Source organism: Urocitellus parryii, unplaced genomic scaffold, assembly GCF_045843805.1.
Source record: "Urocitellus parryii isolate mUroPar1 unplaced genomic scaffold, mUroPar1.hap1 Scaffold_91, whole genome shotgun sequence".
Classification (NCBI taxonomy): domain Eukaryota; kingdom Metazoa; phylum Chordata; class Mammalia; order Rodentia; family Sciuridae; genus Urocitellus; species Urocitellus parryii.
The window spans coordinates 344,054-416,142 of record NW_027554225.1 but is presented as its reverse complement, the minus strand read 5'-3'; the positions used below and the strand labels follow the sequence as shown (position 1 = coordinate 416,142).

General features: G+C 36.2%; 1 pseudogene; it reads right to left on the bottom strand.

Annotated features, from left to right (window-relative positions):
• Positions 1-21,696: 21,696 nt before the first annotated feature.
• LOC144253086 (kinetochore protein NDC80 homolog) lies at positions 21,697-64,441 on the bottom strand (annotated as a pseudogene).
• Positions 64,442-72,089: the final 7,648 nt, after the last annotated feature.

Genomic DNA, 72,089 nt, shown 5'->3' with positions numbered 1-72,089 from the left:
TGTTACCTTTCTTTTTTTTCTTTTGTTTTTGTCTGTTACTATTGCTTTCCAGTAATTGTTTGCAAACTTGTCATTTGGTTCTAAAAAGACATTTGAATTGAATCCAAAACTTTTCAAAATTCTATAATTAAAAAAGCTAAAGAGTTTCATGTAGAGTTATTATCAAATTAAATTGATTTTGCTCCCTGTAATAACTCAAATTTAGAATTTTTTTGTGATTGAGCAAAATCATTAAATATGTTCTCCTCTCAAATATATGTGAGCTTTTTTCCCCCATAGTAATTCTTTGGAAAAATACAGTATACATGGTTTCCAATTTACATGTATGAAATGCCTGATTTAAATGGGACTATGAATAGGGTTATATTCTTCAAGGAGAATTTGTATATATGTTTATGCTTTCTAGAAAATGCTTTAGTCCATATTGAATATTTGGGGGTTTTAACCCTATGGATATCATATAAAGTTGTATTAGGAAAAGAGTTTATGAAGAAGCGAAATCATAGAGATAATGTAGTAAGAAAGAAGAATATCTAAGTGTGGGAAGCCAGCAGAATCTGGATTAAGGGGAGGCTGGAAACAGAGCAGCCAGTTCTTATGGGGATTGTATTTCAGGATAATATTTAATTGTAAGTGCCTTGAATTGTCAGATGTAAGAAATAGAAATGCAGGATACCCAGTTAGCTTTGCCTTTCTGATAAACAATAAAAATCTTTGTTAGTATAAGCTATGACTCAAATTCAGGTTGAATGCTAAGTCTCAAAATCCCAAACCTACCCTGATGTCTCCGTTGGGTGTTCTCCTGTTATCCCCCTTTATCCCATTTACGCTATGTGTCATAAAGCCTTGTCCTCTGTCTTTTCTGTCAGACTAGGAATCTCTGAGGACACAAATTGTATCTTTTCCTTTGCTAATTATCTGGCATCTAGCCCAGGGCCTGAAACAGTGGACAATCTCGTGTGTGCTGGTTGAATGGACACGTTTCATGAGATCTCTTTAGAGTTACCCCTGGGCCAATGAGCCACATGCTCTTCTCTGAGTCAAATTTCTAGGATATCAGTGGCTAAGAGGATTATTTATTAAGCATCTCCAGCTGTCAGGTATTATGAAAAATCTTGGAGGTACCTGAATCTAGGTCTCTGACCTTAAGGAGCTCATCAACTAGTTGAGAATGTGAGATAATCCAGAAAAAGACAGCAAAATCATAGGAAATGCAATGAAGAATTTGAATAACTAATAGAATTAGAAGACTCAGAAATGCTTAACCTGGATTCCATGGACTGAATGCACAAGGGTATATGGAAGGGCTGACGTCCAAGAAGTCCCTGGAATTATTCTGTGTCTTAGGCATGTGCATTCTTCTTTTTTTGCATGTTTGTTTTTTAGGCATAGGTGGACACAGTATCTTTATTTAATTTTTATGTGGTGCTGAGGATCGAACCCAGTGCCTCACTGATGCTAGGCCAGTGCTCTACCTCTGAGACACAACCCCAGCCCCATGCTGTGCATCTTTTGGTAAGAAAAATAAAGCTTTTATTGAAAGGAAGTACCTGACTGCAGAATTGTTGGCTTGCCATCTGCTCTAAGTGCAGTACACATGCATGATGCACCAAAGATACAAATATGAACAGTGAAACTAGAAGCTGAGAATGGAAAAGATGAAATTTCTTTATAACTTATTGCTGGGGTAGAATTTCTTAAAATAACAAGGGTAAAACTGGAGGAATTATCTCATGAGTAAAGATTTACATTCAGTGAAGAAAATAGAGAAAAAAGAGACAAAGGACGAAATGAGAGAATATTTTGGAGGTAGATATAATAACTATAGGGAGATTCATGTTGACAGTATATTCTTTTCATTCCTTCTAATTTGTAAACAAAATATATATAATAAAAATTTTAATGGGAAAAATGACACAGTCAGTTTATGAAAGGGAAACCTTGAATGACTAATAGATATTCAAGCGATGTTCCCTTTTGTTTGTATTCAGAGATGAATATTTAAATGAGAAATGCTACCCTACAGCCATCAGATTGTCAAAAAAATCAGATAATAGTAAGTATCAGTGAGTAGCATAAAAACAGGGTTTTTAAGGGTTGTATGCTATGATGAATTAATGGAAATAATGGATCTTCTTGCTGACTAGAGAATGGGGAAGTGAAATTATGGCTTATGCTTATTATAGAACATTTATAACAGAGCACTTATGGTCAGAAGAGATTAAAACCTGGAGCATTCCTGTCCAGCAGAAACCTAAAGGAAGCCTTGTGTTTAATTTACCAGCTTTAGTAGTAACATTCTGAGAACCTGTTGAAAGTGGAAGCACCCAAAATGAGTCTTTCTAATCTTAACCCCTTCCCAGCCTGCTCATTCACTCACTGTTATGTTTTGTAGAACATTAATATGCCAACCGATAAGTGCTAAATTGTATTCTCCTGAAAATTCATATTGAAACCCTAACCCCAGAACATCAGAATGTGAGTGTTTTTAGAAATAAGATGTTTGAAAGGCAAATTAAAATGAGACCATTAGGATGGGTCCTAATTCAATCTGACCAGTGTCCTTAAAACAAGGGACACCAGAGAGGTTACATACAGAAGACCATCTGCTAGGAAGGGACAGGCTCTGTGTGAAACCAAACATACCTGCAGACCTTCCTCTTGGACTTTCATCCTCCAGAACTGTGAGAAAATAAACTTCTATTTTTAAGCCACCCAGTCTGTGTATTTTGCCATGGCTGCCCTGCTGAATTAATACAGCTATATTTTAAAATGTAATGGACTAGGGCTGGGGATGTGGCTCAAGTGGTAACACGCTCGCCTGACAAGCGTGCGGCCCAGGTTCGATCCTCAGAACCACATACAAAGATGTTGTGTCCACCAAAAACTAAAAAATAAATATTAAAAATTCTCTCTCTCTCTCTCTCTCTCTCTCTCTCTCTCTCTCTCTCAAAAAATATAATGAACTAGCTTGAGTGGTAGCACTGCATTAGGAGAAGAACTCTGTAGTCACTTGGGATCAGCCTTAAACTGAGTCTACAAATTGCTAGCTCTCGGACCCTTAAGACCTTTCTTTCTTGTTTGAAATGGGGAATAGTAATTATACCTGCCTTATAGAATCATTGGGAGTATTAAATGAGTGAATAGATTGCTACATAAGTGTTCATTATCTGATCATTAGGCTTGGACGCCTCATTCTAGATGTCAGAGTCTCAGTACTCATGCACAATGCACCTGGGAACCAGGGGAACCTAACACGTCAGTTCCTTAAGCCAAGTGTGGCCTTAAGGATCATGAACAATCACATCACTCTGTGGACCATTGGGGTTTCCCCATTATTTTCAATGGCTTACTGTCCAAGAGCCCAGCTTTAAATTAACTGCTAGAATTCCAAAATTGAACATGGTTTATTCTGAGTTTTCTTTAAGGCATTATCACTGATGATGTGTAGTTAAAATGGGCATGGGAAGCATTGAGACTCTACCAGACACAGCAGCGACCTCTGCAGCATTGTTTGTGAACAGCAGCCTCAGGAGAAGCAGCATCAGAATGCTCTGGGTAGAATTTTGTTGTAGTTCTAATTGCTTTTCCTTCTAGAATGAATTGAGGACAGAATTAGCCTTTGCAGATGGGTACCACTCTGAACCAAGTGTTGTATTTTTTGGAGCATTACTATAATATGCCTGTATTTTAAAATACGACAGATTCTTAGCAACATGTCACTATGCAAATGCAGTGCCTTCCGTGTGCTGAAGTTGGTTACCTTCCCACATCAAGCTAAAGCAGATAGATAAAATTAGGCACTTAATATTCAATGGATATGCTGTGAATAGTCCTGTTGATATGCTTCATTTCCTAAAATCACATAACTTTTTGTTATCTTGTTACACATAAAAGGGATGGTTAGATCTGAGAAAACTATTCCTCTGTCAGATAAACAAGTCACAAAATTCCATTTAAAGTACTTAGGCCCTGCAAGGCAATGCACTTTCCAGGGGACACAATTAGAAATATTGGACTGAGTTCTCTGCATGCTTCTCGACAATGTCTTCGGCTAAAAACAAACAACAACAACAAAAAATACTACCAATTCTGTTTTGTAGAATTATAATATTCTACTACCTGTGTACATTACTGGTTTCCTAGGGTGTTTTCTTGCCTTTCTCATTCCTCCCCCTCTCTTCTATTTCCCTCTCTTGGGATGTTTCTTATTCAAGTGTTCTTTCTCAGCCAGTGGCTACTTTGGTTTGTCTTTGAAAAATTTCCCCCTTGTATTTGTGAACAAGTCCTAGCACCCATGAAAATAGAAAACTAACAGGATTGCCTGGAGACAGTCACATATGTTTTAGACAGGCCCTGTGCAAAGCTCTGCAGTCAGCTTGCAGAACCTTCTTCAATTCCAGCTTGTGAACACCGAGGACATCTGGGCCTGCACAGATGCTGCCAGCTTCTGATTATTGCTTCCACAGACTCCCCTGGTTTGACCATGCTTGCTGAATTGATTGGTGTTCTGTTAGAAAACCACCTGCTTATTAAACACCCTATGTTTGTCTGAATTCAACATTGAATTCTGCAGTTTGGTCACAGTGGGCATATGTAAGATAGTTTTAGCTTAAAAAAAAAAAAAAAGATGCAGGGGGAACCAGGAGGTGAGTCAGGTGAAAAGCTTAGGAAAACAGCTTCATGAAATGGCTCTATTATATTCAATGTCTGGTCTTAATTTATACATATAACCCAATGACTGCCTAGAATTACTCATATATAAAATATTAGGCACAAATATAAGGTAAATCTGCACATATGTCTGGAAAAATATAAGCTTATTGTTAATGATAGAAGGAAAGGATTTTAGAAGGATATAGTGTGGGCAATAGAAATACAGAGTTCCTTCCTGAGCTGTGGATCCATGGAGCCAACTGTGACTGTTGATATCTGGTTAGAAGAAATCCATGCCTTCAGGACCCTGTCCTCCTCCCAGAGTCCCCCTCCTTGGTGTTCGATGTTCTTTATTTAAGTTTTGCCAGGAACTTGAGAAATAATTTATGTCCTTCCAGTTCTTCATCCCCTTATTCAAATCATTTTATTTCTACATCCTAGATGTTTGTGAGATCAATCCAGTTGAGAAAAGAGAGGGAGAGGGGAAGAGAGAGTTTTCTTTTAAATTTTATTTTAAATTATGGTTAAAAAGAAAAACACTTAGTGTCTAACTTACCATCTAAATCAGTACCTCCCCTTATTTTCATCATTGTTAAATCTACGGCTTAATAGTTTTAAGTTTATGCACTTTGTTATACAACATATCTCCAGAACTTTTTTATTTTGTAAAACTAAAACTCTGTTCTTATAGCAATACTCCATCTGTCTTTCTTCTTCCTCACTTTTCTCCCTCCCCTCTTTCTTTCCCTCCTCTTTTTCCCCCTCAATGGCTAATGTGGAGAACCAAAAAAGACATAGAAGAATTTGGCCAAATTAATGTAAATCTATCAGCATTGACTCATGTTGACATTCCTACACGATAATTTTTAAGCAAGATGATTGGTTGGTGGCATTGGACATTTTTTTTTTTCATCACCACATGGTGTTCACAGCCACAGCTTGGAACTCCTCCCAGTATTTTCACCAGGTTTCTCAAACTGTCTTAATTTCAACAACCCAAGAAGGTTAAGTGATCCAAGGTAGATCACTGTTGTTGTTGATAATTTATAATTTAGAAGCTTACAATAGTGTAGTAAGGTATATGATCTGGATTCGAGTTTCATTTTGTCATTTACTTAATTGTGATTATATACTGGACAAAGCCTGGGTTAGATGAGCCCCCTGGTTTTCATCTAGTTTCTCTGGGCCTACATCAATATGCTGCTTTTGTTCTCCATCCTCCTCTTCCTCTATTACTGTCACATTATTGAGACACTTGACTAAGTACTTCTTCGGTGAGAAGGGGGAGAAAGGAGAGCATTTGTTTTGTGATATTATGTAGGAGCTGAACCCTGGGATTTTTTTTGTGTGTGTATGTGCTGAAAATATACTGAATGCTGTTCCTGGGGTGTCTATTTGATTTGGCAGTAGTCTGTTCTGTTCAGAAGTGTTAAGCTATTGTACCCAAACTTTCTTTGCTACCAGTGGGTAAAGGTTAATCAAGAAGTGAGAACTTTTAAGTCTGATTCATACAAGATAACTCATCTGTCAACACATGCTTGCCCTGTTATAATTAAAGAATGGTCACATCTTTGCCTTATCCATTAAACCCATGTTTTTGTGATTTCCTGTAAATTTCCTCTGGGCTGCAAAGTAACACCTGCTATCTGTTTGGGAGTAAACTTTTTAGCAGAAGGCAAAAAAAATCAATTTAGCTGGGTTTGACTTATGATAGTTAAAAGAGAAATTGAAAGTCTTGGATTTGGGATAAGTACTTTTGCTTCACAATTTGAGGGTCGAGTGGATGTTAAAATATCACTCACCCCATTGGCCTGTCATTTGTATTATTCTGTTTTATTATTTGGAAGCTATAAAATCAACCAACTAATTAACTGGGATGCACATTATCTATTTCACATAAAGTACCACTATGCTCATTAACACATCAAATATGAATCATTTGGCTTAGAATTTTTATTTTGTTGTTGAGTATGTTACATTACAGGAGTAGATACGAGGAAAAAAACAGACATTTCTAATCAGTGCCAGGTTTATTGCTACAGGATTAACATTAGTCATAGATTTTTGGGGGGATGAAAATAAATATTTCATCTATACAGTTATAATGTTGGGCAGTTTCCAAAAGTTCTGAGGTTGAAAGAGATATTATTACATAGGGCTTAAGAGCATGGGGTTAATTTAGTGAACATCTGGTTCATATTTCATCTTTTCTGTGTAGTAACTCATCTTGTGAAAATGCACCCAATTACATATGGCATATTCCTGGCAAAGTGCCAGAAACACAGTAGGTACTGGGGAAAGGGAGAGGTGTTATGACTTGCTATTATCAACAAGAGAGAATTAGATGTATGCCTTCATTATTTGCTCCCTCTAAACTGTATTAAAATAATTTTCATGATTCACTGTCCAGAGGAATTTGGCAAGAACAGACTGGTCATTTATTTGTGAACTCAACTGATGCTCATTGTTCTGGGTTCATGGTTTGAAGGCCTTCTCTACCTAGTGTGGAAGTGTTCCTGCATCTCTAGTGTTGCTGGAAACCATCCAAGTGTCAGGGTGAAGGAGAACAAGTGCTGGAAAGCTTTCACAGCTTCGAGTTTTGTACTCTAACCAGCACACATTTTACCAGGATACATGGACTGACATAAAGAGAAAACAAATTCATGAGCACAGAGGTTCCAGATTCTTCTCTCTTTTGATCCATTGCATAGCATAACACCTGGCACAGAATGGTGCTTAGTCAAGGCTGCAGTCAAGATATTAAACCCATATTTTAATATTATTTTGTCAGAGAAATGTATGACAATACCATCTGTCCCCTCTGACAAATGACTTTTTAAGAGTCAGAGGTGTTTTTGTTGGTCTCTGTTACAGATTGAATTTTTTCCCCTCAAAAAATATTGGTTAGAATCAAAATGCCTAAAACCTTATAATGCAACTGTATTTGAAGATGAGGTCTTTATAGAGTTTAGCTAAAATTAGGTCACTAGAGTAGACCCTAGTCCAACATGACTGGTGTCCTTTCAAAAAAGAGAAATTTGGACAGAAATACACAGAGAGAAGACACTATGAAGAGACAGGAGAAAGAACAGCATCTACCAGCCAAGGAGGGAGGCCTTGAACAGATTCTTCGCTCTAGCCCCCAGAAGGAACCAATCCTGCTGATACTTTGATTTTGCACTTCTGTCTTTTAGAACTATGAGATACTAAATGTCTGCTGTTAAGCCTCCTGTTATGATAGTCCTCATGAAGAACATGGTCCTGCAAAAAAATATTTATGGAGAGTAGGACTATTAAAAAAGTAAGAAACGAATTAATATTTATTACAGGCCTCCAGTTTTTTAGACAGTAACGTTGGCAGATGTATTTCCATGTGTCATTGTATTGAGTATTGATGACTGCAGATATCATTTATTTGTGATTGTTTTATTGTTGTAGCCATTTTTGCTCACTCTTTGATTTTCACACTACCTATTTGGTTTTCCATAAATATTTACTGCAAGAATGAAAGAATGATGAAACAGTGACTCTTCAGTGCAAACATGTGAACTCCATAATCTCTTCATGCTCACAAATGAGAATAGTTGACTTCAAAAATTTAAATACTTCATCAAACTTAAGACCTCTCACAAGTGACAGAGCTAATATTTGCAAATCCTTATATTTGGTTCTAAGATCTCCCATGAGACCTTACTGCCTTGGACACCATCTTTCTCCATCATGCTCTAGTTATGAGAGTGTTGAAATCACCAATGCAAACACATGTTAGTACTATATTTTTGCTTTTGCTATTAGTTAAATGTATCTAACAGCAGATTTGAAAAATAGGAGAAATTGAAAGTGAGTTATTTAGTGTGACTATATCCTGAAGGTCAGTGATGAACCAGATGCTAAATATCTGTGCCCTCATTAGCTGCTATTTGGATCACCTGCATGCTCCAAACACTCCCTTTGTGGAAGCTGGGGTATTATACACCTTGCCAACCTCTCGACTTTCACACTTTGTATTGTTTTTAGTTACAGAGTCTTGAGCCAAACACCATCACACACCAAAACACTGTGTATGAAACTGATTAAAATTGAACCTCTCAGATTAAGAGAAAGAAGTACTCAGGGCTCTGCCAGCTTGGCCTACTTCCTCAGCTCCTCAGAAAGTCTAAGACTTTTCAAAACAGAGTTTAACACCCACTGGCCTAGAAATGCTCTTCATTTTATAGTTAAGGAAGCCCTGTCCTGAAAAGCTAAATGTGATCAGCAAGTCACAGAATTACTAGTGTCCCAGGAATGTTGAGAAGTCAGGATAGAGAATTTTATACTCTTTCAGTAAAGAGCAACTCAATAACCAGAATAGCAACAGAAAACCTAAGTCAATGTCTGTTATGATTTGGATATGACATGTCCCCTGCATGTGTAAATTCAGGGTTATTTAGAACTGAAATGATTATATTACAAGAGCTATAACCCATTCAGTGGATCAATCCATTTGATGGATTAGTAATTTGAAAGGACACTGTACCTGGTGTTAACTGTAAGCCAGTAGCGTGTGACTGGAGGAAGTGGGTCCTCGCAGGTGAGCCCTTTGGGATTACATATATTCTCCCTGACTCCTCTGGCTCTCTCTGCTCCCTGAGTGCCATGAGCTGAGCAGCTTTCCTCCACCATGCCCTTCTACCATGGTGTTCTGCCTTACCTTGGGCCCACAGCAATGGACTTAGAATACCATGTGCTGAATCTTTCAAACTGTGAGCCAAAATAAACTTCTCCTCAAAATGGCTCTTGTATGATCCTTTGACACAGCAATCAAAATCTGATGAACACAGTGTCCATTACATGTCAGGTACTGTGCTAAGACTTTTATACCTAACCCCTTAAGAATTTTTGTAAGTTGCTGATAGAGCTGCTTTTATCACCCTCATTCTGAATGCTGATGGTGACACAAAATGCATACTTAATCTCACTTCCCTAATATTATCTGGGCAGAAATCAGGGTGACCAGTACCCTGAATAGAAGTCCTACTCACCATACCTGCTTCCCCATTCACACACTCTTGGTGAACACCCAGGGCCATGAATCCTCTCTCATTTACTTAAATAACTCATAACTGTTTTGCTGTATTTCTCCCATTTCACTTCCTAGCCATGTACCAGAGTGGTGATTCTCAGAATTCTTTCCTCACTGACACTCATGTTGCATATGATGTTGCTGAGAGTCACCAAGAATTGTCTGACATTACCTGAACCTTAGTACACCAGCTTGAGTTCAATCCCTCCTTGATGTGTGAACAGCCTGAGGTATGGCTTACACTTGACTGCATTCCTCAATCATAGTATGAAATCATGCTTGAGAACCATTGTCCTGGGGCATATTATCCACAGTGAAAACATGGCCTCAAATTTTGCAGCATTTGTATAGCAGAACTTCCAGATAACCCTGTATAGAACTTCCAGATAATCCTGTATCTTCCCACATGTAGAGGTCGTTTGAAGCAGCCAACATCATTCTGTATTATCCTAAAGTAGACACAAGAGTTCTTCTTGGCTCCCCCCCTAAATTCACTTCTGTCCTCATAGCTAGTCTTGAGGATATATCTGGTCTTCTGTGGCAACTGGCTGATTGTCAGAAAAGAGATGACTTATCCTGGCTGAGATGAAGGTCTCACTTGTCTTCAATGCCTCACATGATATTAGCTTATAGAAGATAGCTAGTAAATATTGGAGTTTGGTTATTATTTTTCTCTTGCAGATAATACAGCAAGGTAATTGTCCTATGGATGTGAGGATCCTATATCATGAGTGTCTAAGCACAGCAGAGTGAATTTTTCAAAGATGTGGCAGCATACTTTGTTGTATCCTAAATATTCTTCTTACAATGTGATGTGTTTCACCAAGAGATGAAGTGTATGTTCCCTCCACTTGAATCTGGGTGAACCTTGGTAAATGCCTTGACCAGTAGAATATTGCAGAGGTGGTGTGGCATGAGTTGTAAGGCTTGGTCACTAACAGATTTTTGACTTTATTGGTTTTCTCCTTTTTGGCATATCTCTTGGGAACCTCAGTGCATCTTATGAGAACTGTGGCCACCCTGAAGCCACAGTTATAATCTAGAGAGTATACTGATGGATAACTTACAGAGCTAAAGAGGGGTGTCCTGAACTTTCTTCCCATTAGGGTATCCAGATTCATACCTAATGTAGCTTTCAGGATGGATGACTCTCTGAGTCATCATGTGGCTGCAATTTGTCTAAACCCCAAAGCCAAAACTTCCTGACCTATACACTCACAGAAAATTCCTGACTCTCAGAAACCATAAAGGTAGTTCATGATGACTGTTACTTACTTCACTGAGTTTTGAGGTCATTTGGTACAGAGCGTTAGATAACTAGAACTCCAGGCACTGTGTGTATATAAATTTTCGTATAAAAATTTGATAATTGTTCAGCTTTGGCTTTGTAATCTTTATTTCAAACCATGGTAGTTGTTTCTCAATGAATATTAATTTTCTTCTCATATTCCTTTCTTCTGCTCTATTGGTACATTCGAATATAAATTCTTCATAAGAAACCAACCAACCACATTTTAGCTTAAAAATGTATCCCTTTCATTTTCACCAGAATTTCTCCCTTAAGATTTGTTTGAGCAGCATTCCAGGTCTATGACGTTTTGCACATTAATGAAGGCATATCTCTAGGAAGAAACTATTGAACTATTGAGTATTTCATGGGTATTGAGACAACATGAAGGAAAATGTGCTAGTAACTGTCTGTAGTCGCATCTGAAAATACTATTTAAGGTTACTTCTTTTGACAAATTTCTAGAGAATGTTTATATTTGTATTAACAGATTCGTAGAAAATTATCTAATATTATTTATAATATAGTAGGCTTGGTGGATTTTGTGTCATTATTGTGGTGGTTGACAATTGTAAATAGTCACATTTTATTCCAACTATATTCTGTTGAAACTGGTAAGAAAGATTTGATTCAGATCAGTAACTATGGCACATAAAATAATAAACCCTTTCAAAAATGCACCAGAATAAATTATGTGTGCTTGTGGCAGTGGTTGAGAAACCGAACATAAAACTTTAAAATATTAAAGCTTGAAAACCTAATAATCTATCAGCTATTAAAATAGAATAAAGGTAAGAAGTCATTACTCTGAAATTTAATAAGATTGCAAGATGTTTGGGTGCTTTTTTTAACCTTCTCAGTATAGTAGTAGCTTTGAAGACAAAGCAGATGTGTTTGATCTTAAGTAAGTTGAATAAGTTAAATGACCATCTGGATTGTTTAGTAGCTATGGTGAGACTTTCTACTGTGTGTTTCATAGTGTGGTTAATTGAAAATAGGGGAAAGGGTATGGGGGTAGGAAGGATAGTAGAATAACTCAGACACAATTACCTTATATGTATATATAACTATAATGACTGGTGTGGTTTTACATCATGTACAACCAGAAGAATGAGATAATATAATCCATTTATATGAGGTATCAAAGTGCACTCTACTGTCATGTATAACTAGTTAGAATAAATTTTAAAAAAAGGTATACTGTGTGTGTATGAGTGTGTTGTGCACATGCATGCACACACACACACGTGTGTGTATGTGAGTCACCTGTTCCACAGGGGTTCAACTCAGATTATAAAAATAGTAAGAACATGTGATAAAATAAAAATAATTGGATTAGGAAATGGAATGAAAAGCTATTAACATCAGTTTGAGAATGAGGTTAAAACTTGCATGTTGTTTGGTCTTGGGTGACATTGACATTTTCCCCATACCACTGAATTGTCCACTATTTAATTCACATTTCTCCCTTTTTTTTCCTTCTCATAGTAAAAATCAAGCTTCTTGTTCTAGGGGCAATTACTTTGAGATCTGCAACAAGGCACAGGAGTGGCATAAAGGGTATACTGATGTTTCTGAATGATGGGGACACTATTAAGTAACTTAGAAGCTTTAAATTGCTGGCACTTGTGCTGTGAGAAGTAAAAATTAGTCTTAAGATATGACCTAGCATGTCCTTGCTGTGGGGAAGGGTGAATGCCGTGTTGACTGAGCAGTCACTTATCTTCTATTTAGAATTCTTCCTGTCTGTGTGCCATGTGTGTACCCTGAATATAGCTATTAAAAAAAGGATGCCCCTTTGAACAGGACTAGAAGAAATAAAAACATTTGTTGGTTTAGGCTAGTGGGATTATGGGCTCATTTTTATTTCTTCTTTATGATAATTTTAATGTTGTTTTAAGTATCTTTATGATATAAATAAGAAGGAAAAAAATAAAAAACGTTGATTACTTATCAAGTATTACTGGCCTCCAGGATATTTGAAGTCTTTGGAGATGAAATTCTCATTATACTGACAATATTGTTCAATCATTTAAGCAATTTTTACCCAGCAAAGCATTGTAGGAAACTTAGAGTCCCAATGGAGACACTGTTCTCACAGAGTCATAAGGGCCATAATAGGTAAAATAATGTGGTCTGTACATTAACCCTATGGATAGCTTCATTTTATCAAAAGGAATCAGGGATATCTTTTAGAAGGAGGTAGAACTGTAATTTTATTAGGAAGAATGATCAGATTTGGGATCCATGGAGATAGGAAGTCTTTAATAGTGTTGGTCAAATATTTTTAGTTTCTTCCTCCTTCCCTACATATGGTAGAATTGTACTTTTATGGCTTGGTAAAACCACATGACCAGATGTGGTATTGAATTGTGTCATTTTGAACTGCACACTTAATTTCTGGTACAAGGCTCCAACATAGTTTTCCTCTCCTCCCAGCATGGCTACACATAGTTTATGAATTGGTGTTTATACCCTCAGCTGGATGCCTATGTAACCAAGGTGGACAGAACTGCCTCAATGGACAGTACACAAGACATAAACCTTTGTGTGACCAGTTTTTGAAATTTGGGGGCTGCTTATTGTCACAGCAACACTTAGCTTAATCTAATGATATAATGCCAAAAGATGTTCAGAGCAGTGAGGTATATGAGGAAATACATAAAAAAATGACTGGAACCCAATAGTGTAGTGACATTGGTTAAAACCATGATTGGAAAGACTTGGAGCCAGGCACAATGGGGTTATGCCTGCAATCCCAGCCACTTGGGAGGCTGAGGAAGGAGGATGACAAGTTTGAGACCACCTTAAGCAACTAATCGAGACCCTGTCTCCAAATAAAATTAAAAAGGGTTGGGGGGTTGTTTCTCAGTGGTAAACTGCTTGCTTAGCATGTGGGAGGCCCTGGATTCAATCTCCAGTATCAAGAAAAAATGAATAAATAAAAGTGGCCAGAGGAAGTGGGGAGAGATGAGGCCTAGCATGGCAAGCAAGCCTGGAACTTTGTTAGTGATTAAATTAAAACAATCCTGTGTGCTGTGGCTGGGCCACATTTTTAATTTCAATGTTATTTCACACTCGATTGCTAAAGTGAAAGTGGGCAAATTTTATGTTTAATGAAGGGGTCTCTTTGTAAAACCTTGATCAGTTTTAAAAAGGAAAAAAAATAGCTAATGAACAAATTAATAAAAACATCATAAAACACCTCAACACTTTACCTGTATAAGATTCTGAAATTAAGAATTTCTCCACATGGTGGCCTTTCAGTGAAATCCAGCTCGCTACCTATCTGACTGCTTCCTCTCTCCCTAGAGCCTGGTGCGCTCTTTGTGTGCTCCTTGTTAACCAGTTTTTTTGGCCCAAGGAGGATTTCCCTACAATGAGCAGGTGGCTTGATCCTCTGAATCAGCTTTGTGTATTCATTGCTCTGTGTTATCTTTTTCTCTGAAGCACGATGAAAATGAGTTAAGGTTTATAAAATGTTTGAGGAGACACTGAGAAAAAATATATTCTGTATGGATGAGATGATACAAATAATGAAATTACAACCAAGTTAGAGATTGGTGAAGAAAATTTAATTTCATTTGCATCAAACAGGCTCAATGCTTTGAAGGGATGGTAAAGTTAAATCTAATTTCTGAAGTTCTTCAACATTCTCATTTCTAACCAGGGCTTTAATATCATTTTAATGCAGTTTTTTACATATGAATTAATATAATAAATGTCAATGCTATATAGAATAAGGTCACATTTTACTACTTTGACTAGAAGTATAATCTTCCAAGATTTAATTTTATTACTATTATAACAGCCATACTGGATAAGGTCACCAATATTTCTTTCCAAGTGATAATAATATATGATGACAGCCTTTATACTAACTTTAGATTTTGTAATTTGGATTTATGTTCTGAAACATGTTGAAAAAGATATGCCACAGACATTTCATGGTAAAATGGCAGCCTAGGGAAGATTTTTCCTTATAATTAATGGGAAATTTGAAGATGGATAAATGGAGTCATTGAAATGTAGCATTTTCTTGATCATATCATCGCGTGTCTACAGATAATTAAATTCTGGTGATGTTTTAGTCTTCTGCTTGAGAGAGAAAGGTTTTGTTGAAAGACTTCTCCATAAGTAAGTGTTTTTCTCTATTCCCTGGATGAGTGTGAGTGTGAGCATCCCAGCCTGCCAGACGGCACAATTCATATGTGTGACACGTTCATTAAATCAGAAGAGTTCAGGGTTATAGGGGTCAGTAAAGGGCAACTAGCAAAACCATTTACCTTGACCCTCTTTTGCAACATCTTGACCAAGCCATCAGTCTCTTCTGGCACAGCTCCAGTGGGGACAGTGAGTAAACCTACCTTGTGAGATTGTCATGAAGATTAAATAAGGACCTCTCTGCCTTGTGAAAAGTGCTCATGAAATGTAATCTGATGCCATTAGGAATATTTTGTTGGCCATCAACTCAGAAGACACTTTATTTTCATTTTTCCAGAACTCTGTTAAAATATTTTTCTTATATTGAGTTCAAAGCTCTTTGTCCTTTTAACTAATTAATCTCAGTTTGACTTTAGAGATCTTAATGATAATGATGATGCTAATAGTGTCTAATTGATATTGAGTGCTTACTGCGTGCCAGGTAGTATATTCAGTGCATAATCACATTCAAATTTCATTTTCTAATGTTTCAAATACACTCAAAAGTAACATAAATAAAGAATGCCAGTTTGCTTTCAACCAGATTCAGTTGTTACCTAGATTACACACACACACACACACACACACACACACACACACACACACAGAGTTTACAGGGTCACTCTGAACATTTTAGTTTCTGAGATCCATAATATCTGAACCCTTTCTAGTTTAAAGAATGCTTTTGTAATACTAAATTTGTTCAACTTTGCTGCTTTTACAGAATGAAGGGAACAAGTCAATACTAAATAGTATATTGCTTCTAACTTTGCAAACCTAAGAGAAAAACTGTTGCAACTCAAAGCCAAATTTCTCAAGGTGTTCTAGCTCAAAGCCAACCACAACAGGAAGAGGAAGCATGCAAGTTCTAACACAGAGTGTAATCATGGTACTCTCTCCCCCATGTTCCTAGTCTTCTTCCTTGTCTCTAAATATTCTCACAGGAGAACACTTCCATGAGAGTGCAAGAAAGAGATAATGAGCATCTGAAGGAAGATTCACCTTAGATATTTCAACTATTGTTCAGTGGCCATCTATCTCCACACAAGTCATAGTTCTCATTATCTCCTGCCTATGTAGAATTGTTCATGGATTACTCTTCTAGAATTACAATGCTGCAGAGATTTTTAAATTTTTTTAAAAATTGTTTTTTAATTGTCAATGGACATGTATTTAACTTATTCAAATGCAGTGCCTCATACATGCCAGACAGGTGTTCTACCAGTGAGCCAAAATCCCAGCATCTACATTTTTGTTTTATTTATTTATTTACCTATCTATCTATATACCTATTTATTTATTTATTTTCAGTTGTAGTTGAACACAATATCTTTATTTTGTTTATTTATTTTTATGTGGTGCTGAGGATCAAATCCAGGGCCTCATACATGCTAGGCAAGCACTCTACCACTGAGCCATAACACCAACCCATATATTTTTATTTTTTAGTTTCAGGTGGACACAATACCTTTATTTTATTCATTTTTTTAAAATTAGTTGTAGGTGAACAAAATACCTTTATTTTATTTATGTGGTTCTGAAGATAAAACCAAGGGCCTCACACATGTGAGATGAATGCTCTACTGGTGAGCCCCAGCCCCAGCCCTTATTTATTTATTTTTATGTGGTGCTGAGAATCGGACCCAGATCTTCAAATGTGCTAGTTGAGTGCTCTACCACTGAGCCAAAACCCCAGCCCCCTACAGAGATTTTTCCATGGCCTTCTATTTAGTCAAATTACTTTCTCCATCCAGCACTCATAACTCCAAGCAGAGATTGCCAGATTCTGATAAGAGTCAGACTGTAATGAATGATGTTTTCAATAGGACAAGGAGAAGGCTAACAGAACAATGCTTCTAACCAAATTTAATAAAGGGTACACTGCACTTGCAAAAACTAGCAGTCTCCTCTTACAAGCTGCCGCAGTCCGGCTGCAGCAAAATAACCAGGGGATTACGAACAACTTGTGTAGATTGATACAGCAGGAGTGGAAGCCTTTTATTGTAGGACAGGAGCAGTATTTATACATTCCACACAGCGTATCTTAATTAGCATAAACTAGATACATCAGTCAACCAATAAGGAATCTCCACACTTAATGGCTCGCTGGCGTTACTTCACAAACTACTCCCTTTGGCATTTTGCCAGGTGCCATCCAGACTTGTTTACAGACTCTAACAACAAGCAACCCACACAAACTCCAACACTATAACAGGCTTCTCCCCACTCTATCTGACTGAAATATCTCATGACCAGTTTCTTGTTGCAACAGTAAGTTCAATAAACAACTAGTCTCTGTGAGTAAGATAGCTACTGGGCTTTAACTGGCTTTTGTTAGCTCTGGCTGGCTTCCCTAATTCTCAGAGTGTCTGTCCCATAGAATTAGAGTCTCCTGCCTCTCCTCTTCACAGCCACGTTTTCCCATTTGCTTGACGAAATTCCCCAAGTTCCCTTTCTTTGCTACAGGATATAAGTTTACTTAAGGAGAGACCCAAGAACAAGCTGGACCCAAGAACAAGCTGTTCTTGGGTCCTAGTTGCTCAATTGCTCACCCTCTCTTTTTTTTAAGAGAGAGAGAGAGAGAGAGAGAGAGAGAGAGAGAGAGAGAGAGAATATTTTAATATTTATTTTTTAGTTTTTGGCAGACACAACATCTTTGTTTTTATATGGTGCTGAGGATCGAACCCAGGCCGCATGCATGGAGAATATTTGGATTTGTTGCTCTCAGGATGCAACCCTTGCTCACTACCTTCTATCTAGGGACTCCACGCTGATATGTCAAAGACAACCAACCAGCCTTTGCCCTGCTCCACAGCCAACTCCATTTCCAGCCTGATTTTATTCCACATCTTTTCTTCTTCTCCTGAAAATGGCCTATTTCAAGTAAATAGCTATTTCACTTCTTTTTCTTTTTTTAAGGTGGACACAATATCATTTTTTTTAAATTTTTATATGGTACTGAGGATTGAAACCAGTGCCTCATGCATGCCAGGCGAGCAGGCTCCCACTTGAGCCACATCCCCAGCCCCTATTCCACTTCTTCATACCCCATTCCAGAAGTGAGGCATTAAGATTGTAGGTGTAGAAATTAGAATTCTTTTTCCAGGATTTATATGACTTAGACCTTGCCTGGAAAACCAACTCAAAAAAGACTTTCTCTCATTTTCCCTACTGAAGTTGACTAATATCTAGGGATTCCAATTTACAATTAGTTTATTTATCTTCCAATTCAGTGCATTCTTTTTTCTCTTTCTTTCTTTCTTTCTTTCTTTCTTTCTTTCTTTCTTTCTTTCTTTCTTTCTTTCTTTCTTTTTTATTTTGTTGTGCAAAATGAAGCTTTTCTAAAGTGTCCAAATAAATAACTTATTTTTTAATGCATTAGATAGTTACTCATTCTATGTTTGAAGAGGAAAGATAAGGAAGCAGTAGTTTTTCCCACAGTGACACCCTTCTGCTAGGACACTGCTCTGGTTCATATCCTCTTTTAAACAGAGTACCCCAAAAGTCTCTACTAGTGAACAGACTGGCTTAGCATGGATATCTACCTCCTTTCTCAGGAGTTGGAAGAGTTGTCAGTGGAGAGATACTTATTATCCCACCCTCCACCAACAAGGAGCTGTCACCTCCCCCTCAGAGGCACTCCAGTAAGGGGCCTTCCCCATTTGTCCCTTAATCCTGCCCAAATCTGGTGGGTGGAGTCTCCTGCTTTAGAGCTGATATCTTTCTCTCTAGTAAGAGGTTGTTAGGTTTGTAAAGAATAAACAACTCCACTACCATACCCCTCTCACAGAACAGTGGTACCACTTGTCCTCTGCAAACTCAGTTGCTTGATAAGAACCTTTTTGGTGGGGGAGGGGTACTGAGATTGAACTCAGGGGCACTTGACCACTGAGCCACATCCCCAGCCCTATTCTGTATTTTATTTAGAGACAGGGACTCACTGAGTTGCTTAGCACCTCGCTTTTTGCTGAGATTGGCTTTGAAGTGATCCTCCTGCCTCAGCCTCCCAAACCGCTGGCATGAAATGCTGCGCCACCACACTGGCAAGAGCCATTTTACCATCCCAAATTTAACTACATACCACTTGCTTGGCAATTTCATTGACCAAATCCCAAGTAGTTGCCAAATAGTTGACAGGACTGTAGTTGAAAGATCCTTTCGCTCTACTCATATTAATTTTTTTTTTTTTTTTTTTTTTTTTTGCTACTGGGGATTGAACTCAGGGGCACTCAACCACTGAGCCACATTCCTAGCTCTATCTTATATTTTATTTAGAGACAGGTCTCACGGAATTGCTTAGTGTATCACCATTGCTGAGGATTGACTTTGAACTTGTGATCCTCCTTCCTCAGTTTCCTGAACTGCTGGGATTACAGGTGTGTATAACCTGCTTGGCCATGTTATCATTTTGCAAATTCCTTGAAGGGCTGCCTGACTTCCTAGATGCCTTGCTAAGTTGTTTCACAATCATTTTTATTGATTTCAACTTGCTCCACTTGGGAGATCTCTTTTGCCTACTAAATGGGTAAGCAAGTCATCCCAAGTGACATCCCACAGAGAAAATTCTAAAAAAAAAAAAAAAAAAAAAAGAAAGAAAAGAAAAAAAAAAAAAGGATGTGAGACTATACTGTATATAGCCAGTGGTAGAGAGCAGCATGCTTGGCATGTGTAAGGCCCTGAGTCTAAGCCCTAGCACCATTTAAAAAAATAAGAATCTAACTCAAAAATTAGAAAGGAAAAACCAACCCAATAAATTAAAGCAAAGCAGACGTCAATTCATAGAGAAAAAAAAGCAAAAATTTATTAATTATTTAACATGTGTACAGTTATGCTAAAAGTTTTTATTAGGTCATCATTATTTGCTCATGTGTGTCACTGATGTAGTTTTTGAGTATTGTGCCTAATACCAATTTTCCTATAAGTGCTATAATTTTTTTTTGCTGTTTTTTTTATTGGTTGTTCAAAACCTTACACGGCTCTTGACATATCATATTTCAGACATTAGTTTCAAGTGAGTTATGAACTCCCATTTTTACCCCAAATACAGATTGCAGAATCACATCAGTTACACATTCACCTTTTTACATAATGCCCTATTAGTAACTGTTGTATTCTGCTACCTTTCCTATCCTCTACTATCCCCCCTCCCCTCCCCTCCCATCTTCTCTCTCTATCCCATCTACTGTAATTCATTTCTCTCCTTGTTTTTTCTTCCAATTCCCCTCACAACCTCTTTTATGTAGTTTTTTTTTTTTAACAATGAGGGTCTCTTTCCATTTCCATGCAATTCCCCTTTTCTCTCTCTTTCCCTCCCATCTCGTGTCTCTGTTTAATATCAATCTTTTCTTCCTGCTCTTTCTCCCTGCTCTATTCTTAGTTGCTCTCATTATATCAAAGAAGACATTTGGTATTTGTTTTTTAGGGATTGGCTGGCTTCACTAAGCATAATCTGCTCTAGTGCCATCCATTTCCCTGCAAATTCCATGAGTTTGTCATTTTTTAGAGCTGCGTAATACTCCATGGTGTATAACTGCCACATTTTTTTAATCCATTCATCCATTGAAGGGCATCTGGGTTGGTTCCACAGTCTAGCGATTGTGAATTGTGCTGCTATGAACATCGATGTGGCAGTATCCCTGTAGTACGCTCTCTTAAGGTCTTCAGGGAATAGACCAAGAAGGGCAATAACTGGGTCAAATGGTGGTTCCATTCCCAGCTTTCCCAGGAATCTCCATACTGCTTTCCAAATTGGCTGAACCAATTTGCAGTCCCACCAGCAATGTACAAGAGTACCCTTTTCCCCACATCCTCTCCAACACTTGTTATTGTTTGACTTCCTGATGGCTGCCAATCTTACTGGAGTGAGATGGTAAGTGCTATAATTTTTTACTGCATTATTTTGCACAGCATGGCAATTATTAGCAAAGTGTAAGTTGTATTACAGAACAATGACTCTGTAATTTATAATATAATCACATTTTACTATATAATACTCATAATTTCTAGGAAATTTAAAAAAAGAAGATTAGTGGGGCTTATTAAAATTCACTATCAAGTAGTCAAATTTATTTGAATTGATTTAAAATGTTATTTTGTGGGGCTGAAATTGTGGCTCACTGGTAGAGCACTCTCGTAGCATGTGTGGGGACCTGGGTTCGATCCTCAGCACCACATAAAAATAAATGAATGGAATAAAAGTATTGTGTCCAACTACAACTAAAAATATAAATATTTTTTAAAAAATGTTATTTTGTTTTCAAGGATAAAAATTCACTAATCAATTAAATTTAAAATGAATCATTTCTTGGGGGCAATAACTATAACAGTAGAAGAATGTATCTAACATTTTAAGTTGTTCTGCTTAAGTTCTATTCACCACTCTCTCCACCACAAATAACTTTATAATAGGAATTAAAGGAAAAAATTAGATATAGATTTATAGAAATTATAAGCAACTAATAAATAAATAAATCTTGGTTAGATGAACTTAGTCCCGCTGAACAGCATCTAACTCATTCATAGCTTCACTGAGGCCCTCATTAACAGCACTTTCCAGCAGGTGCTTATGTTTCTCCAAGGACTCAAGCTCTTTGGCACATTTTCATCCTCTTCCTCAGCTTCCTATTAGGATAAAGTCATGGTTACATGTTTTTGATATTCATATTCCATATATTCAAGGTAGATTTTTAAAAGTACATAAAGCATTTTAAAACAATCCAGATTGCATCATTTATATTCTCAGGATGCTTACCACAATTGCCATTGGGAATTCTGTATTATAAATATAACACAGATGTGACCTTTTCAAGAGGTCTGTATAGCTTTAATTTGGAATTTTCAAGTCTGACTATTTTATTTTCTTTTTGATACTTTTTTTCTACAAACCTGAATTTTTAGGTCATTATTTCACAGTGGCATTAACTGTGCACAAAGAAGCCCAAATACAATTTCTAGGTTTTTGAAGATAAAGTATGTATCTTAAAATCTTTCATTTAAGTGCTTCAAAGAATAAACTTAAGCACTGTCAAGGAGCATACATGATAAAACAAAAATTATTATTAAATATCTCACATATAGATCATAATTTGTGGTAAATTTTCTAAAATTTGGATACTATTTTAAAAAAAACAAAACAATAACAATAACAACAACAACAAAAATAAACAAACAAAAAATGCATGGGTTCCACATATACAGAATAAGAAAAAAGTTTTCAATTTCTGGATACTTTGCTGGCATTAGTAATGGTATAGCTCAAAATTTCACTTAAATTGTCTAAGTGTTAATGAACAGAGTCATTTGAATACTTCTCTAAGTAAAATGCTGGTCAGGGGGTGACATATAAAGTAATTAAGAATCAATCTTAATATTTTTTCTGCCTTGTAAACTTCATGAAAATAGTTTTCATCCTCAATCCATTTTATCTTGAAACAGGTTTGGGTTAAGTTTCCAAGGCTGGCTTTAAACTTGCCATTCTACAACCTTAGCTTCTGAAGCAGCTGGGATTACAGGCATTCAGTGACTATTTTTGTTTTTTAATCCCACCCAGCAACACAATAACTCTTGATGGGCAATTATGCATACAATAAGACTTTACTGGTGCTCAAGTTTAGGAGTATATAACACTGAATCTCTATAAAAAGGTAGAAGACATATGTTTAAAATATGTTTTTGTCTTGTAAGAATACTTAATCACATATGCAAGTATAAAATACCAGATGTGTTCTATGCTGAAATAACCTGAATCCAGAAAAATGTTCTTTAAAGGACAAGATAAATGATTTACAATAAATTTTAAGAGAAGACAATCAAACATAAAGATTTCAGTTTTAATGCTAGACTATATGGTAAGTCAATCATGACACAGTTTTGGCTAACTTGAACAAATTGGCCAAGTTCTTACCTTAACTTTTTGTTGGTAAAGATCATCCAGCTTTTGAACTTCCTCTTTCAGTGTTCTCACACTTCTCTTGCTTTCTGTTATCATTGTATTCAACTTGGGGAATAAAACTTTGGTTGAGAATCATAACTATACATCAAAGAAATTTAACATATCATATAATTTTATATTCTCTTTCTGTTATCATTTTTTTAGACAATACTGGGGATTGAATCCAGGGCCCTACAGGCAAGAATTCTACTACTGAGCAACAACCACTGCCCTTTTTTCATTTTTTGAGACAAGTTGCCTAGGCTGGCCTGGAACTTGTGATCTTCCTACCTCAGGTTCCTGAGGAGCTGATATTACAAGCATGAGCCACTTCGACTGGCTAACTTTTACATTCTCAATCAATTAACTATACCAATGTTATTTCTTCTAGTCTTTTTGACTTCCAATCTATTGTTTGTCCAAATATTTTATTATTCTCCAAAAGGAACTGATTCCAAAGAAACTTTAAAATAAGATTACTAGGGCTGGAAATGTAGCTCAGTAGTAGAGTGCTTACCTAGCACGTGTGAGGCCCTGGGTTTGATACCTAGCAACTCAAAACAAAACACAAAAACAAAAAGCAAAACATAAAAACAACAACCAAAAAACCAAACCAAAAACAAATAAAAACAAAAACAAAAAACTCAAAGTACTAATATGTATTTCTAGTGGTAGCTATGGGAGTGTTTTATAAATACTCACATATTATATAAATATTATACACATCACATTATTACATATTATTAATATTGTTATACCAACATATTCATAAGTATAAATTACTTTTGCTGTCTAGATTTTTTATATTTTATATACTTTATATTTTATATACTTCATATATATGTAGCTTCCTATTTGTGTGTTCACTTTCTGAGATGTTAAAAGATAATTTTTTATATTAATTTTATTGCATAATACTTGCTACTTGGTTATAGTTATACATTCTTTTGAAAGATTAATAAGGTAATCATATTTAATCTTGTTGAAGCTTGACCTTGGAAATAATTTGAAACCCAAACTGAAGAACTGTGTCTAAAGTTCATTTCCTCTTGATAACTGCTGATACCCGTTGATGGCTATGATTAAAAGTTTTCTTCAGGTAGATCAAGAAAATATTTCCCACAGGAAACAGAAAAAGAAAAATGTATAAAGAGCTGTCAGGTTTTTTTTTTCTTTTTTTGAGATGATGACTCTTCACATACAAGAATGAAATTTTAAAAAAATATGTTTTTTTTGAAAAGCTTAGTTTATTTGGCAAAAGATAAGGTAATTAAATAATTATACTTATTAAAGACAATTCCATATACAGAATGTTCTTTTATTATTTTACATATGAGAGGAGTGGATTAGAAAGAATGCTCTTTGCTTGGGTTCACACAGTTAGCATAGGGTCAGAAATCAAAACCAGATGTTCAAACTAAAAAGATATTTTCTAAATGTACATGTTATTTTTGAAGGGACTAACAAGTTAACAAGTGGTTTTGTTAAATTTACCTGCAATAAGACGAAAGGACATCCTAATAGTTTCTCATGGCTGGTCAAAACAATGTTTAACAGTTTCTACTTTCTGTATCAACTCCAACAAAGATATGTCTATTAAACATTTTCCCCCTGATTATAAAAATATTCATTGAGGCAAAAAGAGAAAATAATAAAGAAAATATTTGGCATACTTTTTTATCAAGAGCTCAAGTTGTTGATAATCCAAGATACGATAATTACTTCCATTATATGAGCTTCTCTTTTTTTAATCACTAACAGAAACCACCAATGTGGAATTCCATTATTTCCTGCCTCTAATCAACATAATTGTATGAGGGTTTTCCTTCTTTAAATGTGCATTCTTTTATTCCTAATATTTAAACTTTATCCTCATTCCCTTCGAATCCTTCTCACATCATTAAAACCAAACAATTCCCTTATTTGGCAAAACCAAACAAAACCACAAAAACCAGAAAGCTTTTCTACACATCTCTTTTCTCACTACTGTTCCAAATCCTTTCTTCTGATTCAAATATTGGTAGTACTATAATGTGGAGTAATCCACAAAGGCAAATCTATTCATAATACTATATCTCCTTTTCTACTATCCATACCTCAACTCACAATAATACGATTTCTGGCTTGTTGGCTGCATGAAGCCTTTTCTGCAAATGTCACTGGTAACTTCTTTCTTCCCCTCAACCCCTTCAATCCAGGCTGGTGGGTTGGTTGTGGATAAAACCCAGGTTCTGGAAGGCTAAGCATGTCCTCTATCATTAAGCACACCCCTGGCTCTTCGGTAAAATCTTAAAATCTAAAGCCCATGGCTACCTTTCAGATATTTAATTCTATTTGTCATTTTAGTACTAATTGTGGTTACTATTAGCTTCTTTTTAAAAGCCCTTCCTTGGTTTTTAAGACCATGGAATCTCCTGATTTTATCTCTAAGTTTTGGAAAGTCCCTCTTCACATTCCTTTACATTTCTTTTTCTATTCATAATTTGGATATAGATGTTCTTCCAGGATTCTGATCCTGGCTGTAGTCTCACTTGCTCACATGGGAGAGTGCTCTCTCACATCACATCTGTGAGATCTTTTGACTTTAAGAAACTGCCTGCTAAAATAAAACATACATACACATACTGATTTTACACTTTGATGACTCAGAGACCTGAAACTCGGCATATCCAAGACTGCAACAACTCTGTTCTGTACCTCTCTCTCATTAAATATCAAGGTAAAGAACAACATCACATGCCCATTTGCCAGATACAATGTACCTAGACATTCTTTATTTCACTTTTCTAGCCTTCACATCCAACTGTTCACACTTCAGTACTGAATTCTATTGTCTCCGCCTTCCAATTTCTTTTCTCCCTCCTCACTGTAGTAACCTTGGTGTGGGTCCTTATCATTTGTTACACAGAATATAGTTTAGTCTCCTAAGTCTATGTTTCTGGTTCATGAACCTCATCTATTTTTTGAAAATGCCAAATACATAGGTGATTAGCATTCTTACTTAAAAACCTTCAATGGCCCCATTGCCTATAGAATAAAAATTCTACTAGTAAGTAAGGACAAGTTAATAACAATTAGATTATTGTTTCCCCAGGCTTTTCTTTTATCACACTTAACACTCTTGCAATTTGTTAACAAGCTGGTTACTTTGATTGCTGTGCCTTTATTTAGGGCACACATGTAAATTTCTTTGTATTCACTGGTGAAGTCCTAGCTCAATTCAGTTACTGCATCTTTCAGAAAGACTCCTGTGCTTATCTTATGGTAATATAAGAATACACAGCTTATTTATACTACAAAAATGTTATGATAGAAGAAATTGTTTTCATACCTGTCTTTTCAATCGAAAAGGCAAGAGCTGTACTATAATAGTACTACCGACACTAATTATAGTACCAGCCACAGAGACACTCAAGAAAATATTTGCTAATTAAAATTCAGTGGCAAATATTTAAGTTTACCTGTACATTTATATTTGTAAGAATATAAAACATGTAAAGAATCTTTTTTTCCCTTTTCTGATCCCTTAAATATCACTGTTGCTTAGTATTCTATCTTCTGTTATTTAATTTATACATTCTAAGTAATATCACCCACATCCATGGCTTGTAAGAGTGATTGGTTTGACTTTCTTTTGTGATGTTTTTGTTGTGGTATACACTAGCCTTTAAGAATAAATTAGGTCTCTTTGTGCTTTTTAACAATTTACATGTCATAGAAATCATCTGACCTTCAATAATTGAAAACAATGAACTTTTGTAAAAATCACCTGTTATTGAAATCTTTTCGGAGAGCTAATTATTTCTGTACTTTTGTTTCTGGTTACTTAAGTGTTTTGACATTTTATTTTGAGTCAATTTTGAGATTTGTATTATTCATGCTGTAATTCAATTTGATAAAAAAAACAATTTTAAAGATAAGATTTTTATAGAATCTTTTTTATTTTATTTTTGCAATGCTGGGGATACAACCTAGGGCCTTGTGCATGCTAGGCAAGTGCTCTACCATTAAGCCACATCCTTAGCCCTTCCAGTAAGATTTTCGTTCACATGAATTACTCTGTAATTCAAATGAATTCCCACCATCTCTCTATAAACTGTCTACTTCTTACCTCACATTTTCCTTCTTTAACTGAATAGTTTTGGCAATTATCTGTAAATATTTTTCAGATTGATTAGCTTCATTATTCCAATTTATTAATTTCTGTATGATATTTACTATTTCCAATTGCTTTAGTCTCATTAGCATCAGGTATTACTAATTACTGATTACTTTCTTCTTAAAGTTTCCCATATTTTGGCTTCTACTACATATTCTCTTCTTCAAAATAAATAACTCTCTAGCTATTTTGTCCACTTTTTATAAGTATTTTTTTCCAGGATTTTTTTTTCTTTCTCGATCCCTTAAATGTCATTGTTTCTCAGGATTCAATGTTCTGCTATTTTATTTATACATTCCAAGAAATATCATCCACACCCATGGATTCATCTATCATATGTGTGCTAAAGACTATCAAAAGTATTTTCAGCCCTGGTCTCTCTCATGCTCTGAATCTACTGCTTCAACTTTCTCTCGCTTTTCTTCCTCTAGGTAATACACTATAGTCCATTCAGTTGTCCATACCAGAAATCTGGAAGTCATTATAGAACTTCTTTTTCTCCAAGCTTGGTCATGAAATCCTTGGAATTTATTTACCTTCTTAACACTTCCTAAACCTGTCCCCTTCCCTCTGTTTCTACTATGAATAGTTTGGTTTAATCTCTTAACATTTTCGGTTGCATCCTTTCTAAGCCACATTTTCCCTTAACTTAAAGGGTTTTGCAAAAATGCAAATGTGATTAGCATAACTGCAGAAATGTCAGCCTTTTTCTCCAAGTGGGAGCCCTTGAAGGGTAGGTTTATCTTTAGAATACTAACATGAGGCCTAGCCTATAGTCAACATTTTATAAAACTTTCTTTCCCCAAGATTTCCTGCTCAAAGTCTATCAAGTTTCAAGTCATTCTGAAAGTTGTTTTAGTCATGAGGCCCCTATAGCTTGGAAGTCATCTTTTGGAGGTTCTTCAGATTTAATGTCCATTTCAACAAAAAAAAAGAAAATCAACCTGAAGCAGGTCAAAAAAAGACCTTGTCTCAAATAATCAGCACACCTTGTATACAGTCTAAACTTTCTTCCCATAGTCTAATATTTCATAAATCCCAAATTACTCAATAATGTTTCAAACTTGCTTTTTTGAGGAGTTTCAAATTTGTTTTTTAACTTTCTAATACAAAGTAATTCTTTTTTTTATTTTGGGGGTACCAGGCATTGAACTCAGGGCACTCAACCACTTTGCCACATTCCCAGTCCTATTTTTTTAATTTAATATTTATTTTTTTAGTTTTAGTTTGACACAATACCTTGATTTTATTTATTTATTTTTATGTGATGCTGAGGATTGAACCCAGAGCTCTGCCTGTGCTAGGCAAGCACTCTACCCTTGAACCACAACCACAGCCCCCACAGTCCTATTTTTTTTGTATTTTATTTAGAGACAGAATCTCACTGAGTTGTTTGACGCCTCGATTTTTTGCTGAGTCTGGCTTTGAATTCCTTCTGTCTTGGTCTCCTGAGTTGGTGGGATTACAGGCGTGCACCGCTTGCACTCAGCCAAAGTGAGTTGTTATAGAATTTTTTAATTTTAAAAAATGACTTTCGGTGGATTATTAGAATAATTATTTGTGAACTACAATTAGGTTTTGTTTCTAAGTGAGAAAAAATAAACATATTTCTACTTAGAGAAAAGATAAGACTTCTTTCTTATCCAGGAATCCTAGTCAGAACACAATAGTTCTTTTCTTTTTTGTGGTGCTGGGGTTTGAACCCACGGCATTGTGAATGCAAGGCAAGCCCTCTTATCAACTGAGCTATATTCCCAGCCCACACAATAGTTCTTGAAGAGTTGAATTAACAACTAGGGGCTTCCTTTAATTGTTTGGTGTCATAAAAACACACTCTAGTGTGTTTGGGAAGTAACTTCTTAACTTTTCTCAATCAACTACTACAGCAATGTTTACTTTAAAGGTTATTAAATATAATATTAGGCCTTTTTCAGGGATATAGGTGGTTGGCTTGGAATTGTTTCATAATTGTTTCAAGGATCTCAGAAACAGGAACTTTCTGAAAACTAAATGGACTTCTATTAGCATTTAAGTTCTCCTGAAATTCCATGATCTAGAAAGAAATACTTGGCAAAAAGAAACCTCTAAATCCATCACAGTTGGCTAGCCTCACCATAAATGACACATACATACTTTAAACATAGACACCTCAAATCCATTTTAGATTTAAAAAAGAATATCATTTCAAGTAAAGAAGGAATTCTGTAGTTCTCTTACACCCCCAAAAAGGGAATGAAATCTAGTTTCATATCACTATATCATAGTGATATAAGAAGCCTAGGATATTTAAGTTACTTGATAAGTTACTTCAAATATTTCAGTCAAATTTGTACCAACTTTCATTTTACAGAATTTTTTAAATAAAAATTAATTCCTTGGCAACTAGAAACACATTTAATTTTAGGCTTTAAAAAAAAAACCCTTATTTTTGCTTTAAGCTAAGTTTCATTACTTACTTGGTCTAAAGTATCCTCCAAACCCATTTTTTTTTAATCAGAGCTTTATTCGTTTCTTCTTCATTTTCATTCAGGAGTTCCTTGAGGGGTACCTATACAAAACATGAGAATGTTAGTGAAAGGTAATTACAAAATTTATTTTATGTGGAATATGTAAATTGTGATACAGGGATTGATTTCTATCATGGGGATTGAACTCAGGGCGTTGTGCATGCTGGGCAAACATTCTGCCACTGAATTACATCCCCAACCCTTTAAAAAATAATTTTGGAGACAGTGGCTTGGTAAGTTGTCCAGGATGGTTTAGAACTTGCCATCCTCATTCCTTGGCCTCTGACTAGCTAGATTATAAAGGTATGTGCCTGGAAAGCTGTAATATTTTTAATTTAATACAACATTACTAAGAAAATAAAACTAATTCTTAATGTAATTTCTATGACTGTAGAATATAACCCGCTCTTGGTTTTTAATACTTGCAAAGTTCAAGAATTGTTCATCTATTCTGGAAATTCACTTCTATATATTTTGTAGGTACACTGGGTGTACCGAAGTAATTTTTCTGAATTGTTCATCTATTCTGGAAATTCACTTCTATATATTTTGTCGGTACACTAGGTTTACCGAAGTAATTTTTCTTCTTCTTATTTTCTTTGGTACTGGAGACTGAAACCAGGGATGCTATACCATTTAGCTACATCCTTAGCCCTTTGTATTTTTTGAGACAGTGTCTTGCTAAGTTGCTTCGGGCCTCTGTAAATTGCTGAGGTTGGATTTACTACAGTATATTTTTGAAAACAATTTATATGTAGGTTGTATTTTTATGCTATATTCTCCAGATAGGTCCTACAGTTTTTAATTTCAATTTTGTTGCTTCTCATTATTCTTTTCTTTTATTGAGGTGAAATTCACATTTTAAGATGGTTAAACTGAAATAGGTTAAATTTAAGTGTGAAATTGAGTGGTATTTAGAGATTCCCAATGCTATGTAAACATATCCCTAGTTCTAAACATTCCATCATTCCAAAAGAAAAACTCATAGGCCATTATGGTGGTCTTTAAAAATTTGGGGTAAATTTTTAAATAGTGGTGCTCTACCACTGAGCTGTATTCCCAGGCATGTCAATTATTTTTTTTTTTTTAATTTTGAGGAAGGGGCTCACTAAATTGCTGAGGCTGATCTCGAAATTGCCACCTTCCAGCCTCAGTCTCTTGAGTAGAATAAATTATAGGCATGTACTACTATATCTGGCTAAGTCTAACTTAACCCATTTCAGTCCACTAATAAACTAATCTCCAGGAAAGTAAAGGTTTTATCTATGTATTTTACCTCTAGCATAGTAGCTGGTCTTCAACATAATATATATTCAATTAATATTTGTTGAATAATTCTCAAGGGAAAAAGTGCATAGCTTTTGAATTTGACAACCTTCTATTCAAAAAACTAAGTATCAGCAGGGAGCAATGGCACACTCATATAATCCCAGCAGCTCAGGAGGCTGGGACAGAAGGATTATGAGTTCAAAGCCAGCCTCGGCAAAAATGAGGCACTAAGCAACTCACTGAGACCCTGTCTCTAAATAAAATATAACATAGGGTTGGGGATATGGCTTGGTGGTTGAGTGCTCCTGAGTTCAATCCCCAATAACCCCCACACCCACAAAAAAACAAACAAACAAAACAAAACAAAAAAACCCAAAAAACATAAATGTAAGTATCATGAAAGAGGGCATTTTAAGGGGCCAATAAAATATTAAAATTTATGAATAAGTAAGACATTGTGATAGAGCAAACTAAAAATTTTCTTCCCAAAATTATTTCCTTGGTCATATTGCAAAATTAGGCATAGATTTCTCATTGTTGACTGCTGGTACTCCTTAATGCATTGTTACATCTTATGCTTTCATGTGTGTCCTTGTGCCTTTCACACACCATCCCATGAATATTTCAGTTTTCAAGATTTCATTCCATGGTCACCATCTCTGTGGAGTTTTATTGCTACCTGGGAAAAACCAATCATGTTATATCTTGTAAAGACTTCTAATAGAGCACATATTTGTCATTCATTCATTTATATCTTTCTCCCATGAGGGAACTAGGAGCAAAGGTTGTCATGCTTGTCTGTACAGTCTTGGTGTTTGTCTTGTATATACATTAATTACTTATGGATAGTTGAATAAAGTAGCTAGAGAAGAAGAAAAGGTTTTATACTTTGAAGAGTTAGCTGTAACAAAGACAAGATTTCTACCACAAAGAAGAAAGAAGACCAAGAAGTTCTTTCTCTTTAGTCCTGGGATATGGACATATTTAAGTTCAAATTCTTTCAGATAACAATCTCGTAATTTACTTACATAAACTTGAGCCCTGTATTTGATGAGGCAGTTGGCGCCTGCTTCAGGGTTAAACTTAATTTCAAAGTCATAACCTTTCTAATTCTCAGCACTTTTAGGAATAAGTTTTAATTTTCTAGCCAGTTTGTGATATTCTGCTAATTGTGTTTCAATCTAAGGAGAGAACACAAAAAGAAATGTTAAAAATAAAGTAGCCCTATTTCATATGGTTTTCAACTGGTATTTCTGCAATTTTATGCAAAATGTTATGACTATTTTAGTAGTTTAGTGATTTAGTAATTTTTAGTAATAAGGGTGGCAACTTAAAAATACATAAAAGATGAAAGGTTTTATTCATACTAAATCTATATAATAATTTTAAGACTATAATTGATTGGTAAGTAGTATATTACTATTCTTCCATTTACCTCATAAACAATTTAGAATAAGTGTCCATGTTCAGGTTTTAACTAATACTTACTTTTCCAAATGCTAGACAGAAAAATTATGAAACATAAATAAAAACCTTAGTTTTGTCAATGTACAAATTAACACATTTCATTTATTTAAAATAAGTGGGGATCCAACATGGCGGCCGGCGAGGAAGCAGCGACTCCAACGTCTCCACTTTAACGGGATATGAAAGACTCATCGAAACAGCTGCAGCCTAGCTACGGAGGAACTTCTACCATAACTTCCTTAAGAGGAGAGCTGCTGTGAACTGGTAGGTTTACTCGAAGTGACAGGTTGCCCCAGAGAAGTGGATCTTGGAAGGCCACGCGGGCACAGAGGTCTAGTCCCCCAACCATCAGCCGCTCCGGCAGGCGGCTCCCCCTGGAGGCCTAGCTCTCGCCCTGGGAGAAGCGGCCCCACCCGCCCGCTTCCTAACCTGGCGGCCACAGCTACTCAGCGATAAAGGTGCCCACGTGGCGGGTGCAGAAGTTAAATCCTGCAGACGCCAGCCACCTTTGCAACCCCCAGGAACCCTGAGTGGCTTGGCCCGCCCCGCCCGAACCGGCAGTCCTCCGCCATACGGGCTCCCCCGGGAAGCCTAGCTCTCGCCCTGGGAGAAGCGGCCCCACCCGCCCGGTTCCTAACCAGGCAGCCACAGCTACTCGGCAATAAAGGTGCCCACGTGGCGGGTGCAGAAGTTAAGTCCTGCAGACGCCAGCCGCCTTTGCAACCCGCGGGAACCCTGAGCGGCTTAGCCCGCCCCGCCCGAACCGGCGGGTGCAGAAGTTAAGTCCTGCGGACGCCAACCGCCTTTGCAACCCGCGGGATCCCTGGGCGGCTTGGCCCGCCCCGCCCGAACCGGCAGTCCTCCGCCATACGGGCTCCCCCGGGAGGCCTAGCTCTCGCCCAGGGAAAAGCGGCCCCACCCGCCCGGTTTCTAACCAGGTGGCCTCAGCTACTTGGAGATAAAGGTGCCCTCGTGGTGGGTGCAGAAGTTAAGTCCTGCAGACGCCAGCCACCTTTGCAACCCGCGGGATCCCTGAGCGGCTTGGCCCGCCCCGCCGGAACCGGCAGTCCTCCGACATACAGGCTCCCCCGGGAGGCCTAGCTCTCGCCCTGGGAAAAGCGGCCCCACCCGCCCGGTTCCTAACCAGGCAGCCACAGCTACTCGGCAATAAAGGTGCCCACGTGGCGGGTGCAGAAGTTAAGTCCTGCAGACGCCAGCCGCCTTTGCAACCCGCGGGAACCCTGAGCGGCTTAGCCCGCCCCGCCCGAACCGGCGGGTGCAGAAGTTAAGTCCTGCGGAAGCCAACCACCTTTGCAACCCGCGGGATCCCTGGGCGGCTTGGCCCGCCCCGCCCGAACCGGCAGTCCTCCGCCATACGGGCTCCCCCGGGAGGCCTAGCTCTCGCCCAGGGAAAAGCGGCCCCACCCGCCCGGTTCCTAACCAGGCAGCCACAGCTACTCGGCAATAAAGGTGCCCACGTGGCGGGTGCAGAAGTTAAGTCCTGCAGACGCCAGCCACCTTTGCAACCCGCGGGATCCCTGAGCGGCTTGGCCCGCCCCGCCGGAACCGGCAGTCCTCCGACATACAGGCTCCCCCGGGAGGCCTAACTCTCGCCCTGGGAAAAGCGGCCCCACCCGCCCGGTTCCTAACCAGGCAGCCACAGCTACTCGGCAATAAAGGTGCCCACGTGGCGGGTGCAGAAGTTAAATCCTGCAGACGCCAGCCGCCTTTGCAACCCGCGGGAACCCTGAGCGGCTTGGCCCGCCCTGCCCAAGCGGCGGCGGGTGCAGAAGTTAAGTCCTGCAGACGCCAACCGCCTTTGCAACCCGCGGGATCCCTGAGCGGCTTGGCCAGCCCCGCCCGAACCGGCAGTCCTCCACCATACGGGCTCCCCCGGGAGGCCTAGTTGTCGCCCAGGGAAAAGCGGCCCCACCCGCCCGGTTCCTAATCAGGCAGCCACAGCTACTCGGCAATAAAGGTGCCCTCGTGGTGGGTGCAGAAGTTAAGTCCTGCAGACGCCAGCCACCTTTGCAACTCGCGGGAACCCTGAGCGGCTTGGCCCGCCCCGCCCGAACCGGCGGCGGGTGCAGAAGTTAAGTCCTGCAGACGCCAGCCACCTTTGCATCCCACGGGATCCCGGAGCGGCTTGGCCCACCCCGCCTGAACCGGCAGTCCTCCGCCATCCGGGCTCCCCCGGGAGGCCCAGCTCTCGCCCTGGGAGAAGCGGCCCCACCCGCCCGGGTCCCAACCACGCGACCGCAGCTACTCGGCGATAAAGGTGCCCCCGCAGCGGGTGCAGGAGTTAAGTCCTGCTGATACCAGCCGCGTTTGCAAGCCGCCGGCACCCAGTGCGGCTTGGCCCACCCCGCCTGAACCGGCAGTCGGCCTCCACCATCCGGGCTCCCCCGGGAGGCCTAGCTCTCGCTCCGGGAGCAGCCCCCTGCAAGCTAGGGGAACCTTTGACCCATCGGGAGGTTAGGCCCAGTAACCTGCGGAGTGATAGAGGTGCCCCTCGTACCTGCTGGGTAGGCGGACCTTTGACCGACCAGCAGAGCAGACCTAGGGCCTCCCAGCGTGGTAGACGGATCACACCAATTGGAGGAGGATCACAGCCACTACATGCCCTGCAAGGGTGATTATTCAACTATACAAGAGCAATATAAATAAATAGAGGGAAAATTTCAAAACACAACAGTTTCACCAAGCAGAAAGAAACGCCAGCAGTATGAAAAGACAAGGAAAGAAAGGACCACAGGCAATGCAGGTCAACTCAACTTTAGAAGAGGTAATAGGTGCAACAGATGGAATGTCAGATAGAGAGATCAGGATATACATGCTTCAGATGATCTGGAGTCTCAAGGAAGACATGAGACAGCAAAATCAGATAATGAAAGATCACATTGACAAACAAATCCAGGAAGTAAAAGATCAATTTCACAGGGAGATAGAGGAAATAAAAAACAAACAAATAGAAATACTAGAATTGCAGGAAAAAATAAACCAACTTAAAAACTCAATTGAGAATACTACCAGCAGAGTAGATCACTTAGAAGAGAGAACATCAGACAATGAAGACAAAGTATTTCAACTGGAAAAGAACATAGACAGCTCAGCAAGTCTGCTAAGAAACCATGAACAGAACATCCAAGAAATATGGGACAATATCAAAAGACCAAATTTAAGAGTCATTGGGATACAGGAAGGCACAGAGCTCCAAACCAGAGGAATACACAGCCTATTCAATGAAATAATACGAGAAAACTTCCCAGACTTGAAGAATGAGACAGAATCCCAAATCCTAGAAGCCTACAGGACGCCGAATGTACAAAACCATAAGAGATCCACACCTAGACACATTATAGTGAAGATGTCCAACATACAGAATAAGGAAAGAATTTTAAAAGCTACAAGGGAAAGGAAGCAGATTACATTTAGGGGTAAACCAATCAGGATAACAGCTGATCTCTCAACACAGACTCTGAAAGCTAGAAGATCCTGGAATAACATATTTCAAACACTGAAAGAAAATGGGTTCCAACCAAGAATCGTGTATCCGGCAAAATTAAGCTTCAGGTTAGAAGATGAAATTAAAACCTTCCATGATAAACAAAAGTTAAAAGAATTCGCAGCTAGAAAACCATCTCTTCAAAAAATCCTTGGCAAAACATTGCAGGAAGAGGAAATGGAAAATAACATTGAAAACCAACAATGGGAGGTAGGACAGTAAAGGGGGGAAAGTAGTCAAAGAGGATAACAAATCAGGTTTAGTAACATTAACAAACAAATATGGATAGAAGTACAAACCATATCTCAATAATAACCCTAAATGTCAATGGCTTAAACTCACCAATTAAGAGACACAGGCTAGTAGAATGGATCACAAAACAAGACCCAACAATATGCTGTCTACAGGAGACGCATCTGATAGAAAAAGATATCCATAGACTCAAGGTGAAAGGTTGGGAAAAATCATACCACTCATATGGACAGCGGAAACAAGCAGGCGTGTCCATACTCATATCTAATAAAATAGATTTCAAGCCAAAGCTAATCAAAAGGGATAAAGAAGGACACTTCATACTGCTCAAGGGAACCATAAACCAACAAGACATAACAATCATAAATATATATGCCCCAAATAATGGTGCAGCGGTGTTCATCAAGCAAAGTCTTCTCAAGTTCAAGAGTCTGATAGACCACCATACAATCATCATGGGAGACTTCAACACACCTCTCTCACCACTGGACAGATCTTCCAAACAAAAGTTAAACAAGGAAACTATAGAACTCAACAACACAATTAATAACCTAGACTTAATTGACATATATAGACTTTACCACCCAACATCAAGTAGTTACACTTTTTTTTCAGCAGCACATGGAACCTTTTCAAAAATAGACCATATATTATGTCACAGGGCAACTCTTAGACAATATAAAGGGGTAGAGATAATACCATGCATCTTATCTGATCATAATGGAATGAAACTGAAAATCAATGATAAAAGAAGAAAGGAAAAATCAAGCATCACTTGGAGAATGAACAACAGGTTGCTGAGTGACATATGGGTTATTGAAGACATCAAGGAGGAAATTAAAAAATTCCTAGAGTTAAATGAAAACACGGACACAACATATCGGAATCTATGGGACACATTGAAAGCAGTCCTAAGAGGAAAATTCATTGCTTGGAGTTCATTCCTCAAAAAAAGAAAAAACCAACAAATAAATGATCTCATACTTCATCTCAAAATCCTAGAAAAAGAGGAGCAAAACAACAGCAAAACAAGTAGAAGGCAAGAAATAATCAAAATCAGAGCTGAAATTAATGAAATTGAAACAAAAGAAACAATTGAAAAAATTGACAAAACTAAAAGCTGGTTCTTTGAAAAAATAAATAAAATTGACAGACCCTTAGCCATGCTAACGAAGAGAAGAAGAGAGAGAACCCAGATTACTAGCATACGGGATGAAAAAGGCAATATCACAACAGACACTTCAGAAATACAGAAGATAATCAGAGACTATTTTGAAGCCTTATACTCCAATAAAATAGAAGATAGTGAAGGCATAGATAAATTCCTTAAGTCTTACGATCTGCCCAGATTGAACCAGGAGGATATAGAAAACCTAAACAGACCAATAACAATAGAAGAAATAGAAGAAACCATCAAAAGACTACCAACTAAGAAAAGCCCAGGACCGGATGGGTATACAGCAGAGTTTTACAAAACCTTTAAAGAGGAACTAACACCAATACTTTTCAAGCTATTTCAGGAAATAGAAAAAGAGGGAGAACTTCCAAATTCATTCTACGAGGCCAACATCACCCTGATTCCGAAACCAGACAAAGACACTTCAAAGAAAGAAAACTACAGACCAATATCTCTAATGAACCTTGACGCAAAAATTCTCAATAAAATTCTGGCGAACCGGATTCAAATACATATCAAAAAAATTATACACCATGATCAAGTAGGATTCATCCATGGGATGCAAGGCTGGTTCAATATACGGAAATCAATAAATGTTATCCACCACATCAATAGACTAAAAAATAAGAACCATATGATAGTCTCGATAGACGCAGAAAAAGCATTCGACAAAGTACAGCATCCCTTTATGTTCAAAACTCTAGAAAAATTAGGGATAACAGGATCATACCTCAACATTGTAAAAGCAATATATGATAAGCCACAGGCCAGCATCATTCTGAATGGAGAAAAATTGAAGGCATTCCCTCTAAGATCTGGTACAAGACAGGGATGCCCTCTCTCACCACTTCTGTTCAACATAGTCCTCGAAACACTGGCAAGAGCAATTAGACAGACGAAAGAAATTAAAGGGATAAAAATTGGAAAAGAAGAACTTAAATTATCACTATTTGCAGATGATATGATTCTATACCTAGCAGACCCAAAAGGGTCTACAGAGAAGCTATTAGAGCTAATAAATGAATTCAGCAAAGTGGCAGGATATAAAATCAACACGCATAAATCAAAGGCATTCCTGTATATCAGCGACAAATCCTCTGAAACGGAAATGAGGACAACTACTCCATTCACAATATCCCCCCAAAAAATAAAATACTTGGGAATCAACCTAACAAAAGAGGTGAAAGATTTATACAATGAAAATTACAAAACCCTAAAGAAAGACATAGAAGAAGACCTTAGAAGATGGAAAAATATACCCTGCTCATGGATAGGCAGATCCAACATCATCAAAATGGCGATATTACCAAAAGTTCTCTATAAGTTCAATGCAATGCCAATCAAAATCCCAGCTGCATTTCTTGTAGAAATAGATAAAAGAATCATGAAATTCATATGGAATAATAAAAGACCCAGAATAGCAAAAACTATACTAAGCAGGAAGTGTGAATCAGGCGGTATAGCGATACCAGACTTCAAACTATACTACAGAGCAATAGTAACGAAAACAGCATGGTACTGGTACCAAAACAGGCGGGTGGACCAATGGTATAGAATAGAGGACACAGTAACCAATCCACAAAACTACAACTATCTTATATTTGATAAAGGGGCTAAAAGCATGCAATGGAGGAAGGATAGCATCTTCAACAAATGGTGCTGGGAAAACTGGAAATCCATTTGCATCAAAATGAATCTGAATCCCTATCTCTCGCCTTGCACAAAAGTTAACTCAAAATGGATCAAGGAGCTTGATATTAAATCAGAGACACGGCATCTGATAGAAGAAAAAGTTGGTTATGATCTACATACTGTGGGAGCAGGCTCCAAATTCCTCAATAGGACACCCATAGCGCAAGAGTTAACAACTAGAATCAACAAATGGGACTTACTCAAACTAAAAAGTTTTTTCTCAGCAAAAGAAACAATAAGAGAGATAAACAGGGAGCCTACATCCTGGGAACAAATCTTTACTCCACACACTTCAGATAGAGCCCTAATAACCAGAATATACAAAGAACTCAAAAAATTAGACAATAAGACAACAAGTAACCCAATCAATAAATGGGCAAAGGACCTGAACAGACACTTCTCAGAAGAGGACATACAATCAATCAATAAGTACATGAAAAAATGCTCACCATCGTTAGCAGTCAGAGAAATGCAAATCAAAACTACCCTAAGATACCATCTCACTCCAGTAAGATTGGCAGCCATTAGGAAGTCAAACAACAATAAGTGCTGGAGAGGATGTGGGGAAAAGGGCACTCTTGTTCATTGCTGGTGGGACTGCAAATTGGTGCAGCCAATTTGGAAAGCAGTATGGAGATTTCTTGGAAAGCTGGGAATGGAACCACCATTTGACCCAGCTATTCCCCTTCTCGGTCTATTCCCTAAAGACCTAATAAGAGCATGCTACAGGGACACTGCTACATCGATGTTCATAGCAGCACAATTCACGATAGCAAGATTGTGGAATCAGCCTAGATGCCCTTCAATAGATGAATGGATTAAAAAAATGTGGCATTTATACACAATGGAGTATTACTCTGCATTTAAAAATGACAAAATCATAGAATTTGGAGGGAAATGGATGGCATTAGAGCAGATTATGCTAAGTGAAGCTAGTCAATCTTTAAAAAACAAATACCAAATGACTCCTCTGATATAAGGGGAGGAAACAAGGACAGGGTAGGGACGAAGAGCTTGAGACGAAGATTTTCATTAACAGGGTTGAGAGGTGGGAGGGAAAGGAAACGAGAAGGGGAATCGCATGGAAATGGAAGGCGATCCTCAGGGTTATACAAAATGACATATAAGAGGAAAGGAGGGGTAAGACAAGATAATTCAAATGGAAGAAGTGATTTACAGTAGAAGGGGTAGAGAGAGAAAAGGGGAGGGGAGGGGAGGGGAGGGGGGATAGTAGAGAATAATATAGACAGCAGAATACATCAGACACTAGAAAGGCAATATGTCAATCAATGGAAGGGTAACTGATGTGATGCAGCAATCTGTATACGGGATAAAATTGGGAGTTCATAACTCATTTGAATCAAACTGTGAAATATGATGTATGAGGAACTATGTAATGTTTTGAACGACCAACAATAAAAAAAAAAGAAATAAAAAATAAAATAAGTGAAATTTAATTATTTAAGTTTCAAAATTCTATCTTAACTGTATCGATAAAAATATTTTAGTAACGTATGTCACATTTCCTGTTCTCCTTCTTTCCAATGGGGCTTTGTTTAAATTATGTTATCAGAAAGTTTTCCCTTCTAATGTAGCCCCAATGTTTTTTCTCAAACCTCACTTTTCTTTTTTTCTATAGCAATCATCACTAACTGACAAAAAAAATCGCTCGTTTTAACTGCTGAAATGTAATCACCATGAAAACAGCTGTCTCTACTGTATCTACAACAATGCTTGACATATAGTAGATGCTTACTATTTGATTGAATAAATAAATGGCGGATTCTAGGAAACTTATATTTATAGTGCTTTCTCCATTTAATATGTACTTAGTTTTTGATAACTATTATATATTCATAAATTTTGAGTAAAGAAATGCAATGGCAAATAATTTTTAATTTCAAAAAAAGCATTAGATCTCAAAGCAATACTACTTGTATATTAAGATTTTTCTAATAATAAATTAGGAAATAATTTCTATTCCTTTACTATAATATACTAGCTCTCTTGGAATCATTAAAGTATGTAGTTCTATTTGTCTTTATGCTAAATGATGCTGGGAGTAGTTTCTTCTGTTCTTTTCTTCAAACTGTACGGAAAGCATATGTGTGACACATGTGTCTCTAGTTTCTCTTTCCCTCATCAATTCCAACAGCAAAAATTTATTACACTCTTTCCTGATGAATATAGATTTAGTACAATGTCCATCTCAACAAAGAACTCCAGAAGGCTAATACCAGAGTTGAGATGTGAAACAAAAATTAGTCCTGGGGTAGGATGATAAATGAATGAAATGTTCATACTGATCTTTTGTGTACTGCCACCATCCTTAATATCTCTCTTAACTAATTCTGAGGAACCCAATTCTCTAAGTTTTGTTTGCACTGTCCATGGCCTTGCTATGGCTCATCCCCAGTCTACTGCTTTCCCACTTCCTCATTTTTTTTCTCCATTCAGCCTAATCATCCAAATACTAATTGTAGTTTATTAAACTTAGATTTCACTTTATTATACAGTGCTGGTGAAATAAGGTGTAGTGAAGTAATTAATTTCAGATACACTGATTAAGTCTAACCATGTTTAATTTCCTGAAGAAGCAAATGGAGACTATGGGAGGTTAGATGACATGACAGGGTCACATAGGTGGGTAGTGGCAAATCCAGGGCTAAACCCGAGGTTTATGAAATTCTAGGCTAGGTTTGAAGACTTTGACCACCAGAGGCCATCTCCCTTTCCTTCTCTTTGTTGGGATTGAACCCACAGCCTCAAGTATGGTAAGCATTCTATCACTGAGCTACAACTCCAACACCTATTTCCTATAAATTCCCCTTTTTCTCCTTGATGCACAAGTGGAGAGTTTACCTAGCAATGTCAGGAAGAAGAAAGAAAACAGATGGCTAAGGAAAGAGCAAAATTATGTAAAACAGGGTAAAGGAACGAGGTAAAGCTTTGTTAATATTGAACTGTCCATTTCATATTGAGATTCATATATGTCGGTGTGTAAAATTCACACTTTCCATAAATCAGTTAAAATCTGAATGTTCAAGAAACTATCTGCAGACTGAGGATGTAGCTCAGTGATAAAGCCCTTGAGAGGCACTGGGTTTGAACCTCACCACTGCAAACAATAAAACAAAACAAAAACAAAAACAAAAAACCCAAATTCTCTCTGATTATGTCTATAATGCAGTTTATAAATCTGACCAGGAATAAAAACTAGTATTTCCCCCTTAGGGAAAACTAAGCTGCTGTGCTTTAACAACTTTTTCTCATGTGATAAATGTGTAATAAATACTGGCTGGGGTTGTAGCCCACTGGTGTAGCACTTGCCTCACACATATGAGGCATTGGATTCAATATTTATCACCACATAAAAATAAACAAACAAAATAAAGATATTGCATTCAAATATAACTAAAATTTTTTTTAAAAAAACTGTAATAAGGAAAGTACTAGAGGTTATAAGATAAAAAAAATCATTATTTTGGAACAAAAATCAAATGCTAAATTTTTCTCATTAAGGTTTAGATTTTCAAACTAAATCTACCAATAAGCAAACATTATAAATGAAAATCAAAGAATGAAAAACTTTAAAGCAAAAATGTAAGTCTGAAACTCTCTACTCTCTATTTTTCTCCATTAAATAAAAAAAGCCCTTTAAACCCTTTTTTTATTAAAAAAAAAAGATAACTGGAACTAATAGGCTATAAGCAAGAGTAAAGAATGCATGAAAATTAAGTATGGCAGGAATAATGAAGACTGCCTACAAAAATAAGAGTAACTTTTCATTACCTAAAAATTCATATGGCCAGAAAGTCTACTTTATCAACAATGTTGGCTAAAATATTAAAGTATTATCTATAAAATTAAGCTTAGGCTAAGTAATTTGGTTATTTTATGCTGAAGTCTAAACCCATATATACAATAATTTATTATGCCCTGGATGCCGCATATAAACATTACATCTATCCCCATTCCTGACTTATTTCTTATTTCTCTTCTATTCGCAAGTGAGTGGTACTATTACTCATCCAACTGTGCAAGCTAGAGACATGGCTGTTCCTCTTCTCCTTCAACTATCTCATTTACTGTACCTCCTAAGTAGCTAGAATCCACTCACTTCTTAGAATCCCTATTAGCATTACCTAAATTTAGCTTGTAATTTCTTCCTAGATTACTGATACAGATCCTTATTTAACTGTTTTGCTCCCTTCCAACACATTTTTCACATTACCAAAAATAACACTTTTCTGAAGAGGTAATTATACTTCTTTATAATTTTTAAAACTATGAAACTCTGAGAGTTTTCAGGTCTTATAAACTACAAGAAAAGTTTGGTCTTTTAAACTACAAGAAAAGCTTGTACATTAGGCTGCTTAGTCTGAGCTTTCCCATATATTCCTTTTTTTGCTAATTCATGCAAAAAAGAGTTGCCATGTTAATTCTTTCTTATATTTCCTAATTCAATTTGAAATGTTATCTCTTAAAGGAAGCCTTTTCTAAAAACCTTCTCATCCATTTCCCCACATCATGCACACTAAATCTGGGTTAGTTATACTATATGCTTCCTTAGCACCTTGTGCAAATATCTATTAGAATTTGATCTCACAATAGAAAATATAAGGAGAATCCTTTCTTCCTTTTGGGTAGTACTGTACTGGGGATTGAGCCCAGGGGAACCCTACCACTGACCTACATGGCCAGGCATCTTTATTTTCTGTTTTGGAACACTGTCTTGCTAAGTTGCTGAGGCTGGACTCAAACTTTTGTTATCTCTGCCTCAGCCTTCTGAGAGGCTGGGGTTATGAGCATTTGCAACTATGCTGGGCTAGGTCAGATGTTTCTTGATGGAAGAGTCTTTACATTTTTATCTTTATTTCCCCTATGCCCAGCAGAGTAAGTGGCACATGGTGGCTGTTACAGAATTGTATCCCTCTACAGATGGGATTTATACAAATTATTTCATGGTTTTAAGAGAGATTTTTTTGTTTATTTCTTTGTTCACTGTTATAAAATACAGTATACCTTAAATATGACTGTGAGAAAGTGTTACTGAATTGACATAAAAGTAATGAGTATTTTAGTCATGCTAAATGTCAATGTTAGACAATTTTACCTCTTTAGCCAATTTAGTCTACCTCCAAGTTCTTCTTAATTGGAACAGACCTTTAAAAAGGTCAACTCTGATGAGTTGCCACCAAAAATGGTACGACTTACCCCCTCTTTGCCTCTGGCATACTTTAACTCTTCATTCCATAACTGCTGTTGTTCAGCTTCCAGATCCTTGGTTAATTTATTAATGGTTTGCTGCAAATCATTTTTTTCATGATTTATTCTATGTCTGCAACTGAGTACTTCTGGTTATCAACAACATTCAGTAGACGTGCATTCTCCTGTCTTATTGTTTCACATTCTAGTTCTGAATTGGAAAAAAAAAAAACTTTTAAATTCTTCAATTCCTAAAAGAAAACTGATGCCATTATTTAACAGGACTGATGTCTACCTATCCAAGTTGTGTATATACATATTTCTTCTTCTTTTGGCTAATTTAGGTCTCACTTTGATAATAATATTCTTAGAAATAATACAGTTAAAGTTCTGTTAGTATCTTATTTCTCTGTTGTCTTACTATTGTTTTCAGAAAGTAGTATATGAAAAAACTGTAACCTAATACATAATAATTACAATTAAGAATATTTGTACTTAAGAGGGATAGTCTGTTTCTGTTAATATTCATTTAAATGCTTTTAATATATGATTTTTTTAAATTAAACTTTATTTTTTTATTTTTTAAAATATCTAGTTTTTAGTGTACCTTTATTTTTTATTTATTTGTATGCAGTGTTGAGAATCAGACCCAGTACCTCACACATGCTAGGCAAGCACTCTATCACAGAGCCACAACTCCAGGCCCAATAGATGACTCTTCAAATAGCCAGAAAAACCATATCCACAAATATAAAAACTTTATTTCATTAAAATAAAGTTTTTAGGGCTAGGGTTCTGGCTTAGTGGTAGCGCGCTTGCTTAGCCTACCCTGTGTGAGGCACTGGGCTTGATTCTCAGCACTGCATATAAATAAATAAATAAATAGTCCATGAATATCTAAAATATATTTTAAAAGATAAAGTTTTTATTTAAATAAATCAGTATTTTCCAACATCCTATCACTCATGCCTTACACAGATATGATAATATTTTTATAACAGGTTGGGATAAAGGGAAGGAGTTGACTAACTGGGTAAAGAACATCATCTTGAGTGCTGAGAGGACCAATATGTCATTTTTTTTTTTTTGGTACCAGGAATTAAACCCAGAGTTGTTTAACCACTTACTCATATCCCCAGTTCTTTTTCTTTCTTTCTTTCTTTTTTTTTTTTTTTTTAAGACAGGGTCTTGCTAAGTTCTTGCTAAGTTGCAGGGCTGTGCTAAGTTGCTAAAGCTAGCTTTGAACTTGTGATTTTCCTGCCTCAGCCTCCTGAGCTGATGGGATTACAGGTGTGTACCCCATATCTGGCTCAACTTTATTATAACCTATCTGTAGCCCAAGCCCAATATTTGGGAAGCTCCTCATCTGAACTTAAAATAAATTAATGTTGATTTAGGTAAAACTTTATGTATTCATCACAAATGCCTGTTCAAAAATATGTTTAGAGTTTAAATATTTCTTTTACATTCTTGGCTGCAAATGGCTTTAAATAATCAAGAAAGTTAAAATACTCCCAAGAATTAAGACATCTTAGGTTAATTGTTAAAAAATTAAGCTCTCAAACTAAACCACTTTGAAATGACAAATGATAGTTGAAGTATTACTCTCTTATCTATTCAGTTTGCAACTTTTGGGAAAAAGTTTTCATAAGTAGGAAATATGACAATTCTCTTAATTATATGCTAATAAGGAACAGACTCTGTATTAATGTTAGAAATTATTGACTTAATTACATTACAAACATTATTAGAATAATAAATTAGTTATGGTTCCTTGTCATGATGGAGAACAAACAAAGGATAGTGACTAGTTTAGTTTGTATAGAGCAAATTAAACATACATAATCACAGTCATTTGGAAAAAAACTGATTTAGCAAATTCTTGGGATAATTACAAGCCTTGACTTGACAGATGATCAATACTCCATAGACTGAGTTAAATCAAAATTCCTGAGGATTAACTATATAATTTCTGCATGGTACAGACTCAACTTATAAAGTCCTAAAATAAAATACAAGAAGGCCAATTTCTGAGAAAGTAATGGATAATTTTTCATGTATTTACTTTTAAACTGTAGCCCAACAGTTTTGTGATTTGTAGATACCTTCCTTTGCTCTCCTTCTAGATGCTATCAAATACCTGTGCCACACTATTTGCCAACTTCACAATTAAGATGGATATGTGTTTATGAAAACAAAGATAGGGAGACTCAGGATACAAACAAGGTTTCTTTAGTTGTGCTTTTTCTTCTTGAGAATTGTAGTATTTGCATATTTTCAGATTTAGCTGCTGAGCTGCTTTTGTTTGTAGCAATGGAGAGTAAGACAGAACACACTGAAACAGGCAGAGATCAAGAGTCTGGCTTATTAATTACAAAGCAGAATCGAAAAAATATAGAATAACACACACACACACACACACACACACACACACATATCAGGCAGCATGAGTTCTTAGGGTAGGTCCCTGTTGACTTTCGAGAGCTTGTGCTTAAAAAAGTGGAGGAGGTTGAATGATGGTGACACAAATATATGAAGTCCTAATCTCTGGAACTTGTACACATTACTTTATTTGGAAAAGGATTTTTGCAGATCTGATTAAGAATACTGGGACAAGCAGATAGCTCTGGATTATTTATGTGGGCTCTAAATATCACAAGCATCCTTGTGACATCAAAGCAGAGGGAGACTTCACACAGAAGAGAACTGAACATAGTGGCACAAGCATTTAATCCCAGTTCCTTGAGAGGCTTAGGTAGGAGGATAGCAAGTTTAAGGCCAGCCTAGGTAATCTGGCAACTCCATCTCATCATCTTAAAAAAAAATGACACACATGGAAGGCAATATAAAGATGAAGGCAGAGAATCAGAGAATGTAGTGATGTTTATACAAGCTTGGGAACACTGTCCAATACTAAAAGCTAGAGGAGGCAAGGAACAGATTCACACTAAGTCCTTGGGGGGAGGGTGGTGCTATTGGTTTTTGAACATACAACCTCAGTAACTACTATAGACTGAGTAAGTTTTTATTGTTTTAAACTACCAAGTTTGCAGTAATTTGTTACAGCAGCTTCAGAAAACAGAAAAGGCATTGGAAAATTGGTAACCAGCTATAAAAATTTACCATAGAAACAAAATAGATATAGATAACAAAGGTCTTGGCATATATTGGACAATACACATCTGAATGATTTCTTTCAGCATTTGCTGTGCTTACCTACTCTAGCAATTTCTTCATCGAGATCATTTAATTTCTGGTCCAGAATGGCTGAATGAGACTCCAAATTGCTCATGTATGCCTGATATTTCTGAACATCTGCTTGTAAGGAAGTTTTCAAATTCCTTAATGAATCTAGACGGTTCTTTAAGAGAAAATAATATTAAATTAGTTATTCTCATCAATAATCATTCCATACTTTATTTTAAAAGAAAACAATGTTATTAAATTCATCTTAGAGAAAGTTTAATCAGCATTCCCTTTCATTTTAGGAGGAATCAAATGAAAAAGCACTATATTATTATTACCTATATAAAGACATGGACTTTTCAATAAGTCAGTTTAGAATAGAAAAAAACAAAACAAAAAATCCCCACAAGGGCCAAAGAGGAAAAAAAAAAAACAAAACAATCATTTAAAATTGTTTATTTTATACAACAGCCTGGGTGCTTCGTTAGTAATACACAAAATCAAATTAAAATATCAGTATTCTAATTTAGTCTTTAGAAAACACTTAGGATTATATGTAATCAGATATATCACTATTCCTTTTTATAGTAATTATAAAACTCAGGGCTTTTTGTTAATATTGTTCCTTGGAGATATATACCATGAGGACTTTGTTCAAAAGCTATTTCTGGTCTTATGTAAAAAGGTAGAAACCTTTCATCATATTCTGAACACTGTTAGTCAAAGATTGATAGATCCCAAGGGGGGGGGGAAACTCCATAGATATCAAACATGTTTTCAATGGGAATTTATTCTATGTAATATTTAACTTTTAAGAAGCTTACTTTGTTAGCTCATTCAAAAAACTTTTTATAAAAACAGCCAGTATTCTCTAAGGAGACCAAGAATCTATAAGAGCTCTCAAGGAAGTACATAAACACATTTACTAACCGGCTCTTTTTCTCTCTCTTGTTCCAATATTGCAATCTGTTCATTCAATGCTTTGTTTTTCGATGCTAATTATTCCAGCTTGGAAGCATCTACATTATATAAATCCTCTGGAGACAAAACCCAAAAAACTTCATAAGACTCAGGCCACAATATTTTTTGCCTTCTATCTCTCTGGTCAAATCACAAAGTTTTTCCCAGGCTGGCCTTACACGTATAATCCTCCTGCTTCAGCCTCTGGGTAGGTCCAGTGGACAAGTTGTAGATGAACACAATATCTTTATTTTATTTACTTTTATGTGGGTGCTGAGGATCGCACCCAGTACCTCACATATGCTACACAAGTGCTCTACCACAATCCCAGCCCTGCACTATACTTTCTATTCCCCATACCCTAACTTGAATTTTTCTCCATAGCATTAATCACCACTTGATTTATAGTTGTTTATTTATTACTTCTCTTTCTATTAGAATGTAAGTTTATAGGGGCAAGAATTCTTTTAATCTCGTATTTATTACTGTATCCCCAGTGTCTAAATGATGCCTAACACATACTAGATATACAACAAAAATTTGAATGGGTAAATGAATGAATTAATTTATATGCTTAATTATATAGAGAAACATAAAATATCTCACTAGATGCATTCTGTATTAGATTACTAGGAACTTTCCTCTCTTAAAAAAAAAGTGTTATTTATCTTGCTTTCTTTCTCATGTGGTAAAGCTAAAATTGACCTGGTTACTCTTAAGGAATGTACATCTGCAGCATAACATCAGGGAATGTTTTTTTTTTTTTTAAATTTCATGCCATGAGTGGCGAGGTGATATTATCCTGTTTTGATTGACTCGATTGTTTTTGAAGGAACAGCTTCATATATCTTAATCTATTTTACCTTTCTCTGACATTTTGTATACATGGTAATTCTAACTTAAGGAACAATAAAATATAATGTCCCTGGATCATTTTAGAGTTAGCCAGTAAATATATTGGGCTGTCACCAGATTATACTGAATACAAAAATATTTTTTATTTAGAAATACAATGATCTGTTAACTTTCTACGAATTTAAAATGAGACTTTAGGTCTTTTGACTAATTAAGTTTTCAAATAGTAAAGCAAGGACATTCTCTCTGTTTAGAGAAATAACATTTATTAATTACTTTCAATGCTGCTGGTTGTGTTTGGTATTATACTGCCATCTAATCCTGCAAAGCTTTGTCAGAGTGATGAAGATTTTTGTTGAGTGCACAGTCACTAAGAAACTTTAGGACTGACATCAACACCAGTATTCTGTACTCCACTACTACTTTTCTCTACCAAAGAAAAAATCTGCAGGCATCTGTATGCATTTAAAGTACAGAGCTCTTATGAATATTAGATATGGCAAAATAAACTACCATACCAAGAGCAGAGGTAAATGACTGAAGACAAACACACTGGATATGAGAATACTTACTCAGCTTTGACTGCAACTCTTCATTCATCTCTTCAAAGCTGTCAGCACCATTCATGAAACTCTCATAGCATTTTATGGTGTAGTCCAAAAATAACTGGTTGGGTAAAGCAGATTTTAAAAATAAAGTCATAATTCTGTTAGTTTGTTCCACATTTCTAAATAAAAATTTATTTTGAATAAAAAATGTCAGAAACACTGAGTAGTTATATAAATGTGTACGATTAAGAGACAGAAACCTATATGCTATACATTCTCAGCATGCTACATCTAAATGTAGTATTAGATTACTAGGAACATTCCTCTCTTAAAAAAAGTGTGTCATTTATCTTGCTTCCTTTCCCATATGGTAAAGCTGAAATTGACCTGGTTACTCTTCAGGAATGTACATCAACAGCAGAACATAAGGGAATGTTTTTTTACATTTCATGTCATGACTGGCCAGGTATAAATAAGAAGTATAAATATGTATTTCCTATTTTAAAATATCTTCAGAATTTCAAGCTCAAAAAACAAGGAAACTTGCTATAATCACATTGCAACTTCCAGCTCAAAAACAGCCTGGTAAGTAGAGATCTAAACAGTAGAGCATCAAAATTTTTAATATTTATCCAAGAGAAAGTAACACTCTATTTTGTTATCATCGGGTATTTTGGTTCCTGAGAATGAGTATTTTTATTAGAAAGCAAAGCAATTCCCTTTGTGCTAATTCTTTGCTTACAAGCAATTTTCTCATTACTTGGTTGCTATGGACGGAGTACCTTAAATAGATAGTACAAGTATTCCTATAACTGGACAGACTTACCACTGATGATAAAATAATATATTTTCATTCGACTTCAAATCAGTCTCTTGTGATTTTTAGTAATAGTGAATAAGTTTCCCTAAGCTTATTCAATTTTAATCTTACAGATTAAAAAAAATGAGTTTACAGACCCACAAAGCTGAGGATCAGAATCTGGTGAATTTAATACAGTGAAAACTCTTTATAATTAAAAATAGCACTTTATAGATTCCAAAGTGTTTCTCCGTATTTAATCATTTGAAATAATAGCTCTGATGGAAAGAATAACTTTTAATGGTTTAAACCTTTTGGATGAATGTCAAGAAATTTAACAGTTAATAGGTGGTAATTATATTTGGGTGAAACTGAGGTACAACTAAATGTAGCTGAGAACATATGTTGCAATGTGGGAGAACTCTCTCTAGGGTAAGATCAAAGGCTTTCAAGAAGCAGTTCCAGCTGGGATCACTGCTGATGTACTAAAGGACATGCATATTCTTGCTCAAAAAGCGGGCAGTAATACCACATCAGTTGATATATCTCTGAACTATTGACCAGGCGGTAATAAAAGATGAGAATGGAATTATTTTCACTCTCTTTTGGTGATAAAGGCTCCAAAGATTGAAGGTTAAAATTAGAGATAGAAAGCTTTTCTTCCAGGGGCCCGTGTGGTAATTGATCTTTTATGTATGCTGGGAACACAAGTGCATAATCTCAACATTTAAAAGTTATTCCTTGGATCTAGTATTTATTCCATTTGGATATATAGATTGGCATATTTTAGGAAATGGAGGAGGGGAGGCTTGTCACACAGCTTAGGTTTCAGTAAAATATATAGTTGTATAAAAAAAAGTATATAGTTCTATAAAAAAATGCATGGTAACTCTAAGTGACAATATGCCTAAACTAAAAAGTCAGAACAAAATAAAGAACCTATGTGTAATATTCTAAGATTCAATTTGTTATCCTTTGTATTAACAACTACATTAAAATATCATTAATATTTTCATTCTATAAGAGGAGGAAAAGAAATCTTATATAACATAAAACATCTTATCTTATTATGCATAATTCCATCTTCAGTTTCTTCTCCCCATGGCTGTACATCATCAAATAAAGGTGAGCTTTCTTTCATGGCAGTTTGTATCTAGTTAGCAAATAAACAGCATAGTAAGTTGATTGTCTAGATGTGAAAAACATGGCTTTCATGTTTGTCAATTTTTAGGGTAGGGTGGTTCTAGGGATTGAATCCAGAGGCTCTTTACCATGAAACTATATTCCTAGTCCTTTTTTATTTTTTTTAAGATAGGATCCCATGAAGTTACTTATGGCCTCATGGAGTTCCTAAGGCAGGCATCAAACTTGTGATCCTCCTGCCTGAGCCTCTTGAGCTGCTGAAATTACAGGTGTGTTCCAATGATCCTGGCTCAATTTTTTAATAGTTTTTTTTTTGTAGGTGGACACAATACCTTTCGTTTTATTTTTTCTGTGGTGCCAGGTATAAAACCCAGTGCCTCATATATACTATACAAGTGTCCTACCATTAATTCGCCACCCTCGCCCCTGAAATTTGTTTTTTAGTGTCATTTTTAGAAGCTTTTAATTGTATGACTGAAAGTTTGTTTTCCTGGGATGTTATATTGAATCTTAAAACATGATCCTTAAAATTTTAGTAAAAAAAAAAATCCCTTAAAATTTTGGAAAAAAGTGCTCCATATTTAGTTCTTCTCCATAGAGAAAAACATGTGACCCTTACACAGCTATTAATCTATTGAGAATTTACACAATTTAATGTAACTCTAAGAATTCAAATCAGAACTGCCATAGAAAAGATGAACTAATAATTATTTCTTCTGAGTTCAATTTTGGTAAATCTCATGTATAAATATGAACTTTAAATTGAATTTTACAAAATAAAATTTCAGAAATACTAAAGTTATTGAAATTTGAAAGTAATAAATGAAAGTGGTTTTTGGTGGGAAATTTTCTTTTCCTGGGACTTATATACAGGATTTTGGAAAGACATTGTTCTTAGCCCAGAGTTGCCTGTCCTTCTACCCTTTCCCTAATCTCAAGGCACTGAAGACTTTCTGTATGTCTAGGGTGGATGCAGGGAGCTCTATCAATTCATTTTTTGCCTTGTCTTTCATTCACAGGGCCTAAGGTGACAGTATGGTTTAATGAAGTCTGAGAGACATGTATGACAGAGCCCAAGAAAACAATAGAAGTTTAATGTCAAATGTCCTTGTGAAAACTGTTACTACTCTGCAAGGTTCAAGGAGAGCCATACACAGAGATAGACAGATTCTCCAGGAACTATAGAAGCCTCAACTGCAAGGATTGAGAGTTTTAAAATGAGAAGACTTGGTTGAAATAGTTGGAACTTAAAATTGTACAGAGATAAAAAGGAATATAGCTAGGCATGATGGTACACACCTGCAATCTCAGCAATTTGGGAGGATAAAGGAGAATAATTATGAAATCCAAGGCCAGCATAGGCAACTTAGTGAGACCCTATCTCAAAATAAAAAAATAAAACAGCTGGGATGTGACCCAGTGCTAACACATAACATTTTATTGTTTAATAGAAATTTTCCTAAGTTCAAGTTCAGTCTCCAGTACAGCAAATACACTTGAGGCATTTTTTTTTCAGCTAAAGATTACATTTTTGCAAAATACTACCACTTCTCAAGATTGTGAAACTTCAGGCAGAAAGCATGCAGAGGAATATGAGATAAGTCAGGCTCTGCCCCCTTGATCATTAAACAAAGGCTACCAGGGAACTCTAGGGGCACATACAACCCTCCTATTCATGGTCATCAGTAGAGGAGATGGGGGACTTTTTAAACTACTGCCACTCAAACTGATTATGTGCCAAGCTCTGAAAGGAGGCATAGAGAGAATGAAAGGAGAAACCAAACTTTATGAAATATTAACAAGCAATTTGGGAGTGTAGCAAAAGAATAATAAACAATGATCAAACAGAGGCTATTAGGAAATCAGGTCAAGAGGAAAAGCATACTCTCAATAGATCCTGCAAAAGCATACAACACCCTTTACCCATTCCTGATTAAAGCAGATGAACTTCAACATGAAAAACATTATCTCTATCTTAATACATTAAAACTAAATAATAAAACTGAAGGAGCAAAAGAGATAGGAAAAAAGAGATTGACTACTTTTCCACATGATTATGCTGAATATTGTCAAGATAGAAATCCTCTCCCCCCAATATATCTATGAATTCAATGTGATGTCAATGGGGAGCAAAAGCAAAATGGCTTTAAAAGTGAGGATCTGAGAATAGCTAGATAACTTGTGAAAAGCAAAAAAAAACCTGCCTCTACTATATAAAATATGTTAGAAAACAAAGCAATTGGAATGCCCATGTTGCAGGGATAGGAGAAAAGAAAAAACGGATCTAAGAATACATTAAGAACAGTTCCAAATTGTTGGGAAACAATAGGTTGGTTATTCAGTAAATGTTACTAAGATATATGAGTGAGTTATTTAAAAAAAATGCTTTCTCTTTCTTAAGCTAAAATAAATTTCAGAGGTATAAATGTTTCAAACAACACAAAGCTGGGTGCATCGGCATACACCTGGAGTCTAGCTATCTGGAAGGCTGATCAAATGAGCTCTGGATTTTGAAATAAGACTGGGCAACACAGTGAGACCTTGTCTCAAAAAAGAAGAAAAAAAAAAACACAATCACCAAAAAACAAAAAAAATGAAGAAAAACACAAATAAGCCATAAAATACTAGGAAAAATAACTGGAGGAATTAAAACTAACAAACAAACAAACAAAAACAAAACAAACCAACAAAAAAACACCAGGGAATAAAGGAGACCTTCCCAGGTGTGAATAAAATTTCTAAGATTAAATGGGAAAGACAATTAGAACAAGAAACCTATAGTGTCTCATGGATTATATGTTGTTGCAGTGTTCAATTTTATCACACTGAGAAAAGCAAGATAGGAAAGAGGGGATTCCAACCTAAATAATAGGCTTGGAGGCATCTCAAGAGATCTCTTTTTCTAGCTGGATGCAGTATCTGTAATCCCAGCAACTCAGGAGGCTAGGTGGGAGGATCACAAATTGGAGTCCAGCCTGGGCAATTTATCAAGACTGTTTCAAAATAAGTTATAAAAAGGGCTGAGAATGAAGCTCAGTGCTCTAATGATTGCCTGGAATGTGTGAGGCCCTAGATGGACATCCTAGGACTGTACAAAAAAGAGGTCTCTCTCTGACCAGTCATAGCAGTTCCTGTACATCTGGAGGTGTTATCTCACAAACACATAACAAAATACTAAGATGCTTAGGCGAATAAGGTTAGTATTCCAGTGCTAATAGGGATATCTGATAGCAAGAATGCAGAGGTGATTACCATGTCCATGGAGTATGTGAGACAAGTTAAATGTCTAAATGTTATATATAAAGTTCAGTAATTTGTGCTTTATTAATGGACTCTGGTATTGGATTTATATATATATATATATATATATATATATATATATATATATATATATATATATATATTTTTTTTTTTTTTTTTTGACAACTGCTGATGCTCCATGTACTAGCATGGTTCTTGGGTCAAAATCCATCCACCCACTGCCTACTTACATTTACTTAAGGGCTTTTGATGACCAAGAAAATGTCAGGGGGCCATACTGGTTTTAAAAATTATATTGCTAAGTAGGACAGGAAACTCAGAAGCTACAAAAGGAAGAGACTACATTAGACTAGATGAAAATTCATAATTCAGAATAGTCAAAACATGGTACATAAAATCAAAAGGAAAAACCAGGGCATAATATAGACAGGGGCTAATTTCTTTATATGTTGTTATTTTTTTTTTTTTGTAGTGCTAGGGATGGAAGCAAGGGTCTCATGTATGCTAGGCAAGTGGTCTACCACTGAGCTATACTTTCAGCCCTAAATTAATTATTTTTTAACTAGACAATGGCAATCTTGGGTTGGATATAGCTCAATGATAGACAGTTTACCTAACAATCACCTGGAATTGATCCATAACACAGTTAAAACAAATGACAACAACAAAAACAAATAAAATAGCACAAAATGCAAATGTGAAAATATTATTTACCTTTTTTTTTTTGCTTGTTATGTTGCCAACTATTAAAAACAATGCGGCTGGGAGTATAGATTGGTTGCAGAGTGCTTGCCTAGCGTGTGTGAGGTTTTGATTTGTTTAATATTGACAATTGTCTGTATGGAGGAACCCTAAAAAGGGAAATTAAAGTAATAGCTGGGTATAGTGGGGAGAACTTGTAGTCCCAGCTTCTTTGCCAACATGAACTTTATCTCCCTCACCTCTCATGACATATGTTGATAGTCTCAGGAACTTAAATGTACTTTGAAAAATGAAAACTTTGAAGCAGACTTGAGATAAGTGGCAAAAGCAAGACTGGGAGAGAAATAGGAGTACCTTTTAGAGAAAAAGCCCAAACTTTCCTATGTGTACATTTAAAAGGTGAAACCAAATACCTTGATGCAGTCTATTAGCCAAACCAAGGCTGCTACAATGTGAGGCCAGGTATGAGGGGCTCCCACTGTGTACATGGAACTTTTGGATAGTGCAAAAGGATACCTGCAGGGGGAGAAAAAAATCTCATATTAATATGGTAAAAATAATGGGCAAATTAAGCAAGAAGTTATGTTTTTAAAATTCCCCATATTCTATTATTTTAACTTGTTTAGAAAATATTTTGTTGTGTTTCTGTGCTAGTCATCTAACTCTCAAAATGATTTTGTGTATTTTTGGTTTCTTCTCTGCAGATTAATTTGTATCTACAAACCCTTAACATGTGGAATTTGATTTATAATCAATATGTTGGAGTCCTATCAAAAGATCTTTTGTTTCCCTAAATTCAATAAACCACCTGTAAGAACTACTCATCCCCAAAACCAACACTGTGCTTACTCTATTTAGCCATTTCCAAATTCATATTCACTCCATTAGACCTCAATGATGTTGTTTTTGTTTCCATAAAATCTGTGGTAACCAGGGCTGAGGTTATGGCTCAGCAGTAGAGCACTCGCTTAGCATGTACAAGGTGCTGGATTCGATTCTCAGCACTACATAAAAATAAATTAAACTAAATGTATTGTGTTCAACTACAACTAAATAAAATATTTATTAAATAAAAACCTGTGGTAACCAGCCTGTACTTTCTACCCCATCACTTCGGCAGTTTAGGGCTTCATGCTCTATCACATGTAGTTCTGTACTAACTTACTGCTATGGTGTGAATGTTCATCTCCCAGAATTTATGGATTGGAAACTTAATCCATAAAGTCAGATGTTAATGATACTCAGAGGTGGCACTTTTGGGAGGTGACTTACAGAGCCCACATGAATGGATTAATCCATCTAGAGGAATATTATTGAAGGAGTGGCTTTAATATAAAAGTCAGATCTCTCTGACACATTTGTATTGTTTTGCCATGTGATACCCTCTTCCATGTCTTGATCCAGCCCTCACAAGGTGCAGAGCAGATGCTGATACCATGCTTTTGGGTTTTCTAACCCCCTAGACCATAAGCTAAATAAATGCCTGTTCTTTATAAGTTACTTTGTTTCAGTATTTGTTATACAGTACAAACACAAAACAGACTAATATATCCACAGTATAATTCCTCTTCTATTCATTCTATATGTACTGTTCACAATAATCATTTTAAAACATGTAACTTTTCTAACTCAAATATTAAATTTATTGAATTTGGTTTTTAGGTTCCAATAATTTCCCCAGACTAAGAAATATAATGTTCATACCCAAGGTTTTTAAAGATTTTTGGAACCTCTTCTTCAAACTTTGTATCAGGAAGTTCATATGAAGGGCACAGGAAGCCATAAAGAAATTTGGTGTGTTGTGAGTCTCCATATTTTCATTCACAATTTCAAACCATATTTTAACTTAGGTCATCATTCCAAGACACTGTTTTCATTTTTTCTGTCCAAAAACATTTCGACACTTGTCTCCAAGTTTTTGCAAGTTGCCCTAAGATTCAGCATTGCCTGAAATATTTCTGAAGCTTTCTCAGTGCTTCCCACAGTATTCCTAGGCTATTCTAAACAACTTAACCTATGATCTGAGCCAGAAAATTGATTGGTGAAAGGGGGATACAAGCTATCTTGCAGGCCATTGTTACAAGTAGTTCTACTTCCAGATGAACAGCCCCATCCTATAACCCGGTAAAGTTTCAGTGTGTTAATGTCAGTTAAAAAAAAGGCACTCTTTAAAAATACTGTACATACCCATTTACAAAATTATGGTGGGGGGGAGTTGCATTTGGAGTATCTTCCATTTTACAAAGAGTACATTTTTTAACCATGAAATTTTGTATTTAACATGTAGTGAATACAACTCTTTTTGACATTAATCTTGGATTTATTTCCCCACTTAGGGTATAAAACCAATGACTCCTTACCAATTTTAATTATCTCATAAGTACTTGGAGTGCTGATGGATACACAAAATACATCTATTATTGACTTTTCACCCAAATTGTTTCTTTAGAGAAATCTAAGAGAACTATAAATGTTCTTACTTCGATAACTCAATGACAAATGACAGATAGTTACTAGCTAAAGAAACTAGATATAACAGGTGGGTAAGATAACCAAAAGGGAGAGATTTGTCCAAACATAAATGCTATTTCATACTCCCCCAAAAAAGTTTATTTTTACATTGTATTTTGTTTTGCAAACTGACAAAAGAACTGGCAGGTCTCAGGAAGGTTTTGTGTTGCACCCAAGTTTGGGGGCAAGAATTTTAAAGGGATCAGTGAATCAGATGTAATATAGGCTCTGTTGGAGCCACCCAATCCGTTTTGATGACAGTCAGTATTTCCACTTATAAAAAAGCTGCATTGGCATTTCCATCAGCTCAAAAGAACTTTATTCCTGTTTTCATTCTGACATACTTATTATGACTTTATTCACTAAGCAAAAGGAATTATGGGAAATGGAAACTTGATGTCATGTTTTTATTAAGGAGCCATGAGCATATCTTCAGTGAGAAACTAAAGAAACAAGCAGAGTTGTATGTTTTCCTTTCAGGTGGGAAAGAAAAAAAAAATTAAAAAGGCCTCATTCATTCCATCTAATACTGTGATTTAGTTAACTTGGAAAACAAAGTAGCATAAAATGAGAAGGCTTATGTCCAAAATAGATTTTTATATTTTAAACAAGTAATGCAATGATTTTATGAATTTAACAACAACAACAGGAAAAAATAAAATAAAAAAAACCTCTGCAGATTTATTCTCTGAAGGCATGAGAAGAGGAAAGGCCAGTTAAGAAAGGAATGTTAAAAATCTGGATTTTTTTTGCCTTCTTTAGAGTTGTAAGTTGAGAGAATGGAATGTTTGCATTTCAAAACAAGGTACCCATCTTCAAATCTAAGTGGCAATACTTAGTCATAAACTATATTGTCCCTTTCTTTATAATAGACATTTTCTTGCAACCTGCTGGTAAATTAAACATTTTATAAACCAAATGTTTTCATGGTAAATTTTATGCTGTTAGTGATACTCTATTTAATTATGTTGTGAAATGTCAACTTCACCTTTTAAATATCTTGGCTTAATATCTCCATTAAGCAGATCTTCACCTTCATTCACATAATTTGCTAGAGAAATGCTTAAGTAATATCATGAGGTCCTTGATGTGTAAGATGCTTGTTAAATGCACATTTATACCCAGTTCTCACAGCTCCTACCATATATGTGCATGGGAGGAAGTGGAAAGCCAGGCTGCCCACAAATAAGAAGTACTATTAATATCTCTTTACGTTTTAGTTCAGAGGTCTTAATTTTTATAAATCTAATTTATTCTAAATGGAATTGACCTATATTTAGTTTGCTAATGTGTTTAAAATTAAGATAGTGTTACACATGTCTCTCCTTTTTGAGTTTCTACTTTGAGCTTAGTAAAATTTTCTTCAGAGAAAGTCATAAGCCCTTGAGTATGAGTGTGTCATCATGAACTGAGAGATCTGCCATAGCATGAAGTTACTTTGAAAGTGTTAAAAAGAAGGTTGACCTCATTATTTTTGTAAAAATTCACCAAATATCAAGGGAGTCAAAACCGCCTAGAAAAACAATAAGGTATGCTGCAAAGTTGCTTGTTTTAAAGTCTAAAATCTAGTACATGAAAGAATTATCAAAAGGTAGTGGGTGCATATAAAATAGGCTGTTAAGAAAAATGGCTTTGAACCTGAAAAAAGAATGTCATTCATTAGAAACCAAAACTTACGACAGAATGTCTACATATGGCCATTATGATAGGAAAGTTAAATATAGAATGGCTCTTTTATAAAAAAAAATTAAAATTGAGTTTATGACTACAATCTTAAAATAAGATGGCTATGTGACATAAATTTAAAGGAGCATCTTTTCCCTTGTAGATTAAACTTAAAATAGCCTCATACTGGTTTTCTAACCAGGTATCTCCCAAGGAACTTGGTAGGTTTTCAGCTCATCTTCCCTATAGTGGAAGTGTCCTCACAGGTCAATGTCTGGGAAAACGTAAACCGTATCCTTAGGTGTCTAGAAGCATAATTTTATTTTCCAGAGTTATGTCTGCTTTTGTCTTCCTTTTAAAACAATTCTTAAGAACTCTTAGATAAGTGTGTTCCAAAGGAGTTTGAATTTTACCTTTTCTATTTGACATCTACTATGTTTAAAGGCTTTGAGACATGGAATTTGGAACTGGAAATATGGGTAGTATCATTTGATCTTCAGGGATGTGAATCTATCGTGGTACATTAGTGCTGACATGACTGAAATCTACTTCATGCAAAAAAAATCTGATTGGTCTATAGTGTGGTTCAAACAGAATAACTGGGGTTGCTTTTGCATTTTGTAATGGCATGTGTATTTTATCAAAAGAAAAGCACCTAGATTATAAATTGCAGTTAATTAATGCCTGTGTAATTTTTTAACCTACTGAAAGGAAGAGTGACAATTGAATAATTACTATTGAATAATTACTGTTGCCCTTTGGTGTACAATTACCTGGGATGTGAAATATACTAAAAACAACTTTATTTCTAAAGGTTTTCTCATGTGCTTTTTGTCCCAGAACAACCATTGCATTCTTTATAAGGCCTGCTCTGAAACCACAGAGCAAACAAAAATCCAGCTTTAAATGGAGCTATTTGCTCAGGGACTTGCTAGGATATGGAATTTTGGATTATGGGGTATGCAGATTTTCAGTGCTGCAAAAAAGATATTAACAGAATAGGCCTCTTGCAAGGTTTCCTTCTTCTACAGCTAAAGAAATGAAGATCCAAAGCATTTCAGAGATTATTCAGTATCATTGGAACCAGAAACAGAACTAAGTATACTGGTTTGTTCTTCACTCAGCTTGTTCACTTTTTTCCCACTAAACAGGAATGAAATGATAAAAATCTCTATCAATACAACTTCTTCCTATTTATTAAAAAAAAACAGCATGAGGAAAAGACTAACAGTAAACAAAGACAAATGGGGGGAGAGAAAGGGAGAGAGAGAAGGGAAAGCATATGGAAATGGTAGGAGACCTTCAATGATACACAAAATTATAAGAGGTTATGAGGGGCAAGGGGGAGGGGAAAAATGGGGAAGAGAATTGAACAACAGCAGAGGAGGTAGAGAGGGAAGATAGGAGGGGAGGGGAGGGGGGATAGTAGGGGATAGGAAAGGTAGCAGAATACTACAGTCACTAATATGCCATTATGTAAAAATGTGAGTATGTAACAGATGTGATTCTGCAATCTGTATTTGGGGTAAAAATGGGAGTTCAAAACCCAATTGAGTCAAATGTATGAAAGATGATATATCATGAGCTCTGTAATGTTTGAACAATCAATAAAAAAAAAAAACTAAAACAGACTAGTTGAAGATGTGGTTCAACTGAGTATAAAATGAGAGTGGCTTATTTAAGATTATTTGTAAAATACATGAGATTAGAGTTGGCCTTTATATGGGCACCTTTTTTAGTATCTTTTAGCATTTATAAATGATTCATCTCATGAGATAGTGAGGTTACTTTTGTACTGTACTCCAAATTAAAGTGCATATTTAGTGCCCTTGGTGGCTGGACTATAATTTACCCAAGGCGTGACTGTTACATAATGAATCTGATTTTTCTGTGTGATTTGTGAAATCAGTCTCATTCCCTTATAATCACATTATGCATATTATATTGTGCATTTAAATATAATTCCTGTGTTTAAAAAGTGCCCCTAATAGTTTTTCCTTATATTAATAGGTCAAACCCATGGGAAGAGGGAAAATAGAAATGCCAAGCTATAAAAACTATAATGGAACTTAATTTTTTGCTCTTAATCCTGCTGTCTGATATGTATCTCTCTCTCTCTCTCTCTCTCTCTCTCTCTCTCTCTCTCTCTCTCTCTCTCTCTCACACACACACACACACACACACACAGCCCTTAAATTCTGTGAACCACTTTGGGTGCATCTATTTTTAGACCTAAATTTTGTGTACATGTTGCCATTTTTTTATTTAGTCTAATGGATTTCAGTCTACCTGAAGATTTTCTTTGTCCATAATATCCTGTAGTCCATAAAAATTCCCCCACAAATATAATGTGTCCTAAAAACTCTGTGCCAAACAAATCTTCCTAGAACAAAATACTTCCTAGGTACTCACCATTAAGGAAAGCATGGAGTGAGGAACAGTTGTGCTGACTCAGCATCTCCTTTTCCCTAAGTTCTTATACCTCTTTAAATGGACTCTCACTGCCTAACTTATGTGCCCCTGTTCATGCTGAAGCTGCTACCTTTCACCTGTTCACTACTGGGACATGTCAAAAGCCATTTCTGGTGCATCTTGTTAGTCTCTTCTTCCCTTTAAGCTTAATTGTCAACTACCTTGGTTTTGCCCATTTGTTATATTTTGTTTGATTTACTCTTACCTATGGAAGTTATTTCACCCTAAACATAAACCCTTTGGAGATTAGGCTATATCCATCTCCACATTCACCTTAAAAATAGTTTAGGAATCATTTGGGTAATTTTCATTGAGTGTGGGCAGTTCAACAAATATGGAATACATTCTTGGTCTTGAAATTTAGTGGGTAATCCCCCCAGAATTCACCTCAAAATTTGGACAACAGTTCCACCCACTACTTCTGGTGTGCTTAGGTAACTCACATTATACACATTTTTTCTTCTTACATGGAAAGGTGGAGAAACATTATATGAACACACACAAAAGGTATGTATACTTGGATCATTGCAGATGATGTCCAAATGAGAGACTTTATTCCTCACATTCTCAACTATGAACTCCTGACTTAGAAACAGTTGTCATGAGAGTGATTGTTAATTACTTATTCTGTTCAGGGTGTGGGGCTATTTACTTCACTTTTATTAGATGAACTCATATATGTATACTGATGTTAATAGAATGTCATTCACAACTGCTGTTGGATCTAAGGAAGTAGGATGAATCTCTACCTTTGTCCTTTGTTTCCTCATGTTATGTGTTGGCAAGTACACGTTCTCATTGAAGCAGGGCTGTGATTGATGCTTGAGTCTCTGAGCCCATGAGTTTCTTTTAAAGCCTGTTTTTATTAAACCCAATTCGTGGAATGTTGAATGCATATATCAGTGAACAATGGCATAACACTAGACCATTGTTTTTTGCCTGTTTATTACTACTGAGGAGCTGGTTGGAATTTGTTCACATTCCAGTGTTGCATGAGAGGTAGTGTGGCACACAGCCATAGCCCAGATTCTGGGTGCTCTGTTGCAACTCAGCCATGGCTAGATGTTATGGTTGCTGGCCCAGTGACTAGATCACAGGCATAACAACATTTTATTTGCTGCCTCTTACTTAATTTTTAGAAAAGGACACACTTTGCTACACACCCCTGTATGCATTTAGTGATTTGTATCACTTATTTCTAGTCAAACTAGCTGATAAATACAAAGAAGGCCGAGTTTCTTTTATTCATTCTCTGGGCTAAGAATGTCAACTCTGATCATCCATTGAATATCCCTGCCATGTAAAATACAGAAAGAAATAACATAGGGAGAATTAAGGAAAGGTAACTTTAGCCATAAATTCTGTAAAAGATAATAAACTTAAAGATCCTTCTCTGGACAGCTGATTTCATCTTCTGCATAGATTTTTTTTTAGGTTTTCTTGAGTCCTCTCCTTTTCTCTTCCCTCTCATTTACTGTGTAATATTTCAGATCCACAGACAATGATCTGAAGCAGGAACCATATGGCTTGTTGGAAGAATCACTAGAAAATGAGCTAGAAGAAGAAAGGAGGATGAGGCTTTAGGACAGGGGCTTATCTAAGGGTTCTGTTCTGTGTGTTATGGGATCCAACTTATAATTTTTAAAGGCTACCACACCTTTCCTGAAGAGTAGAAACAAGGGACTAGGTAGAGGCTCTCCTGTGACTTAGCGGGATCATGACAGAGAGTAAGATGAGATGGTAGCTGTGCAAGTGTTGAGAAGTGGCCTTGTTGTGGTTATATTTGAAACTGGATCTGCAGAACTTGCAAATAGAATGAATATATTTGGAATAAGAAAAGTATCAAACCCCATTTTTAGATTCAGAGTCTGAACATTTGTGTGAAAGGTGAAACTGTCCACCATACCTGTGCAGTTGGTTTTGTTGGGGGGTGTGGAGGCTGAATCAAGAATTGGCCTTGCCATCTAGTCAGTTTGAGTTGCCTATTCTATATATCCAGGTGGAGATGTCAAGGAGGTAGTTGAAATTAGGAATCTGTATCTCAGTAGGAGGATCAAAATTTAAACACACATATTCAAGATTCTTATTGATAGCAGCTGATTAAAAAAAAAAACTTAGGGCTAGTTGCAGTTACTCAGGGTGAGAATATGAAGTGAGATCTAGGGTTAAATTCTGATGCACTGAAGGTAATTGGAGAAGGAACGTCATAGGAACAGGTGTTTAAGTCAGCTTTTTTGCTGCTGTGACTAAAAGACGTGCCAAGAACAATTTTAGAGAAAAAAAAAGGTTTATTTGTGGGCTACAGTTTCAGAAGTCTCAGTCCAGAGACAGCTGGCTCCATTTCATGGGGCTAGAGATGAGGCAGAACAACATGGTGGAAGAGTGTGGTGGAGGGAAGCAGCTCACAGGATAAAAAGGAAGGAGAGAGAGAGAGAGAGAGAGAGAGAGAGAGAGAGAGAGAGAGAGAGAGAGAGAGATTTCACTTCCCAGATATAAATATACCCTAAAGGTATACTCCCAGTGACCCACCTCTTCTAGCCACACCCTACCTGCCTTCATTTACCAATCAGTTAATCCCATCAGGAGGCTAATTCATTGATTGTGTTAAGGCTCTCATAACCTAAACATTTCTCCTCTGAACCTTCTTGCTTTGTTTCACTCGTGAGATTGCAGAAGGGTACACCTAGGAATTAATTTCATTTAGATTGTAGCTGATTGTTGATTTTGTTGGCTCTCCTTAGTACTCGTTTTTTTTTTTTTTAATGTATAATGATTTAAGAATTTCAGGCTCATTGTGAATGAGATTTTAGTTTCCAACTCTCCATTGTTACCTTGCACAAACCCCACCTCTTCCACAGCCCCAGCCTTATTCCTTGGAGTCCAGTGGCATCCAGGCTGCTGTATCCTCCTTCTTGTATCTTTCAAGGTCTGCAGAGGCAGAACTCTCAGGTGCCCCTGCTTGTTTCCTATCAAGTTGACAGTTTATGCTGGTTCATCTCTGATTTTCAGAGGTGTTTATTTTGCCCTCAAGTATGGCTAGTTAGTTTATTTCTTTCTTTTTATGCCCCTTTTAATTTATTATTATTGCTGTGCATTGGGACCCACTCTGCCATGTCTTCCTATCAGAAACTCTTAATACCTTGAATTTATAGACAATAAAAATCACACTTAATAATTCTTTCATCATTCCTATTTAGGTGTGACTTTTATTGTCTATAAATTCGAGGTATTAAGAGTTTCTGATAGGAAGGCATGGCAGAGTGGGTCCCAATGCACAGCAATAATAATTAGAGTTTTTTTTTTTAGTCACTGTACCAATTAATAAATTATTATTATTATTGTTTTTCTTCACCTATATATTTCTGCAAGTTAAATGTCTTCTGTAAGTTAGTTTAATATTTCAACCAGAAAAGATTTTTAGTTTATTATCTTAAATTAGTGTTGTGGGACTTTTAGGCAAAAAAGGTGCAATTCAGAGCAGTCAGCTTATTTTATCTACTTATCAAGACAAGATAAGGATATTTTAGTTTTACTCAATTTATTGTAGCTAATACATAAAGATTGGGTAATGGTAAATTGGAAGCATGTGCCCAGAATACTTGTCTTAACATCCTTTTAGTTAACACCATGAAAATTCCTTTAGTAAGTGCTTGTATATTTACACAGGGTAAATTAAATGTGAGAAATCCTTATCTCTGAAACATGTAAAGATACCTTGACCCCTCCTAAGTACTCCTAAAAGATGAGCTAAGTACCACAGGGGCATCTGGGGAGAGTTGGGGAAGGATTAATTCTCCTAGGCAGAGCACCCGTGCTCCTCAGATGTTTTCCAGATAAATCACATGGTGTGGAGCTGCAGCATACTTGAGATGGCTGTAAAGTTACTGTGTGACGATTAATCCCATTCACTTTGATATAATTAATGAGAATGGTGAAATAGAAGTGCAATTTCATCTCCAGGAGGAAATGTTGCCCCATTAATGAGGGTAAGGCTTATTACTATCAGTTGAAGCAGCAGATTTTTGAAACAGCAGCTATTGAAACTGCTGAGTTGGTGTATTCTCAGAGGTAGATGTTTCTTTCTGGCAGTGACAGAAGGAGGGAATTTTGAAGGGGAGTTTTTGCTGCTTGCCTCCTCCACACACACCTTTTCCCCCCTTAAACCAGTTATTACTCATGTGAAGCATTTATGTGTGTGTATGTGTGTAAAATCCTTAAATTTTCCTTTATTGCTCTTATGGTAATGCACTAAAAATATTATATATTTCTTAAAATGTACTGTGGGGATTACTGCCCTTGTTTTTAGACCCATTCTGTCATGCCATGCTATCAGAACGTCTTTAGATCTTTAGTTTTGGATTTTTTTAAATCACTTTAATAGTTCTTTTATCACTACTGCTTAGGTGTTCATGTGCAGTTTTCTTTCAGTCATTGTCCTGTTGTATATTAAACTGGAATGAGTTGAACTGGGGCTCAGAAATGCTATCTCTTTAAGTTACTAGAACACTATCTTTTGCTATTAGAACTGCTTTCTTGGGTTCATGCAGTAATTCTTCAAAAAGTTGGAAAACATCTGGAAGTGGTGGCACAAACCTGTAATCCCAGCAGTGTGGAGGCCAAGGCAGGAGGATCACAAGTTCAAAGCCAGCCTCAGCAAAAGCAAGGTGCCAAACAACTCATTGAGACCCTGTCTCTGAATAAAACATAAAATAGGGCTGGAGATGTGGCTCAGTGGTCGAATGCCTCTGAATTTAATTACCAAAAACAAAAAAAAAAAAGTTGGAATATTGGTAAGGTGCCCTGCATTGAATCGTTAGTACCAAAAAAAAAAAAAAAAAAAAAGAAAAAGAAAAAAAGTTTGGAAAGTAGTGAATTTAGAGACAATCACAAAATGATATATTGAGTTTTTCAAGTTATATAATGATGTTTCCAAGTTATATAATGATGTTTCCTAAATACTAATCTATTATTAGTATTCTTGCATTAATGAATGTACATGAGAATGTATTAATTTTTATTCGTACTTTAGGGATTTTATGAAATTGTTTCAAATAACTTCGTTGCCTTTATAAAAGAAATTGTAACATTGCTGAATTTTTAATGGAATTCTTCATATATGAATACTTAATACACATCATGTTGCTAATGTTAAAAAGTGTAGGCAGCCTTTAGAAATAACAGTTTGTGTTACTTTGATTAAATGTTTATAGTTTGTTTTCTGTTAAAAGTCCAACTTGGCTGCTTAGGAAGTACTTCCCAGCACTTAGTGATGCAACCATTTGGTGGATTGGCAGTTAAAAAATGGAAGTCAGCTTTGAAACTGTGAGTTATATATTATTATGACAGTTTTTTTAGGAATTATATATACATTGCTATTCATATTTGATCATGATCTTTTTCTGCTACTAGCAAGTAAAGGAATAAACATTTATTAAATTGTTGGGTTTAGAATAAAGTCTTATACTTTTAAAACTATTACCAGGAAATGACTTTGTATAAAGTAGTTTAATAGTTTATTGGACTTTAATTTCAGTTAATGCAATATCACATAATCCCAGTAGGGCCAATTTGTTTAATGAGCAGTATGTTCCTTGTACCTCTTTCTTTTTTTCAAGAAACAGGTAACATCCCTTTTTTACCTTTAAGGTATCTGTAGTGCATTTTGAGCATTTTGAGGCCACAATTTTTAACTCAGTTGAGACAGGTTTATTTTACTTGCCCCCTCCCCTTTCTTACTGGCATTTTGGGAAACTTCAATTATTTAAAATTTGTTTTCAGTAAAATGTATATTGAAAAGTCTCTCTTCTTTAAAAGACAAGGAAAACCCTTAGTTAATTAGAATTCTGTATTGATGTAAGTGGACTGAAATATGGAGCTAGCTAAATTTGCCTCAAATTTCAGTGACTAATAGCCATTCGGTTGGGACAAGGGAAAGTTAGCCACCTGTATTCTGTGATCATAATTTAATTAGAGGTAGTGCCCTTAAAAATTTCAGTGTAATTTGATAAGGGCACATTCTACCCAAAAAAGGGGGTGGTGGAGAAGAAGAAGAAGTGAAGAAAGGGAGAGAAAATAATTCTGCCTGAACACTGATAATATTATATATTTGTAGCTGGATTGTATCAAAAGATAGAGTTTTCATTGCACTGTATGGCATAAAAATGCCTAAAGTAAAAATATCAATGAAGTGAAGAACTTCGTAAATTTTGAGTTATTAGGATACTAATAATTAATCCTGATCCTAATCCTAATTCTACTAATTCAAAGAAGTTTTTGGATCATACTGTCATATGTCATATGATCATGCTGATCATATGTTTTTGGATCATAGTGTCACTTCTAAGGCTGTATTTTAATTTAATTCCAATCTAAGATAGGTTTGTCAGTTCCCCAATATTTAAAAAAAATGATAAAATTTTTGTGTTTGGAAAAAAGAAAGTGGAAAATATTGTTCAAGGTTTTTCCATCATATCTATAAACAAGGTACATTTTTTTAGAGAGAGAGAGAGAGAGAGAGAGAGAGAGAGAGAGAGACAGAGAGAGAGACAGAGAAAGAGAGAGAGAGAATTTGAATACTTATTTTTTAGTTTTTTTTCGTTGGAAACAACATCGTTGTTTGTATGTGGTGCTGAGGATTGAACCCGGGCCACATGCATGCCAGGTGAGCGCACTACAACTTGAGCCACATGCCCAGCCCCAAAACAAGGTACTTTTAATAACAGAAACAAGTTGACTCCAGCAAATTATATATTTCTTTCTAGAAGAGCCAAAAATTGATGATATTTGCCTTACTTTTTTCATCTTCAAATTTCAACTTTGAATTTAATTTTAATTATTAAACATGTCTCTTGCTTTAATCTATTTTCACTTAATGTTTTTATCACAAAAACATCTTTGAAAGGCTATATACTAAATTTAATTTATCAATTATGAATATATTACTGGTGTAATCAAGATTCTGTAATTTAGCAGTTTTCCCTCCTTTTTTCCCCATTTAACTTTGTTTTTAAAAAAAGTCACTTTTTTTCCTGCTCTGCAAGTGCATTTTCCCTCAAAGCCCTCCTCTTTCCCTTACTATTATTGTGTAGGTCTGGAATATCTTCCCAAATTAATTATGTTGGAAGCATTATCTTCAATGTAGCAAGGATTAATCCAAAAAGTGGATTAATCCATTGACAGATGAATAAATTACTGGGAGGAAGGACCTACTTGGGGTCACTTAGGACATGACATTGGGCTTTATCTTTCCTTGACTACTTCCTCTGTCTGTGGCCTGACTGTCAGAAGCTAAGCAGCCTTCCTTCACCATGACCTTCCACCATATACTGAATCCTCCAAAACCATAAGCTTTGGCTTATGACAAGATATGTGAGTTGCTCTTCTCATATATATTGTGCATAATGATGCGAAGAAAACTACACACTCTCTGAAGCACTGACACCTGAATCCAAAGAGTTAACTAGTGCTGAATCAAAAGAACAGGCACCCATAGTAACCAAGAGTTAATTTTCCTCTCTGTCTGCTCACATTCTCACTCCACCTGACGGGGCTTCAGCTACTGCCCTCTATAGGACGCTTCTGATATATTCCAATTTAATTACTTTCATGCACTATTTACCATGGTGCTCCCTAAAGTCTAAATTTAGCATTATTTTTTCTTACAAGAATTTATCAGGCCTCTGTAATTTCTTTAATTCTTATTTTTTAGAGCCTTATATTTTAATATTCAAGAGTCATGATTTTACATACTTTGGCACTTTCCTAAGGAAATGACTAGAAGTAGAAGAGCCATGGGCAAAAATGTCTGTTTAACTTTCCCTTCTCCATCTGTAGGACAAATAGTGATTTCCACTCAGGAGGCTGTCAAGGTAAAAGTGTATATAACCTGATTTTAAGTGTGCTGCACAGTACCTAGAATTCAGCAAATACTGGTTCAATTTCTTGCACTATAAGCAAATTAATACAAATTCAGATTATTTGAAGGACCTGTGTTGTTTTCATCACTAAATGTTGCTATTGCACATTAAGTTTCCAATCTGTTTCTAGTTTTTTGAAAAGTTGTAAGATTTTAATGGATTATAGAAGGAGAGTTAATGTTATCCCTATCACCATTAGGTGTTCTAGTAAACAAAAGAACCACTATCAAGAAACCATAATGAGTCTATAGTCTGCCATTCTAGTCAAATGGAACCTTTAATAAAAAAGCATTACTGTAGTAATTATTACAATATAAAAGTTAATGTGTTTGAATGGACAAGAAGTGCAAAAATATAATTAAAATGGAGAATTCATGGCACTCTTAAGTCAGGGAATATGCTGGCATCATCTGAAGGACATTTTGGGGGACTCCTCCCCTGGAATGATGGCCTGGCTCAAGGACTGTGGTGTGGAAAAATGGAAAGTGTCACCCACAAGTTGATGAGTGTGGGATGTGGGTAGCAGTGAGGAAGGGAATGACTATGGAATCTGGGCAGATTATGTGTTAGAAATTGATGTAAGAAAGATAAAGACAGAATGATCAGGAAGTGAAACAGCATTCATAAAGCATTGCACAGTGGCCTAAAGTCTTCAAGTGCAATATTATGGATTCAAAGCCAGGAGGAGAAAAATCACAGCAGAGGTCGAATCTAGCAGTGAGTGCCAGGACTTGGATCTGGGAGACCACTAGGAGTCCAGGGCAGCAACCCAGGTGTGTATAGGTGAGGATTAATGCCAGAGTGTCAAAATTTAAAGTGAAAATGTGAAATAGTATAAAATCATTCAAATCTAGCCTAAGAATCATGATTTCCTTTGGTAATATTCGAAAGGTAGAGTTTATACTAAAAGATGGTAAAAAGTCTTTAGACTTCTCAGCAAGGTTCCAAAAAAAAAAAAAAACAATTTCAGTTTTTATTTGGTTGTCTTTAATAAAAGATAAGCAGTAAATGTCCTTGTTTCCTAGGAAATATCCCTTCCTTTTTTAAAAAAAAAATTAAATCACATGGCATGGAAAAATTGGATAATTCAATATTAATTAGGATACTTCCACTCTAAAGATAAACCTTATGGTTTAAAATAATTTAGTTTGAAATATTATTTTATTTTCATTTTGAAATGATCAGTGTAAAGAAGGATATGTGTGGCATTATATGGAAAATAATATATTCAATAGTTAAAGTATTTTATTACTTCTATCAAGAATTTCATGTAATATTTTGAACAACTAATAAAAAAAGAATTTTATGGTTATGAAAGGAAATAAGCATCCATGTTATTTGGCTGTGGTTTTATGTACATTGCAGTGAATTTATATTAATGAAAATAAAAGAGCTGTTATTAGTTTGTATAAGGGTAGGGGCAGTTTGTATAATTTTTTCTTAGATTATGAAGAACGTGAAAGGCATGTGAATATGGTTTGTAATATGTACCTGTTGATTGTTTTCCAATGCACATCCTATGTATTTGGGGTCAGAATGCAGCATGAGTCATTTATGTAATTGAAAAAAATTGCTTTTACTTTGATGCTTTTACCTGATAATCCGAAAGAATTTTTCTTCAAAAAGAACAATTAAAGACTATAAGAAAAATAATCTCCCTTAGAGAATATTTTTGTTTTTATTATTTTATTTTGTC